Below are 72,089 nucleotides of genomic sequence, written 5' to 3' on the forward strand. Positions count from 1 at the left end.
ATGGCCATCAGTTTGCATTATTAGATAGGATTTTCACATCAGTAGATTGGGATCAATTATATCCTTACAGTGTAGTTACAGATCTAGGCAAGAATGGGTCCGATCATTGCCCGATTATCCTACAAGTTTCTCTCACATCTCCTCATCATTTGCATCAGTTTAGATTTGACCCTCTTTGGTTAGAACAAGAGGACTTTGTGAAATTATTACCACAATGGTGGGGGGAAAAAAACTGACCCTTCCTGATATTGCTAATAGCTGGCATAACAAATTAGGTCATGTTAAAAGGAAAATTAAAGGGTGGGCTAAGAATTATTATGGGCAGAAAAAAAAGGAAAAACAGCATATCCTTACCAGATTGCATGAGTTAGAAATCACACAGGAATTACATCCGCTGGATGGGTCACAATATCACGAATGGTGTAGGTTACAAAGTAGACTTGATTCTATTTATTTAGAAGAAGAACTTCATTGGAAAACTCGAGCCAAATAAAAATGGCTCGAGGAAGGCGATCACAACTCCAAATACTTTCATACCCTAGCTAATCATAGGAATAAAAAAAATCACATTCATAGCTTAGACATTAATGGCAATACTTCCCATTCTATTCCAGAAATCAAGCAACATGTTAGCACTTATTATAAAGATATACTAGGCTCCCCAGGTATTAAATATGCCACTCTAGACAAAGACTTTTGGGAGGATACTGATAAGGTGACTCCCCAGGAAAATCACTTATTGCATCAACCTTTCACTATAGAAGAGATCAAAACAGCATTATTTGATTGTGAGCCCCATGGGGCACCAGGCCCTGATGGCTTTTCTTTTAAGTTCTATCAATATTTTTGGGACATAGTTAAGGCTGACTTGCTTCAATTATGTCATTAGTTTTATTTGAATAGCCTCAATTTAGACAAACTCAACAAATCTATCATTTGTCTCATTCCTAAGGATAAAAATGCTTATGTCATCAGCAAATATAGGCCCATTAGCCTAGTCAACTGTAGCTTCAAATTAATTTCCAAAATTCTTACACACAGATTATCTCCTGTCATGTCCAGGATTATTGATGACAGCCAATCCGCTTTCCTTCCGAATAGATATATTCTTGATAATGTCTTGTTAGGGCAAGAAGTTATTCACTATAGCAAAATTCATAACCAGCAGGGGGTAATTATTAAAATAGATTTCGAGAAAGCGTACGACAAAATCAATTGGGAATATTTGATAGAGGTACTCAATAGTAGGGGGTTTAGTCCTCGATGGGTATTATGGATGCACAATTGGCTCCGCAGTTCACAATCATGTATTAGTATTAATGGCAACCTCACTCCCTATTTTTATTGTAAAAGGGGGGTGAGACAGGGAGACCCTCTCTCCCCATTCCTCTTCATTTTAGCTGCCGACACCCTTAGCAAAAATTTTCGTAAAGGTAGATTAGCTCAAATTATTCAAGGGTTAGGACCCCCATGCTTTGCAAACCAGTCCTTAACTAACTGTCATTATGCCGACGATACAATTCTTTTCTTAGAAGCACAACCAGCAATAGTAGAGGCTGCATGGTGGGCCATGCAAGCATTTGAAGCCTTATCGGGCATTAAGATCAATTTAGACAAAACTGCGATGTATAGCATCAACACCACTAACTCAGTAGCACTAGCTAATTTGTTTCAATGTAAAAATGCCTCCTTCCCTATTACATATTTGGGCCTGCCACTACATGATAGGAAACTTAGTGTTCAGGATTGGCGCTTCTTAGTAGACAAAATTGAGAAAAAGCTCCATAATTGGACAGGGCAATTGTTATCCTTAGGTGGAAGAACCATTCTTACTAATGCTATTCTCTCTGCTATACCACTATATGCTTTCTCTTTTTTCAAAGTTCCTCTCAACGTAATAAGAGAAATTGATAGAATTAGGTGTCGATTTCTTTGGCAAGGGACGGATCGAAGTCGGAAAAGATACTCTTTAGTTAATTGGCCTTCTTTATGCATAGCCAAAGAATTTGGAGGTTTAGGTATCCTCAATTTAAGACATATGAATATTTCCCTTTTGACCAAATGGTGGTGGAAACTCAAAGATCCCGATTTTAGTAGTAAGTGGAAAACTCTACTGACATATATCTATATCACAGAAAATAACACTCCTCCCTCCCCTTTTTGGCAAGAATTATTGAAACTTAATTCCATCGGTCATATGAGTATATCATATACTCCAGGGCTTAATTCCACAGTGCATTTTTGGTCTGACATTTGGCAAGGGAACTGCACATTAGCACAAATATACCCACAATTGTATGAGATATGCTGGAATAAGACAGTGTACTTGACAGAAGTCATTCACTCTCAAGGGGCCTATGTTAAATTCCGAAGAACTCTTATTGGAGTTGATTTACAAGAATGGACCTCCATTCTTCATGATATTAGTACCATGTCTTTTACACATATGCAGGATAGGATTTCGTGGAGATGGGAAACCTCGGGGGAATTTTCAGTTAGATCCCTCTACAAGATTTTGAATTTTCGAGGCATACAAGGCCAACATGCCTTGCTTTGGTGGTCCATTCCTGTTCCCCATAAAATACAGATATTTATGTCGTTGGCTAGCAAACACAAAATTTTGACCAAAAATGTTCTATTAACCAAAGGGTGGCAAGGGGCCACAACCTGTATGTTTTGTCACCAACTAGAAACAGCCGACCATTTGTTTATCACATGTCCCTTCGCCAAACAAATTTGGTTTTGGTTGGGAAAGAGTCAATATTTTTTTTCACAATGGAACACTATTGCTGATGTTGTAGAGTTTTCTTTTACTTTATCAAAATTTGATCAACAGGCTTTTCTTTTGGTTTTTAGTGCTATGTGTTGGACAATTTGGAAACACCGAAATGAGTTATGTTTCCAATCTGCTCAACCCAAATCTGGCAGGACTATTATCTTTCTCATTATTTCTATTTTGCAATATTGGCTAGGACACAAACATACTAAGGAGAAGACCAAAGAACACGCACAAGGTTGGATACCAGATGCGGAGGCGCTAGAAGCTATACCACTTCGAGTGTGGCTGCCAGGAGACGACCACATGATCCCTTATCACCCCGCCGATTCCCCAGCAGGTCCAGCCACCCCCTGATGCGTGACTGTGCAGCTCAGGCTTTTTATGTTTTGCAAAAATATCCCAGATGGATACCATAATAGGGTAGTATCAGTTAGACAATTAGTTTAGTTCCTTGCGATGATGCAAGAAGATCCATTTTTGGGATTATAATTCTGGTACATGTGATCACTGATTTCTTTCTTTTTATGTTGCCGACCTTGCTGGTAGTTGGTTTTCACGATGATGAAAACAGTTGTTGGTTGTAATTTAACCAAGTTTCATTAATGAAGCTGGGCCTCGGCCTTTTCATCAAAAATATTTACTCAAAACATTAAATGATAAATAACATTTCTTATATAATATAAAAAATAGAAAGGAATGAAGGCATAGCCTTTCAGTTGTCGATCAATTCAAAAAAAATTAAATGACATTTAAAAAATAGAAAAAAAATCATTACCAAAATAAGACATATTCATAAACTTGTGGGGAGTATATATTTAAATAAATTCAGGTTTTTACATGTAAAAAGATATCAAAATGATACATAGAATCACAAGAAAACAAATTATTTGAGTATTGATATTCAATTCAAAATTTTATTTTTAATTACAAGCGTTGTCAAATTAAGACATTTACGTGTTTAATATAAATATAAGAATAGATAATATGAATCGGATAAAAGGGTGTCATTGACAATTTGACATAAAAGGGTGTTGAATCGAGTTATGTGGGAAGTACACTCAAACGAGTTTCTTTCTCGTGTGAAAGTTGGCTCTTCTCTAGCAGATTATTGTCAAGTTCATGCTTAATGGTTAACAACAATAGGTTTTTAAAGATAATTAATAAAACTAAAATTCTCCAAAGCTTTTCATCCATCACACAAAAAACTATAAATTTGATGGTCTATGATTGTGTCATCATCATATTTGCACAAAATTACAACGAAAAAAAACACCATTAACATATGATTGCTACTTACATAATACCGTTTCAGGTCTATTTCTCAATTTGGCTAGATTAATTCAATGTTTGCTAGCTCTGTATTCAATCAAGAAATTAATTTAGCATCTCCGAGCATTAACAGCTCTTACCTTCTGCACAATTACAATACTCTCAGGAAGTCATATACTTGACTATAAAACTATTTACAAACCCAAAATAGACTACCCTAAAACAAAAATGAGCATGAGCACTCTGCCAGAGAAATTTACACGAAAAAAAAAATCAATAAATATCAACTATATATCTGTGAACTATACAACTAAAAACTTCTAACCTATCCTTAATAGAAAACGGAAGGAAAAGGAATGGGTTACATATCCGGTGAAAGTTGCCGGTGTATTGTTCTGCTGCTGTGTTGTCCTTTCAAAAATAACTGTAAGAGAGTCAATATAAAGCACTGTCAAAAGCAACCAGTGTTAGTAATGACGGTAATGGATCCTCTACAAATATACCTCCTTGGGTTAAAGTTTCTGAACCTGTCTTAGTGGAACTCGATACGACATCAGCAAGGATATCTTCTGTTGCCATTCTGGTAACGAGCTTTAATCATGATTTACTCTTGAGAAATACAGTCAAATAGGATTTAGAAGAGGCGGTGCGTTTTAAGTTCTCTTTGTCCCTTTCAGCTGCTTCCTTTTCAGCCTTCTTCTTTTCCATCTCATAATTTTTTAAGTTCTCCAAATGTGCTTTCTCAAATGTTTTGACAAAGTTATGCAATGTAGAGACAACTAAAAAAAAAAAAAAGTTAGATAACGTGTGTGTGTGTGTTTTTTTTTGTATATATATTTGAAGTGTTTGCCGAAAAATATGATGTACTGTTTAGGGATGTTCAAACGGTCAGTTCGGTTCAAACCAAAGTAAAATGACCAAACCAAACTTTTTTTCAGTTTTCAAAAATAGAACCGAACCGATTAAACCTATCAACCGATTAAGAACCGAACCAAGCATTATTTTTCGCCTGTACAGTGAAAAAAACAGGTTGGCAGCTGTATCTTTGTGAGTTTTTACCTCTCATCGAAGGAAGTATACTTCTTTTAGGGTACATATGTTAGCTCATAGTACAAATGGAAACATGTAAATACAACTTCAAGGCCGAGTAATAATTCAAGATAAAAGAAAGTGGAGTCTGCTTTACCACTGGTGAAAACTGAATATGAACAGAATGGTGCACTATACAAGTATACATATACACTTCTATAGCTTTCTTGAGTGGAACCAAAATTACCTGTTTCATATGGACATTTTGCAGGGTCTTCGCCAAAATATGCTACCATTGTATCAGCATTTCTTCCCTAAAAAACCCATATTTGCTTCTATAAGTGAAGATCAATTTGTATTTTGATTGATTTCGTTATTTTGCTTTCAATTATATTGAATATTAGGGTGTTATACAGTGAAAGCAGATAATCAGTAATAAACATCATTTAGGCTAAATATATTGGCAGATGGTCTGGTTTTGGGCCTTAAAAGCACCAAATATGATTTCTTAGTCTCATAACACTATATGGGAATGGGACTACACCATTTTTTCTCCTTTTGTCCTTGTTAAAATCAAGGACGAAACCTTCAATCAAAGATTAGGTCAGATTCCAGTTTTCACACACACACAGAGGTAAAGAGAAATTCTGTTACTAGATTTCTCTTTTGCAGCTCCAACCCTCATTAACATATAAATATATAAGATTGCACTAAAAGGTTATACTGAAAACGGGACTCTGATATGGTTTGAATTTGATCGAGGACTTAAGTGCTCTCAAGAAAGATTAGATAGAGAAAAGTGAAACATACCACTACAGAGTACAGAGCGGTCAAAGACCTAACTTCAGCTTCCGCAAGACCTAGGAATTCCTTCAGAGTCTGCGATTGGTAACAATTTACTAAAGTTGCCGGTTAAGAAGCTAAGAATATGTATTTTTTTTTCCATTACATACAAGAAAGGCTCCAAAAGAGATGTGAACGGCTTTTAAAATTATGGGACAGTAAGGCATATGATCGGATTTGGGAAGACAATGGAAAGGCGGTATTACTATTCAGTAAATACTTATCAGGGATGATCTGCAACTGAAAAATACAGAAGCGCATGACCCTGGAAAATTAATCTTAACCTTGTGGAAAACTCCAGAGGAAAAGCCTTCACTGTCAGAAAACGATAACTCCTGTTCAACTATCTCCAGTCCCTTGTGTATTTCTTGCATCCCCTCAGCCAAGTACTTGAGTTGTATCTGGAAAACAAGCAATTGCATCAAGAATAAGAAATATATATCATAAAAAACAAGAATTCACTTCTGAAAATTAAGAACATGGTATCAGGAATGTTTATATATTTCTCTATGTTCAGACCCTAATCCAAGCCCGAAAACATAGTTTGAAAACTGACCAGTACATAACCACCAGTCCACAGCATGATATCATTCAATGGTATAGCTTGGATATCCATGAAATAAACGATAATCTGTTACCTTTGATCCTGGCTCCAGATGAATAAGATCTGACGAAAAATCAAGTACTTCAGGAAGCTTCTCAGCTAGAACCTACTAGCCAGGCACAAAAATAACGTTGTAAAATAACTAAAATAAAAACTGATTTTGCTTGAAGGTTACAAGAATACTATCGAAGTCTCTTTAAATTAAAAAGATGGAAGAGAAAAGTAATATAGCCTCATACAATTAAGAAAAGTCTAATTTTGATTTTTGTACTATTGCACTTAGTTCAATTAAACAATCAAACATTTCTTTTTAGTTCAAATTGGCACCTTCTCTGATTGGAGAAGATAAGGCAGCACCAAATTATCACTGACCTAAAGTGCCATGCCAATAGGTCACTAGAGCACCACATCAGCACATGATAGGTGTTGCATCACAGGTTCTAAATTCTAATGAAAGCATGAGCATTAGTAAACCAAATTGCATACTTAATGGGTTAAATTAAACCAAAAAAAAATGTTAAGAGCCTAATTGAACTGAATCCAACAGTTTGGGACCAAAAATAGACTTTCCTCTATAAAGTAAGAATCATCCTCAAAAAATAATATGGCATTATAAGAAAGGTTTTCAGAGTTAAAGACCAATAAAGAGTTCTGTACAGTTATAAACAAAAATATTGATTCATATGAGATGAGTGTAGCACCCTGCATAGGTAATGCATGAGAGTCGTCCTGTTGTCTCGTGCACGTGTATCACTGAGTTTTAGAAGACTGTCTAATTTAAAGCCAACAGCAGAACCTAAGATTAAAAAAAAATAGTTCAATCAATATTTCGACAATCGATCCTAAGAAAATACTATTTGGTACTGGCATGTCAGGCCTAGTAGATCCTGCTACATGGCTGACCTTTATGGTACTGTGCCGGTAGGGAGATGAAGATGATCATGTGAAATAAAAGAAATTTCCAAAGAACGAAATGATTTCTATTCAAAACTAATCCATCGTTGATTCACCCTGTTGGGTAATATGAGTGAACGATTACAAATAGGACCCAAAGTTATTTTATAATTCTACTATTACATAAATATTCTTTATAACTTGTTTCTCAACACTCCTTCTCAAGATGGGCGAAAGATATCCACTAAACCCATCTTGTCACATAATCTAGAAAAACCTAAAGAGCTAAGACTCTTTGTGAGGCAATCTACCACTTGTTCCTCAGTCAGAACATAACTTAGCTTCAGTAGTCCACTATTTTGCTTCTCTTTGATAAAAAAATCTATCAATCTCAATGTGTTTGGTTCTATGATGCTGCACCGGGTTATTGGCAATGTTGATTGCCAAATTGTTATCGCACCACAGCTTCATGTGAGTCCCTTGATCCATCTTCAACTCCACCAGAAGAGTCTTCAACCACAACAACTCAAAAACTCCCAAGGCCATTGCCTTATACTCGGCTTCGGCAGTAGACCGTGCCACTACCGATTGATTGTTACTCTTCCACAGTCACCTGAGCCTCATCGCCACTATTCTCCCCCTCTCGCCTAATGCCACCAATATTAGACGAGTCATCAAAAGGTGAGGTGACATCTGAGTAATATGGCTCTAACTCCCGGAAAGTGACATCCATGCTTACGAATAACCTTTGTTCTACTGGACTCCAATAAATATATCCCTTCTAAGTGACAGAGTAGCCCAAAAAGATACACTTCACCGCTCTGGGATCTAGTTTTCCCACAGTTTGTATGTTGTCTTTCACAAAGCACACACAACCAAAGACTTTTAATGAAAAAATGCACCTGTTCTCTCCTTTCAACATCTCAATTGGAGTCTTCAACTCCAACACTTTAGAAGGCATCCTGTTGATTAAGTATGTGGCTGTCAAGACCGCTTGTCTCCAAAAATGTTTCGGAACATCCATGGAGATCATCATGCATCGAGCTACTTCCAACAGATGTTTATTCTCTCTTCGTTACACCATTCTGAGCTGGTGTGTAATGGCATATGGTTTGATGATGTATCCCATTAGCTGACAAGTACTCCTCTAGAGCCTTGTTTGTATATTCCGTCTCATTATCAGACCTCAATACCTTCACCACTGCACCATACTGAGTCTAAACTGCCTTATGAAAATTCTTAAAACAAATAAATACATCACTCTTGTTTTTCATCAAATACAACCAACTAACACTAGTATAACAATTAATGAACGTCACAAAGAATCTATAACCATTCATCGCAGTTGTTAAGCAAGGCTCACATACATCTGAATGTATCAAATCAAAAGCGCAAAAACTCCTACTACCAGAGCTTACATAAGAACTTCTTGTATGTTTTCCAAACTCACACGCATCACACACAAATTTTTGTTTGTCAGCTTTCTCATACATTAATGAGTAGAAGAGTGCCTCATACACTGATGATACAGAAGCAACTCATCCTCCACACTCCTACCTAGTCCTCTTGTCTCTACTTTATCCACTATCGATGCTAGCGTTGTGTCCGTCTCCTCTCTATCCAAGTACCACAACCCATTACGCCAAGTGTCAGTCCCAAGTCTCCGGCCTGTCACTCTCTTAAAAAAACATCTTAAGAATATCAAAAGAAACGATGCATTTGAGTTGTAGAATAATAACACTAATGGATAACAGGTTTACAGGAAAAGAATTAGCATGTAACACATTAGGAAGGGTCATGGAATTGGTACACTTAACGGTGCCCTTGCCTACAACGGGTTATGCGATACCATCGACAATCTGAATGCTCTCTAGAGCTGTTAGGTGAGTATAGATAGAAAACTCACGGTGAACTCCTGTGACATATTGAGATGCATCAGAATCTACTATCCATTATGATGCTCTTGTGGTAGGTATGGAAACAAGTGCGTGTGTCTGAGTATCTTTGTCTGACTGAGCATAAGTGGCACTATTACCCCTGGATGAAGAAGATGTGAAGGCTCTCTCAGCACTGGCCTTCTTGTTGTCATCACTAGCCAGTTTCTTCCTCAACATCTCCAGAAGCTCATGATCCTACTTCGTGAAAATCATGTGAGTCTCTTCATCCTCCTCAGCCACTGTCAGATTTGCCCGGTACCCTTTTGAGTCTTGACGGACCACTTCTACCTCCTCGTCGATTACCACAGTCACTCGGCTGTCCTCGTTCACTAGTACCCCTCTCTCTCTGTTTCTTTGGACAAAACCTGCTCAAATGACCCGCCACACCACAACTATAACATTTGCGAGTCTCACTGTAATTAACCCTTGATACCGCCAAGGCTGATTGCATCTCTAGTGATTGTTGTGGCTGTGTTTCCGACACTGAAGCCTTTGCTCTAAGAGAAAGGCGAACTGGAGAGAGGCGAACTAGAGAAAGGCTGACGGGAGAGAGAGAGAGAGGCGGACCGAAGAGTATTTATTTTATTTTTTTTCTAGGTTTGGACGGGAGAGAGTTTGGCGGAGAGGCTCTGATACCAAAATGATTTCTATTCAAAACTAAATCCATCGTTGATTCACCCTGTTGGTTGAATGAGTGAACAATTACAAATGGGACCCTAAGCTATTCTATAATTCTACTATTACATAAATACCCTTTATAACTTGTTTCTCAACAGAATGAATAAAAAAAAAAGTAACTTACCTCTGGCTGTTCCTTGGTTTAATGCATTACCCAATGAGAGGATGGTTTGCATGATTCTTTTGAGCTTTGTGGAGCACCTAACCTGTACATATGAGAATTCATCTATGTAAAGATAAATGTACTCTCAAAAGGCTCAATATTAAATCCAAATAGATCCAATAATGCTTCAAGATTTCAAATATGGAAACCCCATAACCTTCCTTTTGCCAGGTAAACATCATACACACATTCATCCCATAGTTAAATGAGTTTTTCATCATCATTTTTAATTCTTAGAGAGTATAGGGATTGAAGGTTGACTGATCATTTATCATTTGTGTATCAACAAGAATAAGTTATACCTCTTCTGCTACAGCGTTTACAATGCTTAAGCTTACTTTGAGTTCTGCAACCTGAAAAATTAACAATTCAACAAACCAAATTGCTAATAAATACTAATAAGCTGAGATAAACAAGGTTATCTACAAAGTGTTTTTGTTTGAAATGAAATTAAAGTCTTCTTTGCAAAGGCAAAGAAATAAACCAAAAGCGTTACATAACCTGGTTTCGGAAATTAATCTTGAAGGCCAATATCCTTAATTTGGGCTCAAATCTTGTCACTTTCATAATCTCCATGAAAAACTAAAAAGATGTCAGAAAAAGTTAGTTTTATTTTTTGTACTTTCATCATACTCAATGCACTATATGAAAGTTTTTATCATGCTTGTATCACGGTTGTACATAAATTTGAGCTTCAACAAAAAAATTCTTATTTTATTTTATTTTAAGCCAAATGTTGGCATTTGAGTGTTGCAATATAAATATTTTGAAGTTAATTATGATCTTCTGGAACTTCACCATCTTTAAAGTTAGATAAGTTGCACTATATATTCAAAGAAAATAGTACTGACCTGCTCACATTTACCTAACTTTTCTTTGTCACCCTTAAAATTCTGAAAATCAGAAACACAAATTTCTAATGGTAAGTATCTAAGATAATATTGCAAAAAAGAGAGAATGGAAAATGTTAGATTGTACATAATTGCTTTAACAAATAACAAGAATTAGATGTACCTTGAGGAGTTCCACTTCTTCCTTTGTTGGGCAGAACTTTACAAGTGAGTCCACTTGTTCCATCTCTAACATTGAATCATCAAGGGCAAGAACAGAGTTCTGAAAAAAATAAACAATTTTACGTACTGTTATCGTGTTTAGTCAGTTGTCACTGAAATTTCAGTTTTCTACCAATCTTTTTAGAATAATAAAAGCACAATTTGCATTGCTGATAACTCCAAATTACATGCTTACCACCAGATCAGGAAATGGTATCTTAAAATTCTTGAGCATTATTTCACAATTGTTAGAGCGCCGAAGATCAATCTGCCAAAAAAAAAAATTATGTTTCTTTAATACACACAACAGAGTAGGATTACAACACAAAGTGTAAAGTTTCATACCAAATGAATTATCTCTGGCTTAGCCCCTAAGGAGGCTCGACGGCTAGATGCCTTGGGATCTGGCATGTTGACTGCAAAAAGAGTCTCAAGCTCCGAAAAGTTAATCTCAGGCGCCCTAGCATAATAGTACTCTCAATTACATATAACACAACAGAAAATTGAACACATACACAATATAGACCATAAAATAAACAAGAATATAATAAACTGGGTTTAATTCAGTGTTTCTTACGTTAATTGTTGCGCCTCAGCCCACAAACTTCCTTTCATGGCTCTTGTTACTTTGGACCAGTGCAATGGTTTAAGATTAACCCTCTTCGTTTGTACGCTTCGTACAGCCTTAGGGCCTTTTGAGGGGCCCAGAGGCTGGCCTTTGAATGAAGGGGGAGGTGGCGGACCTCCTTTAACATTTGCACCCAGTTGAATGCCTGAAGATTTTCCTGGAGGGGGTGGGGGAGGTGGGCCCCCTGGAAGTCTAGGTGGTGGTGGACCAGGAGCTTGAGGAATATTTGACTTCATGGCAGACAATGGTGGAGGAGGCGGTGGAGGAGGTCGTGTGGAACTTGATGTTGGAGGTGGAGGTGGAGGTGGAGGTGGAGGAAGGACACTTGTAGATCTACTGGGAGGCGGTGGTGGAGGAGGAGGGAATGAAGACGAAGAGGTTGATGGTCGATTTGGAGGAGGCGGTGGAGGTGGAGGGGAAGGAAAGGCAGAGTGTTTATTCGGAGGTGTTGGTGGAGTCGGAGGAGGGGGAGGAGGTGAGGGAGGAGCAAATGACGCAGAGGGTCGAGGTGGGGTAGGGGGTGGAGGTGGAGGTGGAGGAACATCCGATGGAATGGAAGTTTGGGATGTAATTGGAGGGGGAGGGGGAGGAGGAGGAGGAGGCGGAGCAATTTTTTGTTCAGAAGAGCTTTTGTTGGAAAGAGAAACTCTGTTTGCATGACTGGAAGTAGATGCAGAGGGACTGCGATGCATTTGATCTGCAGAAGTATGGGTGTTACTTTTACTGTCTAACCTGTTAGCATTTACAGATTGAGAAGAAACTGAGAATGAGGATGATAGTTGTGATGAAGGGGTATTCATTGGAGATTCCTTAAAAATTTCAATTGACGGTTGCTGCTGTATTTTTGGAGTTGTGTTTTCTCTTCCAGATTCTGACAATGACCGAGATTTGGAAAGACTCGACTGTGCAGACCAAGCACGTGGTGACGGTACCTCAGATGAAGTAGATCTCAGTCTAGTAGGTGTGATGGTAGGCTTTGTTGGAGCAGGTTTTTGTGTGACTAGGTTTGGTTTGTCAAACTTGGATGAAACCAAAGCAGAGGGTATAGGATCTACTTGTACTTCAGAATTTAATGACTTACTAAGATTGGTGAATTTATCACTTTCCAACTTTAGTTTGGATTTAGTTGGTAAGTCATCTGTTTCTTGCTTTTCGATAGCAGAGGCTTCTGTGCTCTTTTGGCTGCTCGGAAATTGCGTGTGATCCTTCCCCATCCAATCTAAGAGGCCGAAGTATTCTCGCACTTTGGAAAAGGCTTCTATAGGGAGTCCTTCCTCTCCTATATTTTGCCCTTCTGCTTGAATCTCTGATTTAGCTTTCGATGTTGTTAGGTCCATGTCCGAGAAAAGTAACTTCGAAAAAGATAAGTTCATGTATTCCAAAATGTTTATGTTAGACAATATTATACAAAATGAATATTAGAGAACTTTCTTTCATCATATATTTCACAAAATGACAAAGTATAGATATCCAAAATGAAGCCTATGTTTCCTAAAGTTAGTGTTTTAATATGAATCTATTTTTACATTTTTTTATTTTCAATTTCTCTCGCTTTGAATTTTTTTTATAGTTTTGAAAATGATCAACTATTATAATTGTTGAGATGGAACATTGTTATAACAAGGGAGTAGGTATGTAACAGGAACTTGACTCACCTCAGCTCTAAAGAGTTTGTTAAAGCGCTCCTTTGCACCCCACATGACGTCCAATTGATCACGATTCAGCATAAGAATGTTTGATCTGATGAAAGCCGTGTTGAACATCACTCTAAATACCATCTCCTCGCATTCAAGGCCCTCATCCATGTTCATGCACTCTAGAACCACGTCTCCTTTAATGTGGCAACAGATGTCTATTTTCACTAGCTCAGAGTCTGCCTATTTCAAACCCAACAAAATTATATAAATCAATGTAGCGCAATTGTATTTTACTAGCAATAAAATCAACAACTGATGCACATCCAATAGAAAATATGAACCCCAAACTGGTTAACCATGCTTAACATTATCCCAAAATGGCGTCAAGATATGAACAATATATATATATTATAAGGTACTATAGAAAATGTACCTTTTTATAGAGGCGGATAATCTTCTTGTCCTTTGGTGTGGAAAAGAGAAGCTTAGCGTTACTATCATTAGGCGTTAGTGGATCCTGGCCATAAATCTTAAACATCGGCCTAAATCCACCTAGACCAGCAGAATCAGGAATTATTCTTACAATCAAGCGGTTCAATGTAAGAGCCCTATCAGTAGGAGGCCACTCCAAACTCAAATTCCTTCGCGAAACATACTGCAAATATCTCAATTGGGAAGGCTTCGGATTTAAAGGAGAGAACAGCTCCAACAGCTGGGAAGGTGCCTGCATATAAACCATCTCAAGGGTCTTCTGTTCATCACTGTAAACCTTGAGATAAATCAAAAGAGCTGAGAGAACAAATGCCAAAATCGGCCATCCACCTTGCTCGGAATGCATCAATAGAAAGCGGCAATCCTGTGCCAACCATGTCTCGCTTGATTTTAGGAGAGTGTGAAGTGTTTCCATTGGGAGTGTGGGGCATCCCTCATAATGACATGGATAATCCTTCACGGTAATTTTATGTCCGCTTAATATGCGGCCGATTTGGCTCTGTTTATTTTCGCTGGTACCAAAATTGAAGACCATGTAGGACCCACCAGGGGTATGTTCATGGAGCTCAGATACAACATTCTCTATGTACGCCTTGAACTTGCCTTCCTCTAGGGTTTCAATGGAGTAGGAACGATCAAGCACTGCAAATGCGGTAAAGGTTAGTAATAAAATGAAGAAAGGGGCAAAAAATTGATCTAAGGGAATAACCATAATAGGAAGCAGTTTCAATTTTTCACATTTAGCACTAAGGAGTAAGGCAGCTGGTTGTGTTATGTATTTGCTGATAGTCATACCAGGACAATGATTCTATGAGACTATGATCAATTAATCCCAATTCATTTTTTACGTGTACGAATAGCTAAAAAAAATTAACAGGAAATCATACTCCAAGATCATAATTTTCAACTTTCAACAACCATTGGTACAGGGTGTTGAGGGGGTATTAACATAACTAATGTAAAAAATTAAGGGAAAAAAAAAAAGATGAAATTATTCCAAAATGAAGACAATTGAAGTAATACAAGTTAAATTCTCACAGTATATATTATCTGAAATTGGAAGAATTCCATCTGGTGGCTTCTTGTAGACAATTTTCTTCAAAACAGACGACATAACTTAATCTTGTTCAATCCAGGTTCGGATCATGAGAAGAGGAAAACAACAAATACTTCACTTTGTAATCTTGAAAAGGTACAATAGACCCCAAATGGAAGAAAAGGCATTGAACCTGAAAGAGGAAGGAAAGGAAATGGAGGGTTAGTTGACCAATTTTACAATCAAATGGCCGTTGAAATTTTCTATAGAAATTTTCTTTTCTCAAGGAGAAAGTCGCTGGCCATTAAGGTTGGAAAGGGAATTACCAATTGAAGTTTCACAAGTATTAAAATAGTGATGCAACGATTGAGTAAGTTTTATTATATAATAGAAATTAGAAACTGCGGTAGGTGATCGGGACAGCTTTTATGTGTTTTTCTCTTTTAATATAATAATATAATATATATATTTTTAATGCTTTTTTTTTCTTCTTATTTTCCTTTTGTCCGCGGTCGGCTGTCTTGGCGCCAAACAGCCGGTTCGCTTGTTTCCCTTATTTTTTTTGGCGGGATGCGTTTCTAAGCACCTCCTCTCTTCTGTCTTGTAGACCGTCGATGCTGATTCCTTATAAAAGGGAAGTATTGTAGGTAAATAAACTTCGTTGTTTTTTTGCCTTCTAATCTAACGGTTTGTTTAAAAAATCTCAACTCAAATGGTAGAAAATTATTTTGAAATCAATTTACGAGAGTATTTAAGTTTTTCGATTCGTGATCAGTGTGAGAGGTCTATCTTCATGGACAAGAATTACTCAAAGTACATATTTAATATCCTTTAATTTTTTGTCAAAAATAATTTATTTTTGTCCCAAATCTCATATTCTCCTTATTTTGATTACAAACGGAAAAGAAAGTGATAATTGGAAGGATGAAAAATCTCATAATTTTTTTGCTGGCACTTTGAAGAAGAAAAATGTCTATTTTTTAATTTGATGGTTATGAGAATATGGTTTATTTTCTTACTCGTAACATGTACGTAAGTACATATCTAAATGCTACTGCGACACAAATAGATAAATAAATTAATTATTCTTGAAAATCGGTCAATTGTGTTTGTTTTACACATACTATTCATTTTATTTTTCAATAAAGGATAAATGAAACTTTTTAAATTTAAAACGAGTGTTAATAGAAAAATTTAATAAATTTGTGAATTTTTGAGAAAAAATATGTTATTTTTCGAATTTTTGGGAGATACACGTAGATCTCCAATATATTACCAAAAAAACGAAGCAATCGATAATTCCTGTCTATAAACATTTAAATAAACTTCATCCCTCGGACGCATCAAAATTTGTGCATGCTATAAACACACTTTGAATGGAAATAAATCTGCTACGATCCTAAGGGATTGTAGGGTCCTATGATTCCAAATCCAACTTTTCATTTTTCAAGTATTACAAATCTCTATAAAAATTGTTTTTATACACGAATCTCAAAACAAATAAAAGGTTAGATTTGAAATCATAGGACTTACAATCCCTTTTAGGATCGTAGCAGATTTGTTTCCCACTTTGAATTCCTTTTCAGGAGGGCAACACAGGGGTGCGTATCCTCTAAGATATCTCAACTTTTGCGTGACCGATGTGTCCAGTGCCTATTCGAGGGTGATGTAGGAGGTCAGTATTATGTGTTCTTTGAGATTCGTCCAGAACGTATTTAAATGGTTGGGATTTTTCATAAAGTCACGCAAAGTTTGAGATATCTCAGAGGATACGAATTAGGCAACGCAGAAGGGAATCTTTTAGAAAATTCCTTAATTAATAGATCTGAACTGTTTTTTTAACCTTGCACGAATCTTAATACACAAATAATAAAGCCTTCTACATTAGCTCGAATTTCAAAGCAACTGAAAATAAATCTTAAATCATAAAGTAGTAGATCCCACTGTGAAATTATCTAGTTCAAATCTTACTCCTCTCATGCAAACAGGGGCGGACGCAGGATTTTTGTCAGGGCGGGGCAATAGTCAGATGCAAATAGCTTATTGGGTTCAAACCCAATAGCTTATCGGGTACAATTCAACATAGCAAAAAAAAATACCAATCAATATAATAAAAATCCTAAATTATTTGAAAAAAATCAACAATTCAACATTTATAGGGAATTTGAAATCAACATTTTGGTTCAACTTGGCAGCCTCTGCCTTTGAATTCAAAAATAAATAAATAAAAACATTTTGGTTCAACTAATTTTTGTTATTTGGGATCAATGCCTATTTGGACTCCGCTAATTTGTTTCGCTCAGAGCTTATATGGGCTCCGTTCCGTCTATTAGAATTCCAGAATGGGCTACAGGGGAGCAATTTGAATTCCATGGAGGGGCAGAGGTCCAAAAAGCATATTTTTAGCACTATTTTTGAAAATCCAGCGGGGGGCAGCTGACCCCTATGCTACAGTGGGTCCGCCCCTGCATGCAAACTAATGCATCTCTTGTACGAATGAATGTACGATTGAATATAAAAATAAAATGTTTCATTTATACTGCTGAAAGTTTATCCATATTTTTTTTGTACGTTTCAGCTCCTACAAATTATCTCGGAAATCAATATTTTATTTTATTTCCATATACATCATTAAAGACTATTACAGTAAAAAAAAATGGGAATTAGTTCCAACAAAATGAAATAACATATTATATAACATATAATAAAAAAGTGCACCATGCTAAATTTCTATACATTATTCAAGTATTCAACGTGTAACTTTCATTTTCAGCACTCATATTTAAATATTTAAAATTTTATTTATAATATTTTACAATGTTACTCGTAAGCACTTAATACTTTATATGCAAGCATTTAAATTCTAAATCTGAATAGTTTTAACTCCTAACCAATTTTGTCTTCAAGTCAAAAAAAGAAATATTACTTTCATCCACTATTTTTTTTCTCTTACCATTTTCATTCATTTTTCCAACTATCCATATTTCTAGATAATTCAAAAATATTATGGATCTCATTTGAAAGAGAAAATCGAGTAGAAAACGTTCGTATTTTTAGATTCGTAAAATTCATCACGGATTATCGGGAGAATGGACGAGAATTATCAGAGAAAATATAAAAAGAGTTGATAAAAGAAATCTTTTTTTGACTTGAAGACAAAAGTAGTTAGGAGTTAAAACTATACAGATGGAGATTTAAATGTTTTTTAGTAGCATTGTAAAATGTCATAAACAAATTTTGAAAATTTGAATATGAGCGTTGGAAATAGCAGTTAGACAAAATCAGCAGACTTTTCTGTTAAACTAGTTGGGGGCAGGTTCAGATATGATGTACAATTAAAATTTAAAATTTATTGTGTTAATAAAAAAATAAGGAGTCTAATAATTACTCCTCAAATTAAATTTTTGAGCACTCCCTTCAAGTATTTAATATCTAATTTTCATTTTCAACGCTCATATTCAAGCATTTAAAGCTTTGTTTATAATCTTTTATAATGTTACCAGTAAGCACTTAAATCTCTATTTGTAAGTATTTAAACTAAATCTGGACTCTTAACTACTTTTGTCTTCAAGCAAAAAAATGAAAGATTCACGTGATTCATGTGATTCACTCTTTTTTTTTCCTCTGATTATTCTTGTCTATTTTTCTGACTATTCATAATGAATTTTGTGAGTATAAAAATACAAACATTTTAACTCGATTTTCTCTTTCAAATGAGATCAATAAAGAAATATTTTTAAGTTTCTTTTCAAGTTGTTGTTTTTTTAAGTAAAGCCCATAAGCACTTTAAATTCTTGAACTTTTAAATCTCAATGTATGACCATTTAAACATGACATGAAAACTATTTAAATGTTTGACACAACTACTTTTAACGGTTGTATACAAATGTTTAAATGTGTGATACTATATGATTAACATCAAAAGTTTAAACGCTTGAAAATAATAGTTTAAATGGTGACATCAGAGGTTTAAATGGTTGTAGAGTGAGATTTAAAAGTCTGAAAATTTAAAGTGCTCATGGGTTTTACTTAAAAAATAAAACGACTTCAAAATAACTCAAAAATATCTGATATTCATGGATCTCATTTGAAGGAGAAAATATAGTAGAAAATGTTCGTATTTTTAAATTCATAAAATTCATCACAGATTGTCGAAAAAAATTGATGAGAATGATCATAGAAAAATAAAAAAATGAGTGGGTAAAATGAATTATTTTTTTTTGCTTGAAAATAAAAGCAGTCATGATTTAAAACTAAGAGCCTAATAATTGTACCCCAAACAAAATCTCCGAACGTGTCTCCCAACTAGTTTAACAGAAAAAACTTTTAATGTTATCTAACTTCTATTTCCAGCGTTAATATCCAAACATTTAAAGCTTTGTTTATAACATTTTACAATGCTACTCGTAAGCATGTAAACCTCTATAAGCACTAAAATTCTAAATCTGTATAATTTTAACTCCTAACTACTTTTATCTTCAAGCCAAAAATGAAAAAATTTCTTTATCCCACTTTTTTTCCTCTTATCATTTTCGTCCATTTTTTCGACGATACGTGATGAATTTTGCGAATCTAAAAATACGTACATTTTTTACTTGATTTTCTCTTTCAAATGAGATCCAATGAAGAATAACTTTCAAGTTATATCTATGTCGTAATTTTTTTTACCACTTTAAATCTCTGTGACTTTCAGTTTTTTCTTTTTTACTTTGCTTCAAAATTATTTAAAACCTTTGTTTGCAAGCCTTCAAATCTTTCGTATAAACCTCACGTACAAGTGTATAAACCTAATTAATAACATTTTAAATCTCTAGAATAAAATATATAAACCTCGTGTGCAAAGAATTTAAACTTCAACAATAACACTTTAAAGGGTATTGTTCGCTTACAAAGGTAGGCTACAAAGTCTCAGGTACAGCAATCTATACCAGTTTAAACCTTGAATCTACTCTCGTCTAGGGTTGCAAGTGCACAACCATATCCGTATAGTATATTAAGGTATCGATCCTCAGGGACGGTTTAATTCGATTCTAAATTCCTACAAATCCGAGTTAGGTACTAGAAGTGTGAAGAGTTGGGTTTGGTTTGTCTATATTTCCTAATTTCAAGTAGCAATTCGATTAATAGTGAATGAAAACAATTAAAGGTTTTAGTTTTGAACAATGATAAAAGGGGCGCTCCCAGGGTTTCAGGTTTCATCTCAAACTTTGCCTTCTCTGGACCTATCATTCGACTCGCATCATCTCTGATGCGACCCGTTTGATGCGACTCGCATCATCTCTGATGCGGGTCGCATGGCCCTCGAGCAGAGCTGACGTGTGTTTGTATCTAAGTTGATTTCTTGTGCGAGGCTTCGACCTGTGGCTCTCACCTACTGGTATCTAACCTAAATTGATTGTCTGGTTTGCTAGAAGTATCCACAACCTTTCAATTATGGAAAATTCACCTCTCGGCTACTATTGATCATAAATCTACTTCAAATACTAAATCTCAATTGCAAGAAACATCAAGGTCAAATTACTAGAAGAGATGCTATAGACATCTAATAGTAGACAATCAAGAATCAATCAAGCAATCAAAATCAAGCAATCAATGAATACTCAAACAAAGAATCACACAAGTTCAAACTTAGATCAAATCAACATGCAACTCAAAGACAAAGTTATGAGACTACATCCTAACCCTAGGAACTAAAGATCTACTCAGTCATGATGAAACAAAGCATAAAAGAGAGATAGAATAGGCAGATCATGATGAAGCTCGAAGATCTAAGGTGGATTGGAGAGGATTTTGCAATCTTCTCTTCTCCTCTTCTTCAAGTAAGCTCCAATCTCCTTCTTCTCTCTTAATCTCTGCTCTCTAAGTGTTCTGGAATGTAAAGGGGGAAAAAGCTGCCGAAATTCTGGCATAGGACCTCCTTATATAGGCAACAGATCTGACTTGGGCTTGTCAGGTTTAATTTGAACTGGGCGGCAACAGTTGATGCGACTCGTATCAGGTGGATGCGACTCGCATCATATGGGTCGCAAAGGCTGGGATGAGAGTCGCATCACCTGGTCTTCAAGGCTGTAATGAGGGTCGCATCACCTGGGTCGCAAGGCATGAGTGAGGGTCGCATCATAGGTTCCTGAAGTCTGCCAATTGCCTGATTTTGCCCAATTTCGCCTGATTCCTGCAAAGTAAGAACCAAAACTTAGCAGTACCACATTCTATGGATATTCAATGTAAAAGGCACTATTTGTTGGTTCAAAACATAGATTTTTGTATGGAAACAAGTCGAAATGATAGGTCTAATAATGTGATAACAGGTATAAACCTCAATAATAGCACTGCATGTACAAAGCCTTGAAAATTTTAATTATTGTAAATTGAAATTTAAAGTGATTATGAGTTTTACTTTAAAAAAAACAAATGACTTCAAAATTACTCAAAAATATTTCTTCATGGATCTTATTTGAAATATAAAATCAAATAGAAAACGTTCGTATTTTTAGATTCGTAAAATTCATCACGAATTGTTGGAAAAATGAATTAGAATGATCTGAGAAAAAATAAAAAAAGAGTGGGTGAAAATAATATTTTCTTTTTTAGCTTGAAGACAAAAGTAATTGAGAGTTAAAATTATCTAGAAATATTTTCAAATAGAGGTTTAAATGCTTGCAAGTAATATTTTAAAATGTTATAAACATAATTTTAAATGTTTGGATATTAGCGCTGTAAATGATCAATTAGACGACATTGGAAGATTTTTCTACTAAACTACTTAGGGGATGCATTCGGGTGTGATGGCTCGGGGAACCAAAATATTTCTCTTAAAACTATACATATTTAGAATTTATATTCTTACTGATATAAGTTTAAATGTTTTTTAGTAGCATTGTAAAATATTATAAACAAAACTTTATAAGCTTGATATGAGTACTGAAAATGAAAATTATACAAAATTAGAATATTTTTTTTGTTAAACTAGTTGGAGACACACTTAAATATGACGGACAACCAGAACATTTCTAAAAAAATAATTATGTTAATATCACCATCCTATTTTTTTTTCTCTCAAAAAACTAAATGTTAATATAGTATTTGCCATTTATGAACTCTACGAGTAACCCCCTGATCGGAATGGCCCTTTCTTGCTCAAACAATAAACTGATTCAGAATTCTATTTCAATAATCTGATCGGAACGCTGAAAGAAATGAGAATAGAAACGATTTGACGAGATTTTAAGAGCCCCAAATCATGCCATGAAATCACGGGAAAAACAATGGTATTTGGCGAGAATTCGGTTTACCAGCGTGAAAAGTTCATTTTCTCCTTGTCTTCTCCAATAAAGAAATCTCAAGCTGGTGTTGTGACGAGAAGCAATGGCAAGGGACAAATGCATAGATGGACAGGAGAGCAATGAAGAGGAGGAAAGGCTGAGCGTTGCTGCATTGGGACAGAGAGCAGGGAGAGGGAGATCTGAACTGGATGTCGGAGTGGGAGGGTAGTGGAGAGGGAGAGAGAGAGAGGATGGAATTGATGTGACTGGGAAGAAGTCCTTGAAAAATTCTCAATGGCACCTACCATAATTTTAATGAATATTATGACCGTTTTTATTTGTTTCTTTTCAAATCTTCAAATGAATTCTCCGTTTATTTGACCATTCCAATCATAAAAATTCAATTCCAAATCATTTTTTTTAACTCTATTCTATTGAAATGAATTAAATTTTTATTACACTTTCATTCCGATCAGAGGGTAAATATGAAAGGTTTCTGATTTTGTAAGGTCATGCGTGAAGTCTTGCCATCTAAAAGCGGCCGATCTCCAGAATTAGAAGTTTAGAACAAGCCCCACCACCAGTCACCAAAACCCCACCCCTAAACCACGCAAATCCAACGGACACAGCTCGTCCCTTAAAGTGAAAAGCAATCCCGGGCGTCAATCCGTCGCACGCTTGCCCCACCAATGCAGAGTAAAAAAAGTAGGGTTTATATAATCTCTGTTCCAGCACTTGTTTGTTTCCCTTCTCTTTTGGCCAATTGCGAGAAATTCAGACGGGGCGAACCAAATAAAACGATAGATTGATTACTCGCGTGCTGAGGAGAGGCTGCCGACAAACCTGTCCCGATTTCTCGCGGCCTCGTTACCTTTTCGGGAATTCGGGATTCAGATCCGAAACCTTTCTCGATGGTTGCCGCTACCTCGTCGCGAGGCGGCGGCGGCGACGACTTGGTGGAGAGTATTTTTGGCAGACGAATTGAGTTTCATCCAGCGAGGGAGCCGTATTCAGCCGTCTCTAGCGCTAGATCGAACGGATTCCACCTCGAAACCCTAAACCCCTCTGGTGCCAATCAGAAACGGCCTCAGGAGGTGGCTTTTGGCGCTGACAATATGGGTGGCGCGCCGGGCAAGAGAGTAGGAGGAGCTGAGTTTTACGAACATGGATTAGATCAAGAGCTTGGGTTTCGGATCACTTTCAGAAGAATAGTGAGTGGAGTGTGATTACCTTTTCTTCGTCCATTGTTGTTCTTTCCGTTCTGGTCTTGCACTGAAAACTGTATACATTTTACCATGTTTTCATTGTATCGGTGCTAATTAATTCTGTTTGCATTTATTTAATTTCCTCGCGATTCTGTGGGTTCAATTATAGAAATTTACGTCCTGATTTGAATTTGTTACCTGTAGCAGGGGCGGAGCTAGACTTTCAATCTATGGGGTCAAAAACACGTTGAGGGGTCGATCATATAAAAAATTTCATGCTGTGTATGGGGGTTAATTTTACAGTATGCATAGCATTTTACTCTAAACTATATAGAAAATCATGTGTAAGCTCGTAAATTTTGTAAATGAATGGGGATCAATTCACTATATATGGATCCACCCCTATCTGTAGATCAGAGCTTGTAAATCCAGAAATTCTGATCACTTTTATCAATATTTGTTGAACAATTTTTTTTGTTGGGATGATACGTGCCACTTCTCTTATCAAAGTTTCTATCATTTTTTCTCTTAATTTGCCTTCATCACTAAAAAATTCTTCTAGTTAAACTAATGTGGGCGATGGTATATTTCAGGGTGCTGGTTTGGCAAATCTTGGGAATACTTGTTTCCTCAACTCAGTTCTACAATGCCTAACGTATACTGAGCCATTTGCTGCTTATTTGCAAAGTGGGAAGCACAAAACTTCATGTGAGTTTGGGTTATTTCATGTGCCTTTTCTTCGTAGTCATATTAGAATTTCGCTTAATATAATTAGAGCCAGAAGAGTGCGTAGTTGTCTGATCTCTTAAAAATGTTGATCTGTATTCATTTTTAGGCTTTTATCATGTATGCAGATTGATCATGTTTTAAAGTTTGTGTTTATAACAACTGTGCCCATTTATACTTTACACGTCTTGATTGTCATCAGATGCAAGCCAAAAATTGTTTCAATAGTCTGATGTTTTCTTTTTATCTTTAGGTCGCACTGCTGGATTTTGTGCTCTATGTGCCCTTCAAAATCACGTTATGAACGCTCTTCAATCAACTGGAAAGATATTATCACCGTTACCCCTTGTTAAGAACTTGAGATGTATGGATGCTTCCTATATTATTAATGATACAATGTTGCAGATTTGATTTTGTGCTTTTACGGGGATTGCAGTAATCAACAGTAGCAGGAGTCTAGGAGATATCTTTACCTAAGTTTGTTAGGAAAACCTAAAAATTAATAAAAGCAACTAAAAAATTATTCGGTCCTTGAAATAGGGACTTGTTATGATACCACATTTCCTTGTATACCTTTGTGTGAGTTTGTTTACGTGTCAGAGAGAGAGCGCACTGATCTCGTTCTAAAGCATCTGACATCATTTATCGATGTTAGGCATATCACGCAATTTTCGCAACTCGAGACAGGAGGATGCACACGAGTACATGGTCAACCTGCTCGAGTCAATGCACAAGTGCTGCATACCCTCTGGTGTTCACAGTGATTCCGATAGTGCTTATGAGAAAAGCCTAGTACACAAAATATTTGGTGGCCGTCTCAGAAGCCAGGTACATACATTGTACCTTTTCTCTCAGCTAATGCCACAAAGAACTAGGATAACACATGGATGTTTCCGAACAAATTGACATTCTGTTAACATGTGTAATGCAGGTGAAATGCACGGAATGTCAGTTCTGTTCTAACAAGTATGAACCCTTTCTTGACTTGAGCCTTCAAATTGTAAAGGCTGAATCCTTGCGGAAAGCGCTTTCCAGCTTCACTGCAGCTGAGAAGCTTGATGACGGGAAGAAAGAGTACCGGTGTGAGCGGTGTAAGCAGAAAGTACAGGCCCTGAAACAGCTAACAATCGACAAGCCACCACATGTTCTTACCATCCATCTTAAACGATTTGATGCTCACCCAGGTCACAAGATTGACAGGAAGGTTGAATTCGAACCATTCTTGGACCTGAAGCCATTTGTTAGTGACCCAAATGTAAGGCTATCAGCTGTCGGTTATGCCAGCTTTGGTTCTTATATTCTCTGTGGTGGCTCAATTTTTAGATCCTTTGTTGTCTTTCACAGGATGGAAATCTGAAATACATTCTGTACGGCGTGCTGGTGCATGCTGGCTGGAGCACACATTCAGGTCACTATTACTGCTTTGTTCGTACATCTAGTGGAATGTGGCACTCTCTTGATGATAACCAGGTTTAGCCTCCTTTTTAATGTTTTTTTATTTTTCATATTTTGAATGGCTGTTGCTTTTATACTGTTAGAATTGTTTTTGGTATTCTCTTTAGGGTGCACAATAAACTATACAGCATTGTTTGCAGTGGTTATTAGTTACAAGGTGACTGGCTCGCACATTTACCTGTAACATTTCCAGCTGCAGAATGCACCAGAACCAGCTAAAATGCTAATAATATAACAATGTAATTATTTGCATAAATTGTTAAGATTTATGTTCTACAAACAGTTGCTAATTTACAATTTTGTCATGGAACATTGCTGCAGGTGCGTCAAGTTAGTGAGAAGACTGTTTTGTCGCAGAAGGCCTACATGCTATTTTATGTACGTGATAGAGCTCCAGTCAAAAACTCAGTTGGTGCCATTAAAAAGCAAAATGCCGGAGCTAATACATATGGAAGCAAAAATAGCCACCAGCCAACTACTAATGTATGTGGTACAAATTCTTTATTTCACCCTACGGAGATTACGAAGGTCAACTCTAATCCTAATGCTCCCAGCTCACAAGTTCCAATCTTCCAAAATGGAAATTTGATTCCTGTGCAAAAACCTTCAAACTTGCAATCAAATAGCAACTCTGACCCTGCAACTTTAAATGATACGGCAACCATGGATCCTATTCAGGTGCCATCAGTGATGGAACGAAGTGGGGTCATTACTATGACAAGCAACAGTTCTGGAAGGGTGTCAGAGGTTTTAGATAAACAACCTCAGAAGAAATCTGAAAATGTTATGCATGTTGTTGAATGTCAGAAGGTGATTAAAGAGGGATGCAATGTTAGTAATGGTGTAGATGGTTTGGTAAAGCATGAGTCTCCTCGAGGAGCCACGAGTAATGGTGTTAATGCTTTAGCAAAGCCTGAATTGCTGGGAACTGCTGGTAATGGTGTCGATGCTTCAGAAAAGCCTGAAGTTAAAGGCGTTACCTCGAATGTTCCTGAGATAAATCAAAAGAATCTGCCCAAAGTATCTACTGTACCCAAGGTAACATTTGGTAGCTGTTTATATATATTTTTATAATTGTGATTGGGCTAATTCAATAATATTTTTGTTCGGTACTTGATTCTTTTCACCCCTCCCCTCAGTGTGATGTTAGTGACAAACAAGAATCTAGTGAGGAGAAAGTGAGCATGGATGATGCAAAGTGTGTAAACCAATCCCCACTTGCTCCTACAGCAAGCACAGCTCAGATGGTCAAGAATAAAATTCATGATAAACTAGAAAGCAAATCGAGCAAACTCATGAAGCGTCCAGCCAAGATTGCATGTTTTGCGCGCAACACACTATTTGTCCGCACTCTAAGTATGCAGAAGAATAAGAAATTTAAAAAGGCAAAAAGGCGGAGATTGTCTTCTAATGAAGGAGACAATGTGGGAACTAGTGATCAACAAGCCTCAACATCCACAGCAGTTAGAGAGGAGAAAACTCAGAAAAGGAAACACCCTAAAACCTCTAAAGTGAAGAATGGGGGAGAGCTGCCTGGTGTTAATGTGTTGAAAGAGAATTCGAAGAGCACCAGAAGTGAATTAGCGCATGCAAACTCAGATCAATCCAAAATAAATGAAGCTGTGCCCCTGGCAGCTAAAGAGATTGAAGGCTCACAAAAATGTGATTCCTATGGTCTTCTGATGCAAGGACTAAGGGAAACTACTGGTAGGCATCTTGCCTTTATCTCTATCTCGCTATTTTGTAGCTTTGAAATGCTTCTGAATTGGCATCTTATATACTTTATCAAACAATAGCAGTATGATAATCGAAGATTGAACTTTAACCTGGTTAGATCAAGCGAGGTCTATAAAGTATAGTGCATGTGTTTAGCATGATTTTCCTTTTCTTTATCCCAATCTTTGTTTGTTTCTTATTCAGTAACGACTTCTTATATATGCAGTTCCCAGCTGGGATGACATTGAGTTACCAAAAGTTCAAAGGTGGGATACTGAGCCTTCAAAGCGACAAAGCATTGGCTACGTACTAGATGAGTGGTACGTTCCTAGCCCTTTTCAATCTTATATTCTTTATTATCTTCTTCTCTCTTTTTGCATATCATGTTATGTTAACTGGTGTCCCTTCATGTATGTAATTATTTTTCTATAGTATTTGTATTATCAGTATCACCATTTTTGCCTATATGTTATCTTGCTACTTATCTTCTTATAGACCCGGACTAGGAATAATTTGTTTTCTGGTATTTACGTGTGGATAGGGACGAGGAATATGACAGAGGGAGAAGAAAAAAGGTAAAACAATCTCAGGTAGATTTCGGAGGCCCAAATCCTTTCCAGCAAACAGCTGACATTAATACCCAAGAGAAGATGAGGAAAGTGAAGACCGGTTTCATCCCTTCAGGGAACCACAAAATTAGGAACTAATATAGTGGCGATAATAGAGATCGTAGTAATTTATTGGTTGTATTACCCCGATTTTGAACCAATAATTTGTTTCCTTTTTGTGTTTTTGTGCGTCGAGTGTATGGAGACTCGTTTATTTTATGAGAAATTATTACTGTCGCTTACTTTCTACAGCATATTATCCAGTCGCCGAATTCGGACTTCCTCTGATATTTCCTCTTTTCCTTTCTCGCGGTTTTCTTTTGGACGAGGTGTTTTTTTTTTTTTTGGTGGAAAACTATTAGTGAGAAGTGTATTTCTTAAACCTCAAATTATTGAGAAGTGATCTTGAAGTGAAAGACTATTATTGAGAAGTGATCTTAAAGTTCATTTCTTAACCCTCAAATTTTTTAGAAGTGTATCCTACGAGATTAACCTAAAGCAAAAAATATAGATGTGCAATGATTTGTTTATTGTGATTATGTGAGAGAATCTATGACTAGAGAATGTTATTTGATGTTCAGTGAGTTAATAAACTACTGAGGATTGATGTAGTAAAAGGTTATTATGATCAATGAGAATATACTTTGGAGAAATCTTCAAAAAAAAATTGAGATCTAAAGGTTCATTTCTATTGGGTGCTTATTCTTCCCCTTTTCTTAAACAAAAAAATATGTGCATTTTTATAATTAGTGTTGTAAAAGGTGACTTCTTTTACTACATTAATAATTTTAAAATTATTTTTCAAATAATATCAAATCGAATTTATCTCCTGAGATTTAGTATGCGAGACACATTTGATATTTAAATATATTATTTTTGCGTTTGTTGTAAATCAAATAGTTGTTGATGCAATAATTCATATAAAATTATTATATATTACAAATTTGTTAAATTAGTAATTAGTTTACACTGCAATAAATTTAGCAATTACCACATCAATATAAGCAATTTGTTTATATTTAAAGATGCTAGTATTTTTTTTAAGTGAATTATTTCTGTACTCATTATTTATTTATTTTCAATTTTTTTCATCAAAATAAAAGTGAATTGGTCCTATAGCTATTAAAACTTCTCATTAAAATTTTGGAGATCTTATTTCTCCATCTAAATAAGGTATTGGAGCAATTCAAATTGGAAATGAGAGATCATATCATTTAAAAAAAAAAAAAAAAAAAAAAAAAAGGGAATATGTAAAGATCGAAAATTTTCGTGGCCGTGAACGAAACATGATTCAAAATTTTGGGGCAACCGGGACCAAATAAGCTGGTTGGTTTTTAATTACGACGAAAGGCACGAGATTGGGCCCACGCCGATGGAATCCGATCACACGTCTCTCTTTATGGCGCCATCGTTTTAAGTTTTAACCGACTTCTCTTCTTATTACAACTTACAAGCCCAATTATTGGATCTTCTCTGGTCTCTGGATAGTATTGCAACCTTGCTTGGAGTTTGGTTCTTTTGTGTACATTGCTCATGCAGTAGCTTGTGTTTATAAAAGTGACATGATACCACTTGTTTCATTAGAAACAAATAATTCATACAAACCATAGACTTAACAGAATATTACCTAAACAAATAAAAGATCCACAAGTTGATGAGAAGCAACATTGGCATTTCTACCAATCCCTCAAGTTGATAAACAACAAGTAGTAACAGAACACATGATAGTTCAGATTTTGATAACAAAGTTAAAATAGATGAATTATTGACTTTTCCTTATATATATTATCTATGCATGTAGAATAGATTCATTACACAATTCTCTTCAGCAAGTTGAGATGTAAGTGCTAATTAACTAACAGTAACAGCCGATCGATATGGTGTGTTGAATTCCATATTGCAGATATAAATGCTTCACGCCTTGCCTGTGAAATCTCTACTCTCATTGCTTCCCCCTTTGAGAGTTGAGACCTCAAGGCCGTGACCGTGATCGATTTAGATTGCTACCCGAAATCTTAAATGTTCCAACAAATAAATGCTTGCCAATTGAAATTTTCAAAATGAGAACATTGTGTTTTTTACCGGTTCAAAATGATTGAATTTTTATTTCAGTTTTAGTTAGGTCACTACATAAATGCGCATATTATATTCTATTCTGTTTATATACATTGAAAAACTTGTGATTGTTTTAATTTGTCATGATATACTATACTGTCAAGTGCACCTTAATTTTGGGTTGCCAGAAGGATAAAATCATATTTAAGATTACAATTTATTAATTTCATTTCACGATGATAATATATTACCTAAACCATCTTAACCTTTTTACATTATCAATTATGGACGAAATTAAAATGCATGTCCAGGTGCTATCAATGTCATTGATATTATTATCAGCTCCATTACTGAATCGAACTGCTACACAATAAATTCAAATAAATTGAATGATAACATATAAATTGAATAATAATGCAATAAATTTAGAGTATGTATGTCATTTGACCCAATGCCCCCTTCGTTTTTTTTTTTTTTTTTCAGTTCAACACCTGGTCAAATTATATTCAAATATAACATATAAAGTTAATAATAATGTTATTAAACTAGATACTTAAGATAATAAAATAATGGTTACAACAAAAATATCAATAAACTGAATAATCATATTTTTAAAAAGATTATAAAATAACGATAACAACGAAAATATCTATATATTAGCTTCCATCGTAGATATCTTATCCAAAACAAGCAACTATTTAATTTGAACTTCAAAACACGCATAATTAGGGGTGTCAACGGTTACAATACGGGTTGGATGAAGGTAATTTCATACCCGTATTCGTTATGATAATGAAAATAAATTTTTATTGTTATCCGTCTTTTTTAATACGGTACGGGTCAAGTAAACGGATAAAAAAAATGTCATTGACATTTCAATTTGTATTTTCGATAAAATATTTTTCAAAACAACAAAAAAATAATAATAAATATAACTAATTTGTATTATGAAAATTTAATGAAATACAAAACTTTATTGTATCATGTATCATCTTCATACAAATATATATTTATATATATAATTTAATTTTTAAAAATTATCTTATACGAAAATGGGTAAGATAACAGAATCATTATCCTTACCTGTATCCGATAAGTTAACGAATTTTTTTTATCTTTATCTGTATTTTCAGATACTTGGACAAACGAGTAAAAGAGTATCATTTTACACCCCTACGCACAATTAATAGTAAAAAGTTACTTTTTTGTTTTAATGTTGTGAGGCAAGCATATCATGCTAATCTTTGGTGTTGGGATATTTTTTTTATGAAGCTATGAAAGAATCCAATTACCAGACACCAAAGTTTCTTCGTCTACTAAAGATAAATTGAAATTGTTGAAAATTAGACATATTATATTTTAATGGGCAAAATTTTTAAGAGGAGGGTTCAAATACACCTAAATTTTTGTGCACCCAAATGCACCCTATCTTTCAAATTCTTTTTCTCCGTTTTCAAAGTCCGAATAGTCAATCCGAACCGTTAGATGCGATCTATATATTAAGATGTGCTTGGAGACCAAATTTTACATTTTTTGGAATTTGTTTACTATTTATTAAGCCACTTTGAAAATCGCTGATCCAATGGTCCAGAAAATGCAAAATCAGCGATTTTCAAAGTGGCTTAATAAATAGTAAACAAATTCCAAAAAATGTAAAATTTGGTCTCCAAGCACATCTTAATATATAAATTGCATCTAACGGTTCGGATTGCGGACTTTGAAAACGGAGAAAAATAATAGGGTGCATTTGGGTGCACAAAAATTTGGGTGCATTTGAAGCCTCCTCAATTTTTAATACATACAAAACGGTGGTGCAAAATTTTTAATGGGCTCAACAATAAAAGCTGCTGATTGTATCTGGTATTGTTTGATATGGGAGGTGGGGTCATATTAAATTATTAATTGATGTTTATTATAAAAACTGAGGGCCAATTTTGAATATTCTTTATACCTTGTGTTGAAAAACATGATAACAAAATATTCCAATTTTGAAAAGAAAAAAAAAATTGCATGGAGGTCAATTGATGACCACATTATGTACAATTATATATAATTTTTTTAACTATACTTCGTATTAGAACATAAAGTTTACTTATGTTTAATGTTCTAAATTAAATTATCGCTATTTTACTTGTTAAATGCACAATTAAGTATCAACTAAGTACATAGAGTATAAGAATGTTCTAAATTAAATTATATTATTTATGGGGTCAAAGGGCCGAAATTTTTAAATATACCATATCCAAAAAAAAAAACCAAACAACCACATTTTTTAAAAAATTCGAATTTTGACACGGCCGCATCTAGGGGACGTGGCCCATTTTTTTTTTCCCTTCTTTTGCAGCAGTTCAATCTGAACGAAAAAAAATGGTGGCCGCATCCCGATCCCCTATTTATGGGCTGCATCCCCTAGATGTGGTCCGCAGAAAGGTGGCCGCACCTAGGAGATGCGGCCGTGTCAAAATTCGAATTTTTCAAAAAAATGTAGTTGTTTGATTTTTTTTTTCGAATATGGTATTTTTAAAAATTAATTTGTCAAAGGGATTGCTTGTCTGTGCAAGTCAATATACTATATTATTTATGGGGTATCTAATTGATCGGTTTGATTTAGATCGAGTTAAATTTGTCCAATTAAAGTTTTATTTGGTTTATGGGTAGGGTTAAAATGCTTTATTGGTTTTATGCTGTATTATGCTTCAATATCGTTGTCTCTATTTTTAAAATTTAAACAGTCGATTCGAACCGCTCAATATGATCTTCATATTAAAATGTGCTTGTATAGAAAATTTTATATTTTTTTGATATTTTTTGCTATTTTTTGAGATAGGTACAAAATCACTGTATTTAGAAGATTCTGAACCATTCAAAAATAGTGATTTTGTACCTATCTAAACAATTAGTAAAAAAATTATAAAAATTATAAAATTTGTTATCCGAATACATTTTAATATGAAGATCATGTTAAACGGTTCGTATCGATTATTTAAACAGAGATAATAATGTTGGAACCTAACAGGCACAAAATCAATGAGACATTTTAATCCTATTCTTAATTTATGGAACTAAAAGAATAATTTGATTAACGTATGAAATAAACCAAATTTTAAATCAGTTAGTTTGATTAGATCAAATTAGTATGAAAATTTACAGTTATAACTATTATACAAATTAATATGTATATGATATTACAACACTAATGCCACTAGCAATATTTAAATAAAAAAGGATATTAATTACAACGCTAATATAATATAATTTAAATATATCGATTTATTTGATTTGATCGGTTCATTAGGTTTATATTTGTCAAAACTGAAATGTAACTATCATAACTTGAAAACTAAATTATCATATTTTTGAAGCAAATAGAATTAAATAAACCGAACCGTTTAATCCGAAATAAATTTGGTACTTGAGATGCTTGATCCTTCAAGTAGGTTAAGCTCATACTATGAGAGCTTGTAAAAACTTATTGACATGAATATGTTTTTTAATGTTGATGTTTTAGATTTTTATTTTAATAAATCAAAGTCTAAATGTTATAAGGAAAGTAACAAACATCGTATTTAATGTTTTAATTATATTCGATTTTTTTTTTACTAAGGATTTCAAATGAATTAATGTATGAAAAAAAAATGTGTAAACCCCCTCCGTTTACATAGATATGTTAACCGATGTAAGATGTAAGGTGGAATTATTTATGAAACTGAATCTTCTGTTATTCTGTGGGTAGAAAAATTTTGCCTCTAAAGTCACTGACACGTGAATTCGGAATGAGTTTTGAGGCAAAATTATATCAAATGTTTAAATGTCAAAACACATTTCAGATCCACATGTCAGTAACTTTAGAAACAAGAATTTCCTGAACAGAGTGATACGGTTCCATTATTTATGTCACTTATTTATTAGTTCAAATGAAAAAATAATTCGATATTAAGTGGAACATTAATTCCATTTTTATTACGGTCAATCATACCCGTTCCTTGATTAAATCTACACATTAAAGCCGAAATAGTTTTCAAACATTTCAAAAATCAAAATGCTAGCGCCTAAATATCAGCATCAGGTCACACTTCAGTCGCCCTCACGGTCGCCAGCGCAGCACATCCCACGAAATCATTGAAATCCTGTGAGGCAAGGAAAAAAGGTTCATATCTGTAGCGAATGGTATACACTTTTTATTGTCTTTTCATTGACTCGCTACAAATTTTTCTAGAGTAAATTATATAGAAAATCTTATTTTTTAATCAAGACGAGTTTCCCCCCGACTGGAGCGCCGTTTCCCGGTACATATTAGTAGACCGTGATCTCTTCTCTAAAGTAAAACAAATTTTGGTCGGACAGTCCGATCAGAATCCTGACGAGACGGGATCCTTTTATATTAGTGGAGGTTCTGAATGGACGGTTTAGATACAATTCTAATCTTTGTGTTACTTTAGGGAATCAGAATTCCTCCGTCAAGATGCGCCTGGTGGGCCTCTGCTTGAATTCATTTCCGTTCATTAATTCCCGTCACGTTTCCCTTTTCAAGGCGAAATTTCATGCTTGCCCTCTGTAAATTGGAAAATCATAAACATGCATCCGCTTATTTGAAAAATTTACTGTTTAAGTCTTCTATCTTGTGAAATTTACACTAAGCACTGCTACAATCTCACGCTGTTATTTTAATCTTTCTTGTGAAATAAATATTTTCGATTTAACAATATATCCAAAATTATCAAAATATCTCATGAGCACCATAAAATTGTCAAAAAAAAATGGTTCATTCTGCATTTTTTAAGTACATAAATTTTCTTTCTTAGTGACAGTGCAAAATATGAATTTGATAAATTACAATTTTGGAAGGATACAAAGAAAATTTTGTCTGATTTTAAAATTTCCGACACGTCACCTTTCCGGTGCTCTATCCCTCCAAAAAGGATCAAATTGTCCCGCCTTGTCAAACCTTTCTTCTCCTATAAATTTATGTTCTCTTTGTAGGTGTAGCGTCAATTCCAGTTAAAATCTCACAAGTGTGAATTCAAAACAAGCAAAAATGGATGCCAGACATAGAAAGAAGAAATTCAACTCTATTTCTTCTATCCTTTCTAAGCCGGATGCCTCCGGTACATCAAAGGGTTTCGGTTGCCGAGTTCGGTTCCCGATCTATTCATGTGCTTTGGTTAAAGGGAAAGAGAATGAGGATGGAGATGAAGGAGAGATTAAGGGAATGGAGGTGGTTAGTTTTAAGGAGGTAAAGAGGGGAGAGTTGAAATTAGAATCCGAGATTTCAAAGAACAAAAATGGTGAATTATTAGGTGATATCAGCAATAAGATCTCTGTTCCTTCTGGTACTTGTTTTCTTCTCTTTTCTGATAATTTTTTGATGCATATATATAACTGTTTATCTAATTGTTTTTTTTTTTTTTCAGAAAAGAAAGAAGAAGATAAATCCTTAAATCTGGGAATGGGTGTAGGCCTTATGTTGCTCCTCTCTAAAAGCACAGCCGAAATAAACAAAATGGTTGAACTAAGAAAAGAGATGGAAACATTGCTTGTAGATCTAAAGAATGAAATTACGAAGAAAAATGAGCCAACAAGCACTGACAATTCAAACAATGCTCCTGTTTCTTTATCATGTTCTGGTGGAAATGAAAATTCAAGCGATTGCGTCATTCCGTTGCAAGAGGATGGTGCATCTTATCTTGTCGATGATAGATTAGATAAAAGTGTAACGGAGATAGATGAGATGGAAGCAGAGCTTGAGGTCGAGCTGGAACGCCTCCAACTAAGTGAAGAAAGCAGGGTTTTACCATCTCTACTAATAAGCGAAATTCAGGTAGCGATGTTTGAACTTTGAATTGTCAAAAATATCATGATATGCAAAGAAATTATGTCCTGGTAATGCTTATTAATTTACCCAAAATCAATTAATTTGGATCTGTGTAGCAAGTGTGAAGTCTAATTTCAGGAGAAATTCTGATATATCATTCCAAATTCTATGCTTTTCAGCCGACCGGTGAAAGCGACTATCTCAATGATAACCTTTACGACAGCTTCGAGGGTTTCAATGAGTATAAAGAGCAACCAATTGGAGAAGAAAGCGGCGACCAAGAAGAACAAGGCGATGACAATGACGACTACAACAGCTTTAATGGGGGAGTTTGCCCCCGTGAACTGGAGAAGAGATTGAATGAGGTTGTTCAATCAAGACAGAGAGAGAGAATAGAACAGCTTGAGTATGCGTTGGAGTTTGCAAAGAGCAAGCTGCACGAGAAAGAGAATGAGATTTGCTGGTGGCAGGACACGGCACGACTTGTAACCCAGCATAGGGATGATTCTCATTTTAGGTACATTTTTTTATGTGTTCTTACAATTTTGTATTAATAATCCAATCCATTTTATAGTTTCTCTTAAATTTTAGTGTTGTACAAGCCTTTGGTTATATTCTGGTATTTGTATCAACCAAAAACAATACCACCTGAACCTGACAAGTGATATTTAATTTTTTAATTTAATTTAGAGGAATATAACCCTTATTTAATTCTGCCATTCTGGTTTATTCTGTAACTGTGGTATCTGATATTGCTAATGGTCAGTGCCAGTGTAAATCAATGTTATGCTTATTCTTGTTTCTGTAATTCTAAGAATATGTTGCTTCCACTATTTTAAAATGGTACAGGTAACAGAACAGAGGAGGTAATTCCTGTTTGTTCTCTCCCCCCAAAATTAATGAAGTTGTCAGATTCTGTTACTGTTGGCCATTACACATCACCTTCTTCACGTGAGAGGAATGCTTTTGATTGATCCAACGAGTAGAAATGTTGTAATTTTGTTATCTTGTAATGCCCCAATTCCTTGTATTATTGTGGAATTAATTATCTGACAACAACTTTTTGTGGCGTAAATCTTTTTAGAAATTTTATATCTACATTATGTTTCCTTTACCTCATACATCATTATACTTTGATGGAAATTATGAATATTCTTATTGTACTGATGTCCCAAAACATTGGGGGAATTTCATGTATATGCCTCTAAAATATCAAAAATTACGTACTTTTCCCTCTAAAATTCATAAAAGTATATTTATCCATTTAAAATTTCAAAAAGTCACAAATTTATCGAATTTATTGTCTTTTTATATCAAAACTCATTATAAATTTATAAAATACTCAATTAACTTATTATTAAAATATTCTAAATATGTATTATGTGTAAGAAAAATGTTCAGCCTTCTAATTAGTCGATTTTCGAGAGAAAATTGTTATTTCTCTACTTGTGATGCATGAACAGTGGTATTTAAGTATATGCTCGTGTGGTTGTCACAAGTCTCAAACAATAAAATGAATCATTTGTTCTCACTCTCAAACGTTTAGAAGATTGAACATTTCTCTTAAATATATATGTTATATTTTAATAAAGGATAACATGTGTATTTTGTAAATTTAAAAGGAGTTTAATAGGTAAGACAATAAATTGTGTAAATTTGTGAGTATTTGAAATTTAGAACAGTAAATTTGATATTATGAATTTCAGAGGGAGAATATGTAATTTTGATACTTTTAAAGGGTATACATGAAACCGTGCAATTAATGCGGACCTAGATCTTAAAAGCCCATAATTGCTCTTTGCTAGACAAAACAGAAGCCCAATAATATGTAAAGAAAGCCCATTTATTAGGATTTCTTTCGTTTAATACACTATTCAGAAATCTAATCTCCAATAAACCCATTTCATTCTCAGGTACTCAAGTTGGAAAATAAATGTCAATTTTATAAAATTGTTTGATTGCATAATAAGTGAATTTAAACAAGAGAGGGTGTTCGGCAGCTAGGGGTGCAAACGGGTCGGATATTACTCGTCCGAATCTGGATCCGTATCCGAATTTTTGCGGATTCGGATACGGATACGGATACAGATAATTATCCAGATCCGGATATTTTAATTTTTCGAATATCCAGATATGTTAAGACTTGAGAGAATTTTTTTTGTATCTATTTATCTTTTGTATTAGAATATCTTTAAAGATGATCTTTTGTGTTGGTATTTTTAATTAAAGTTATATTTATATTGGTGAATTTTTGTTAATTATATATATATATTTTGTAATGGTGTAACAAGTTAATTAGATATATATTTTGAATTAGAAATCCGAATTATATCCGTATCCGAAAATATCTGATCCGTATCTGTATCCGTTTAATATCTGATCCGTATCTGATTACTATCCGATCCGTATCCGAAAAAAAAATACGGATACATATATGGGTTCAGCACTATCCGATCCGTTTGCACCCCTATCGGCAGCTTAGAGCCTTGCAGCTTAAGGTGGTGTTTGGTTGAGGATTAAAGTTAAGGAGGCTTAAATTAATTATTTCAACTTAAATCGGTCTAAATTATTCATGTTTGGTTGAGGTCTAAAGTTAGATCATGAGTTTAAGATATTTCTTGTTTGGTTAGAGTTGATGGACTAAAGTTTTGAAAACTTAAGTTACTTAATTATTAATAATAAGATACTAATTATATAGTATTAATATATTAATAATAACTATACTATATTATAATATTATTATAATAATTATTTAATATATTAAATATAAGATATTAATAATAATTATAAATAATAAGATACTGATTATAAAATATTAATATATTAATAATAACTATAATTATTATTATAATAATTATTTAATATATTAGCAATATAAGAAATTAATTATATAATTATATATTAATAATAAAATACTAATTTCATAATATTAATATATTAATAATAACTATAATATATTATAATATTATTATAAAAATATTTAATATAGTAATAATATAAGATATTAATTATATAATTATATATTAATAATAATTATCAACAGTGAGATACTAATTATATAATATTAATATATTAATAATGACTATAACATATTATAATATGATTATAATAATTATTTAATATAATAATAATATAAGATATTAATTATATAATTATATATGAATAATTATTAATAATAAGATACTAATTATATAATATTAATAATAACTATAATATATTATAATATTATAATAATAATTATTTAATATATTAACAATAATAACATATTAATTATATAATTATATATTAACAATAATTATTGATGAAAAGATACTAGTTACATAATAATATTATTATAATAATTATTTAATATATTAACAATATAAGATATTAATTATATAATTATATGCTAATAATAATTATTAATATTAATATACTAATTATATACTAATAATATATTATTATAATCATTCGAGTTAGGCCAAGACGTGCAATAAAATTAAACCACCATGTGAGGTGGTTTAATTTTGGCCGGCCTAAAGATCGGCTTATTCCATCTTAGTTCGGCTCAATTACTACTCGTTTGGGGGAATAATGAGGCTGAAACTCCTTATTCTACCCTTTAGACTACAACCAAACATGGGTTAAGAATTTAAGCTGTTTTAAGGAGGTATTGTTCAACTGATCTTGACGTAGAGCAATAAAACTTGGAGTGTATAAAGATGCTAAGGAGGAGCTCTAAGGAGGCACTGTGTCTTAAGCCTGTATTTTTATCATCTTAAGAATTTGTTCTTAGAAAACTTAAAAAAAATGCTCTAAGCCTATCTAAGACGCAATTGTTCGGCCAGCTTAAGCAGCTAAGGAAGCTAAAGCACTGCAACTGAACACCCTCATCGAGTTAATCGAAGGTAGATGCGGTTAATTAATTGTAAACCAACTACCAGAGTTTGAATTGTGTTTGGCATTAGATTATTGTCATTGAATTAGGTGGCCCCGAAATTATTTAATAATGGTTTATTGATAATGACACGGTATAGAGACTGAATTAAATTTCATAAGAAATTAGATTAAAACATTAATTTAAGGGATGTACACGTCTATGGCCGATTTTTTTATTTTTATCCAAAAATATAACTAAATTTCAAAAACTAACCGGTTTTTGCGTGTTTTTCAAATCCTACCCAAACCGGTTTAGGGTTAACCGGACCAAATTTCCGGTTAACCGTTAACCGGATACTTTTAAATGGGTCCGGTTAACAGTTAACCGGAAATTTGGTCCGGGTCCGGTTAACGGTTAACCGGGTAGTGGGTTCGGTTAGTTATGCACCGGAAAGAGTGGTCCGGTTATTGGTTAACCGAACCGAAATTTTTTTTTTTTTTTTTATATACGCGTGGGGGTCATGCTGGGGCGGCGTTGACACGTGGCAACGAATTCGTTGGTCCGGTTATTGGTTAACCGAACCAGGCCTTTTTTTTTTTTTTTTTTTTAGACGCGTGGGGGTCATCATGCAGGGAGTCGACACGTGGCAACCAACATTATTGATGTGCTGAAATTCAGCCGAATTTGAGTTTAGTTTGGCCATTTGCTCGGGCATCTGCGGGAAGGAAAGAAGAGAAGAGAAGAGAAGAGAAGAGAAGGGAAGAAGAGGAGATTTTTCAATCAGGTTTTTTTTTATTTAAAAAATATTAAAATAGTTTATGATATTAATTAGAATAGTTTAGAATTTTGATTAGATTGTTTAGAATTATTTGTTTAGATTGTTTGGAATTATTTGGAATATTGTTTGAAAAATTATTTGGAATATATTTCTTATTTGAAAAATTATTAGAATAATTATTTGGAAATAACAAAAATGCATGTCTATGTACCGAAAAGTGAAATTAAAACTTTTCTAATAATTATTTGGAATATTATTTGAAATTTATTTGTAATCTTTATTTTGAATATTATTTGAAATATTGTTTGGAATATTGAAAGATTGTTTAGAATTTGTTTGGAATATTATTTGGAATATTGTTTTGATTATTTTGAAATGGTTTAGTTCCGTTTAGAAAATTTTAAAATAGTAGCCTGAATAATTTAGAAAGTTGCAAAATAGTGTAGAATAATTTAGAAAGTTCCAAAATAGTATAGAATAATTTAGGAAGCTCCAAAATAGTATAGATTAATTTAGAAAATTTTAAAGTGGTGCCCGAATAGTTTAGAAACTTCCAAAATAGTGTAGAATAATTTAGAAATGTTAGAAAATAGTTTAGAGTAATTTGTAAAATACCAAAATGGTGAAAAATAATTTAGAAAGTTCAAAATAGTTTAGAATAATTTAGAAAAGTTCCAAAATGGTTTAGAGTAATTTGTAAAATTCCAAAAAGGTGAAAAATAATTTAAAAACTTCCAAAATAGTGTAGAATAATTTAGAAAAGTTCCAAAATAGTTTAGAGTAATTAGTAATTTGTAAAATACCAAAATGGTGAAAAATAAATTAGGAAGTTCTAAAATAGTGTAGAATAATTTAGAAAATTTTAAAATGGTGCCCGAATAATTATTTTTGTTCGAAAATAGTCGATAATAATTTAGAAAAGTTCAAAAATGATCTAGAATAATTTAGAAAATTTTAAAATAGTATAAAATAGTTTACCAAATTTAGGTAATCTAAATTGGTTTGGAAATAATTTGAAACATTCAAAACGGTTTAGATTAGTTTATAAATTTCAAAAACAATGGATTAACTTTGAATTAATTTTGTAGCATGGCAGACGAAATCAATGATGAAGTACCTATGGCGCGGGATACTTTTAGTGATCTGTTGTGGATACCGCATAGCAGTCACAGGGTGTGTCAGGCTTCTGAGGAGGTAAGCAATTACTTATTTCTTTTTTTCTGACTTTTTCAGAAATATCATCTTGTTTTAATTTCTCATTTTTATTTTCGGTAATGTAGAAAAAGGAGGTTATAAACGTGAAGAACTACCGTTGCATGACCGCGTACCACGCTGCATACGCGCCATTCTTGATTCGATTGGGTTTATACCAGATCGCAGTCATGCCGGGAGGAAAAATCGATGCGGGGCTGATACATGGACTTGTGGAGCGGTGGCGTCCTGAGACACACACCTTTCATCTTCCCTTCGAAGAGATGACCGGTATTAACTTTGAAACTATTTCAAATAAATCTGTTCTTTGTGTTAATTTACTGACAATTCAAATGAAGAAATTTATATTTTTTTTATTTGATAAATTACAGTTACTTTGGAGGATGTGAGCTGTTTATGGGGTTTGCCCATTACGGGAGTCCCAGTGACGGGGAGTACAGACGGGAGGAATGCAAAAGGCAGGCTCTTCGAATTGTTAGGAATCAAAGAGCATGAGCAGAGTGAACTTTTCAAAAAACGGGGGTCTGAGAGAAATGAAAGAAGCATGGAGTTGACATTCCTGAAATCTAAGTTTCGTGAACGATTTGGGAAGCTACCGGAAGATCGCGACGAGCAGATCCTGAAGTGGTAAGTATATATATATATATATATATATCAATTTATTCGTTCTTTAGCCTATCAATAATGTACTCACCTTGTCTTGAATTTTGCTAGGTATGTCCGTGCATATATCTTAGACCTGATGTCGTCCAATTTGTACCCAGACAGTGGCGGGGATGGGATACCATTGTGGTATCTCGATCTAATTGTGGATTTGGACACGCCGGTACAGTACAATTGGGGTGGAGCAGTTCTTGCATATCTGTATCGGCATCTATGTCTCGCTACCGAGCCCGGGAGAGGATCTATGTATGGTCCGGTGATGCTTCTGCAGCACTGGTCATGGACCCGCTTTCCAGTTCTCCGGCCTGAGCCGCAAACTAAAAATTGGGAACCTATCTGGGGCGCTCCATCGCTTGATGCATGCGCATCTTTTGCGTACAAATGGTGTTGTGCGCACAAATACGTGGCATCCTCCCACTACAAGACCCAGGGTGCACGTATCCCGCGGGGCCAGTTTCAAAGTTTGACTGAGGATCATGTGAATTGGGAGCCGTACGGGAGGGTCTACAGCAAGCTTCCGACAGTGACCCAGCAGGGAAGGGTATGTTTCAATCTATTTATTTATTTAGTTATATGTTACCGTATTTATAAATTATAACTCACATTCTTGCTAAATTTATCAGCCATACTACTTGTATCGCGGTCCACTGATATTTTATTGGATCATTGAGCATACCTATCCGGATCGCTGCATGCGCCAATTCGGATTGTTTCAAGAGATTCCGGTGCCAGAACCACTGAATAGACACACGCATATCGAGTTGCACAAGTAAGGTTTACTCACCGTCATTTTCCTTATTTATGTTACTTACCTTTGGGTGTTAAGTTCTTATAAAATTATGAACAGGTTGATGTTGGGCTCAAAGAAGAACGGTTCCTGGGCCACAAGACACGTGGAATATGTTCAGTTGGCTACTGCGTATGAGGCGCAAGTAATCAGAGAAGGTCGCTCATTTGACCAAAACGACCTTCCGCGTTATCGCAAGTGGTACCAGAAGAGATGTATGTCATCTGTCTATCTGTTTAGTCAGCACGTGGAAGGAATGGATCGTACAACGTGGCTCCCTAGAGCAGAGCACGGGCCGAGTGGATACATTCCCAGCGGACCACTTGTCACTCGAACTGTAAATATTTTTAATTGCTATCCTCGTTGATTCAGTTATGTAAGACTCCTAATTGCTAAAATTGAAACTGTTTGTGTATAGGCATTGACTGGGATTGGGGAGTTGGCGCACGGCGTCAAGATGTTCTTTACCAAGGGGTGGCGAAGGCTTGGTAAAAAACTGATGAGAACCGACTGGCGTCTCTGCTGTGATACAGGCTTCGGTCCACGTGCCCGGCAAATGATGGATGAGGCGGGGATTCCAGAAAACTGGGAAACGATCCCATCGGACGAGCCTACTCCTATTGGGGTGTATCCATATCCAGAACCGCCTAGATTCGAAGGCCCAGATCCTTTTCAGGGTTGGTTATACGACGGCACCGAATGGAGAAAGTACATCTCACCAGAAGCATTTGCACCGGTAAATCCACCACATCCAGTCGCAGACCCCGGACAGGTAATTTGTAATTTTACTTAAAAAAATTGTATTTAAACCACAACTTATCAAACTAAATTCTAATTATAGGTATCTCAGGATGAGGGGACGCAAGCTTGGAATCCGGACAGCCTTTTGCAGACGCATGGGCCGAGTTACGGCCTACATCAGAACGTTGATCTCGGACAGGTATGTTTTTCGTTTTGAATAAGTATTTTTTTATGAATTACAATTATTTTTTTAGGAATTAAAGCTGTGTATGAATTGCAGGTGAATCAGGATCAGAGTGGATGCAATCCGTCTTGGGAGGATTATCAGAGACAGGGAATAGGCACAGGCAACATAGAAGATCTGTTGGATTTGCAGGAGCAGGCGGATATCGATATTGCACGACGAGTATCTATGGATACTTTGCGGCAAGAGCATCCGAGGACTAGTTGGTTATTTGAAGGGCCACCTATCGATAGTGGTGACGCAGGGGCATCCACATCCCATTCGCGTCCACCTATAGATACTGTTGACGCAGAGGCATCCACATCCCATTCACGTCCATCTGATGGTAGTGCAGGCGAGGGAAGTCCAGAAGAAGAACTGGGAAGGGGTCATAGGCGCCGCCGTGCGACCCGGCGCTTCACGTTTGCAGATTATCCCGGCCACATGCCCGGCCTTTGATCTATTTACTTATCTTTTATCTATGTCTGTACAAGTTATCTATTTTGGTTGTACTGCCCGTTAGATTTGGAACCAGTTGTTAAGTTTTAATTATTTTTATTTCCTTCTGTCTTTTAATTGGTATTCGAAACCGGTATCTGTAACTTTAACCATTTCATCGAAACCGTCTCCTCTAAACTAAAATAGTTCTCAACACGTACAAATAAAATAGTTCTTAGCACATACAAATAAAATAGTTCAACTAAACTGAAATTGACAACCTACTTACTAACAATGCTAGCCAGTCTTTTTTATCTTTCCCACAGGACGTGCTAGCCAGGTTTTTTTATCTACGAAATCATCATCAGATATTTCGTAGTTACAATATTTTTTTATATGCACACATCGCAGACAGTCCTTTTCTTGTTTTCCAGTGAATTGGCATTTGTTTTTATTTTCCTCGGTCTTTTGTCGATTGTTACTGTCCATCTTGATCGTCTACAATTTCATAATCAACAACATTAAAAAATTACATAATAAAATAGTTAATTTCTCAACATATACAAATAAAAAAATAGCTCTCAACATATACAAATAAAAATAACACACACAAGTTAATTTCTACGACGCAGATTGAAATGTTGTCCGATGGTGCGCCAAACAGTTGTACTTGTTCTTGCCGGTTGCTCTGCCGCTGCTTGTGCCTGTCTTGTTGCCTCCTCTACATGTAGTGTAGAGCATGTATTAAATTGTGAATTTAGTTAAAACATGTATTTATAGTTGATTGATCAGCTATACCTGCAGCATTCCGATCAATTGTCTCACGATGAGGCTGGTGTCCGAGTCTCCGACGACGCATTCTGTCCATTTCCATCGGTATGCGGTCGTGTCGTCTCCGTCCTTTCTTGATCAGATCCGAATCAGGTATAATTTTTGGGCCATTATATGCAGGCCATTCACATTGGTTGCCTTTCGGTTCCCAATGTCCGCTCCATGTTTGTAACACTATTGACATACGGTACAAGGGGTTGACGTATAAATTTTCATCATATCTCATTTCGCGGACAACTGCCATGAAATGAGAACATGGTATGCCGGTCAGTTGAGGCTTCTGACATTCACATTCAACCTTGTTGTTGTCCATAACAACAACCCTATAACCGAAATCCCTACGAGTATACTCAAGTCTCGGTTGATTACGCCTTGCTGGTATTTTTTCACCCTTAACCAAGACCTCAAAAAGACCATGTCTTCCACGGTAAGGAATCACAGTCATGTCCCTTCCTTTTTCGATACGCTTTTGCAATAACTGGGTTACCCTATCGGACCACACCTGACCATGCTGAAATCTCATTTGAGCTTTGCTCCATCGGTCAAAAAACCATTTATTCAACTTATAAAACGTGTCCTCCACGACCGCTGCAACCGGTAATCGCCGACTAATTTTGAACACGGCGTTCAGTGACTCTGACCCATTTGTTGTCATTATCCCCCAGCGGTGACCTCCGTCCTCTGCTTGATACAACTTCTCCGGACATGGAAGCTCGTCTTCATCATTAGGGTTCCTCTTACCCACCTTGTTAAGGTAGTCAATAGCCTTCGGACAACCAATTTCAAAGTCTTGTAACATCTCCTGCAACCTCCTAGGTTTGCATTTGTTCACTCCAGCTATGAACCTATCGCTAACCTCTCTCTTACGCCCCACGTGCTTGTAGAGATTTTCGGCAACATGTTGAGAGCAATACCGGTGCACACATTGATCGGTAGTCTCGTCCCACCCGAGATTTGGATCCTGGAACACGGCTTTAATTCCCAAATGTCTATCCGATATGACACAAAAGAATCGATTATCTCCAATTACTTCCAGCCTCAACCATCTCATAAAAAAACCCCAGTTGTCAGCACTTTCTTTCTCCACAATTGCAAAAGCTACTGGAAGTAATTGGTTTTCGGCATCGTACATACATGCCATCAGCAGCCTTCCCTGGTACCGTCCCGACATGAAACATGCATCGATACTAATCACTGGTCTGAGGAACGGTATCGCTGCAATACAAGCTCCAAATGCCCATGCCGCTCTGTGGAAAAGCCTATCAGTTTTTCCATCAATCGGGGTCGAGATCACACAATACTTGGTTCCGGGATTGTTTCTTTTGATGGCTTCTAATAGTGGAATAAGCAAGTTGTACGAGTTCTCCCAACTCCCAAACAGATTTGCAATAGCAAGTTCACGGCCTCTCCATAATTTATTGTACTTGGGGGTTACCTTATTATATTTCTGCATTACGATATCTCGGATATGATTTATAGGAGAGCACACATCCCTTCTAATAGTCTTATCAATTGCAAGGGCAACCATCTCTGCTGTTAGCTGACAATGATCAGTACGCGTTGCTGATACTCTGCACGTATGAGGATACACTTGTTTGGTAATAATCCAAGATTCTGAAAGACCGTTTTGCTTGGCGCATAACTTAAATTTACAAAAAACATCTCTGCACACCACCTCGTAACGTTTGGGTTCGCTTCTAAGAATCTTGCACTCACAGTTCTTATCGAGATGGAACTCATTGATTGCTATCCTTAGAGCCGTTTTTGACTCATAAACAACACCTTTAGCCAACGGATTATCAAATGTTTTTTTTGAGCTGCCGAAAAAATCGACATCCGCAGGCCGAAAACCGGATATGTCATTGAAACTATCAACCGGATGTGTCATATTTTCTCGACCGGTTATCGGGTACTGTGATTGACGGGATTGTGTTTGACGAGACTTTGATTGCGACTGGCTAAGCGGTTCAATATCATCGTCGGAACCCAATGACTCATCTGAGAGCATCTCATCTCCACTTTCCAAACTGTCAGAATCAATTGCATCCACAGGTACATGCGAATAATCACGTACCTGTCTACGGACCCGACTGGTACTGGGTCGGGGTCTAACCGGTAAATCCACAGAGTTTCGACTGGTACTGAGTCGGGGTATAACTGGTTGATCCACATAGTTGCTACCGATACTGGGTCGGTGTCTCATTGGTACATCCACAGAGTGCCGACCGGTACTGGGTCGGGATCTAACTGGTACTGGGTCGGGATCCACAGGATTTCGACTTGTACTGGGTCGGGATCTAACTGGTACTGGGTCGGGATCCACAGGATTTCGACTTGTACTGGGTCGGGATCGAGGTTCAGGAATCTGACTGGTACAGTTCGGTTCCAATTCTACATATAACTCGAGAATCGGTAACCTTTGTGAAAAAGACGACACAACTCCTAACATGAATTCGAACGATGGTTGGTCCATTAGCGGTACTAATTGATAGTCACGTTGTCCATCGGTGGACATATTAAACCTGGCTTGAATTTCCAGATTTGCTTGACTAGCATTGTACCCAACAAATTTATAAATCTCATTCTGAAGATAATCAAAATTGTGGTTCGCGGTTAGCGGTATTGAGTATTTTGCTCGGGTACTGTAAAAGACCCCGTCACCATTGTATTTGATTTCTCCTCCGATAAAAATTTTCGCACAAATGGTTGTCATTTTTAGTTTCGATTGGTCTGGCAATTTAAAAAATAACAACATGTAAGTAATTAAAACTTGTCTAGACCTCTAAAAATTATTCTATATCATTTTATATTTTTCTAAATTATTCTAGACCATTTTGGATATTTCTAAATTATTCTACACCATTTTGGAATGTTCTAAAAAATTCTAAATTATTTCGACAATATTCTCAACCGTTTAAAATGAACTAATTAATTATATTATCAATTAAAATAAATAAAAATAAAAAATACCTGAATCGAAGCGCCGATTTATCAGACAGTCAGAGCTCCGTAAGGATTCCTAACACAATTCTAAATCATTTTAGAATTTTTTTTGTCATATTCTAAACTATTTTGGAACCTTGGTAGCAACTACCAACTTTTCAAAAAAAAAGAATCCGAAATTTGTTATTAATTTTGAGTATTTATAAAAAAATCAATATTCTTAATCTGTTTTGACTATTTTATGAATTAAATAAAATTGATTATAAAAAAATAATAAACTACTCTTTTACAATAAACTAAATAATAAGTAACATTCTTTCTCCATTACTTTTGATTTATATTTTTTATAACAATAATGAACAATTTGTCAATTTATTTTATTTATAACAAGTTGGTAAAAAAAAAAAGTCTGTACATATTGAATAACAGTAATATATGCAAATATTACGGTTATAATATGTTGTATTTTGGTTGGAGATCATATTTTAATTTTTTCTTCTCAAAATTTTTTTTTCCAAAAATCAATAGTTAAAAAAATAACTTATATAATTTACAAATTAACTATAAAAAAAATTTACCTTTTTTTCTCTTCTTTTCTTCCGTTTGTATCTCAAACAGCGTTTTTTCTTCTTCTTTCTTTTCTTCCGTTCGTCTCTCAAAATGACTGATGCTTCATATTTATAGAATTTGTGATAAAATTTATCCGGTATACCAAGAACCGAACCAAAAAAACGGGTCCGTTTAACCACTAACCGGACCAGTCTTTCCGGTTCATCCATAACCGAACCCATTGGTCCGGTAAGCAGCTAACCGAACCCATACCCTTGGTCCGGTTAACGGTTAACCGAACCATTGGTTCGCTAAATGGTTAACCGAACCAGGTCCGGTTAACCGTTAACCGGTTTGGGTACAAATCGAGAATTACGCACAGAACGGTTAGTTTTTCAAATTTAATTATATTTTTGGATAAAAATAAAAAAATCGGCGTCTATGGACTTACGCTTAAAAAATTATATGTATTTAAGTAGATGTGATGGTAAGGAGAACCCAATTACAATTGTGTTATTATGCACTAATTAGAAGAATAGAGATGTTGTTTAATAAAATGATAATAATCATTATAATATGAATGATAATAATGATGATTATATTAATGATGACCGTATAATTAAATAATCTTGTAAGGACATTTTTTAATCAAACAATACTGTAACCTAAATCAATATTATAACAAAATTTTGGTTCGAAATCCGAACAGAAAATCCCTTTGTGAATATTAAAATAATTGAGTTGTTTGACCTTCAACCTTTACTAAAAAAATAATACAATAATAAAATTATATTGAATACTAATACTTATACAAATAAACAAGTAAATAAATAATACAAGATAATAATAGCGATTTCATACATTTGTAATTTGTTAGTCATCGCATTTACTAATAAATTGTTGTAACATATTATAATTGACTAATTCACGTTTAGCAAATTTTCTTTTCAAAATTGACCTATTATTCTAATCGGCCGGCAACTGACTTTATAAGCATGGAAAAAATGTTAAGCTATTCCTATAAATTAAAATTTTGTAATTTTATCCATTAAATTTTCTAATATTTATTCAACAATTTATAAAATGAAATTACACTATACTTGGTTTTTTTTCAATCATTCCAATCTCAATTTTCTAATTTCAACGGTTGCCAACATAGTCTTAAGATTTGTGAATAATTTGTTTTTTTGGTGATGCCGAACTAAACATTGAATTATTAAGTTGACCAAACTTTGACCAATTTATTCGCGAATTTTACGAATTTTTTCTGAATTTCACGAATTTTTCACAAATTTTTCCCTAATTTTTTCCATAACTCTTTTTTTTTGGAATTATATCCGAATTATTCCCGAATCATGAATTTTTTACCTCGCGAAACCGAACTCGAATAATTCATTTGTCACTATGGTTGCCAAATGAGTCCACTATGACTGCGCAGCACAATTGTCTACACCGCTGATGCAACAGACAATCTGGTACCGAACCTAAGAAACACGAGTGCGCGCGAAATGGGTGAATAGAGTACTTGAGCAGTTAATGCGGTTGCTTGACTTAACCGCCACTTTCTCTGCATTTCCTCATTTCACCTATTTCTTTAATTCTTTGACATCCCCTTTAATAATTTAATCCCTTAACCTGTAATTAATGCTAACCTAATCTAACAGAGGTTAAGTTTTATACCGCACTACGTGTCGCGGTTTGAAGGCCACCTGATCTGATTAAAAAAAAAAAGGATCAGAACTCAGAACTCAAAACTCAGAAGATAGATGATGAGGTAAAATGTGATAATGTAAAAAAATAGCGAGGAATCCGATCTGAAACAAGGGAATTCTGTGAAGATATGGATTTGTGTGGGATTATACTTTCGACGTGGGAAAGTTGATTAGAAATTAAAAAATTATGAGCTATCTCAGAGAGGGACAGATCAGAAAAATAAAATAAAGAAAAGGTTCCTGTTCTTGCTGGCCCACGTGTGAGGGCCCACATTGAGAGAATATTAGTAGAATCATATTTCTTTAGGATTTTTTTTTTTTCTGTAACATACTCAACCATTTCTATTTGTGTTGCAATTTAATGAACCGGTCTCAACTCTCAACTCTCAAGCATCCCAACAGTTTCTTGAAGGTTGAATCCAAATGTTTCCATTTAAATTCATATTTCATAAAGAATGTTAAGCTTGTTAGTCTCTTACCATTACATTAGATAGATTAAATCTCATGTATAATTTTAACTTAACTTTTGAACAATAAATACTTTGTAATTAATATATGATGCTAAGTGAGAAGACCGATAACCCTAGCCGCTTTGAGAGTCGCCCCCCCCCCCCCCCCGGTCGCTGCTTTCTCATCTATCTCGATTTCGAATTCAACTAAAGATGCTGTGAATTCGTTCCACTCCCATAATATCTACTATAACTATATATGAATAAGGTACATGTTTTGGTGTTTTGATGTTAAAATGTTGTCTTCTTCTTCCTCTCTCTCTCTCTTCGTCTCCTACTTCCAAGCTTTTTTTTTATGGTGTTCACATTGGCTGTTTCTTTAAGAGGTGATTGTTTTGGTCTGGTTGATTTAGTTCCTGGCTCGGTTTGATTCAGTGCCTGAGAACTGCACATTCCTCTGAGCAGGTGATTGTTCCGGTCCGGTTTGATCCAGTGTCTTCTCAGCTGTGATTCGGTTTAGTCTGCTAGAAGAAACAAGACAAATAAATGCACAGAGGAAACAATCACAAAGCTTCTATAATTCCAATAAAGCAAGGATTATCAAATTTGCATCCATAGGATTGCACATATCCTTGTGTGATTTTTTATTTGTTTTACAATTGATGCTTTCAAAGACACTCGTTGTCTAATATTATATAACAGTTATTTGTAACTTTTTGAATCAATGCAATTACTTACGGATTTTCAAACAAAAAAAAATATGATACTAAATTAACAATACTTTGTAATAATCTAAGCGAGCTAAATGTATATATGGATTCAAAAAAATCCGTCAAAATATTTAATTAATTAATTCTATTAACTTCTATTGTAATAACATATAATGAAACGTATATAACATGCATAACATAGAGTGAGGCTACAATGCTTTGCACAGTGCAGAACAGTATGTGCTATAGTCTGTACTATAGATTAATATCTTTATTTACAACGTTTAAACAATCGATTCAAATTATTTAATATTATCTCTATATAAAATGTATATGAGAACCAAATTATATGTATTTTATAATTTTGTTTACTATTTTCTAGATGGACAGAAATTATCCAATTTAAAGATTTTGAACCATTCAAGAGTAGTGATTTTCTGCTTATTTAAAAAATAGTAAAAAAAAAATCTAAAAAAAAAACTTAAATTTGGTCTCCAAGTGCATATATGGAGATTATGCTGAGCAGTTCAGATCGATTGTTTAGATTTAGAAAATGAAAAAAAATCTATAGCATCAGAAACGAAGTCAGACTTTCGAATTAAGAGAGTCAAACACATATAAAATCAACTATATAAAAAAAATTTGTGAAAAATAAAAATTAATTTTATAATATCATAACATTTTAATCTAAATTATATTAAAAATTATAAATATATCAATTAACAATTCTTTTTGCTTTAAATACGCACTTTACGCACTTTACAAGGTACAGTATCCTCAGAATTTTTTTTATAAATCATAAATAAATAAATGAATTTTACGGAACCAACATGATTTTTTTTTTTGAAAAACCATAAGTACCGAACGAACCGTTCGGTCTCAAAATTCCTCTTTTCCAGATCGAACAGACCGTTCGGTCTCAATCAATTTTTTTTTTAATTTTATAAAACATAAATTTTTTTAATTTTTTGTATTAAAATATTAGAAATGTGGAATATATTTTTTTGAAAATAGATGAAATACAATATAATTTGATTTATTAGAAAAAATGCAACAAATAACCCGGATCAATATTTTTCAGGTCGGGTTTTTCGCGGCTGTAAGAAAAATTAATATATTTCTTTATGTGTTATTGGAAAAAAAAAAAAATGCTTACATTCTGAGTTATTGATCCCGGTTCAAAAGTCACTTCTAGATAATCCAGAAAATATTGTGATCCTTCTAGTACATTTAATTTATGAAAAGTTTTATCTGTTTTTGAAAAAAAAAACAAAAACTTTAAGTTATTTAATAATTGTTATTAAAAAAAAAATCTCCAAATAGATACAATTTTTTATAAATTAAATGTCCTAGAAGGATCACAATATTTTCTAAATTATATAGAAGTGACTTTTGAACCGGAATCAATAACTCAGAATCTAAGTATTTTTATTTTTTTTTCAATAACAAATAAAGAAATATATTAATTTTTCTTATAGCCGCGAAAAACCCGACCTGAAAAATATTGATCCGGGTTATTTGTTGCAGTCTTTCTAATAAATCAAATTATATTGTAATTTATCTATTTTCAAAGAAATATATTCAACATTTCTAATATTTTAATAAAAAAAATTAAAAAAATTCTGTTTTATAAAATTAAAAAAAAAAATGATTGAGACTGAACGGTCCGTTCGATCTGGGAAAAAAGGAATTTTGAGACTGAACGGTCCGTTCAGTACTTATATGTTGGTTCTGTAAAATTCATTTATTTTTTTTTATGATTTATAAAAATAATTCGTATCCTCACTCCACAATACATATCCAATTTGTTTGTTTTTGTATTCATTTCATCGGTACCCAGATAGCAACCATATCTTAAAAGTTGGATCCCAAAATTTCTAATACCTCCATTATTAAGCTGCAAAAGGCCTTCGGGCCCAAACGCATCATTTTCCGGCCTATTACCTCTCATCCCTTCCATTTAAAGCAGTCAATGGGTAAATCTTAATTTACTGCTACCTAAAACGACAAATTTACTTAATTACCTCGCCAAAAATTCTTAATTAAATTGACTCGACATTCGTGACTCGAAAGTACCGTTATAAATAACACGGACATACAAATTCCCAGACTTCTTCTTCACAACAGCCGCCTCCTCCTTTCACTCTCTCTCTCTCTCTCAACAAAAGAAAGATAAAAAGGAGCTGATCCTATCATAGTTAGCAAGCTATCCTACCTACCTCTCTCCGAGCCAAATGTCGGCCTCTCTTAACGGAAACTCGGCTTCTTCCGGTGGGCCCACAGGTACCGGAGGTGATGATTTCTTCGATCAGATGCTCTCTAGCCTCCCTTCCACCTGGGCTGATTTGGCAACCCCTAAGTCGCCGTGGGACATGACCGGTGCTACAAACCCTGCCGGCTCTGGCGAAGACTGCGGTGGCTATGACGAGTCAGCTTTGCTTGCTAGCCGGCTAAGGCAGCACCAGATCAGCGGCTCAGGGTCACCAGCTGGAGCAAAACCAATGATGCTTCACCAGATGCTGATGTCATCAGCAGGGAGAGGACCGGGAGGTGGTGCTGGAGGCGGCGGTGGTGGAGGAGCCAACGATCCCTCAGGCTTTTTCGCACTTCCTCTAAGCCTCGGCAGAGATGATGTGGAAGGCCCGTTCAAATCTCCCAATGGAACTGTAAAGACTTAATTAGATATTTAATTCAGATTTAGTCAATCGTCTACTACCATTATTACCGCAATCAATCTACCAATTATGATCGATGCTTGTTTTTTTGTTCAAGTGTTCATCGTTGTAGGTAGACCTTTAACCTTCAGTATTTAATGTACTGAATGGCTTTAGTGTTAAGATGTGGTGATATATATAGTCATATATTTCATATAGATATTCTGTTTTATTTATTTTTGCTTCTATTGATTATAGTTGAATACTTGAATGAATTTAAAATATGGTTGTTTCAGGGTGCCGAAGGATTATTCAACGGATACGGTGGAGGCCTTCCCGGTGCAGCTCAGGCCAACAGCCAACCTCCTTTTCACCATGCTCAGGTATGGAACTAAAACAGAAAGAATAAAGAAACCTAAAGTAAATTGTTCCTTTGTAAACTTTACAAATGTAATAAAGTGCCTTTAATGCTTCATTGTAAGTACTAATTATACCTTATACTATACGAAAACCAGCAAGGAGCACCAATGCCAGCTCAGAACTTTGGAGGTGCACCGCCGAGCGGAGGAGCTCAGGCTCCAGTCGCCGCGGCTTCCGGAGGTGGCGCCTCGGCGCCACCTAGACAACGCGTCAGAGCGAGGAGAGGCCAAGCTACTGATCCACACAGCATCGCCGAAAGAGTAGGTTTTGTTTTATTATAAATATATGTATTTCCTTTTCGTCATTCTCGTGAAAGAAACAATCCAATTATAGAATAATTATAGCCACAAGACCACAGAAACCTAGAAGAGAGTAGCATTAAATGCAAGTCAAATTTCGCATGCATTCTATTCCGTCTCTTTCAACCTACTGTTTTGTTCCTAGCTATGTATTTTGTTTCTTTTTTCGTTTTCAATTTTTTTGACTTTGTTGGGTTTCTGTCTTTTTGTTGTCTTGCGCTTGCGCAGCTTCGAAGGGAGAGAATCGCCGAAAGGATGAAAGCGCTACAGGAGCTGGTGCCAAACGCTAACAAGGTACGTAATTAATTAATCAAACTTGGAAGGATGATTACGTAATTTTGCATTGATGATAAGTACCCAGTAGTCAGGTCGAGTGGGACAACAGACGAGAATACTGAATACTTGTCGTTTGTGATCGAATGGTGTGAATTGGATTTATTAAAGGCTAATTAACTTTTTAGTTTGACTTCTTTACTTGGGAAAATCTCGTATTGCAAATACGATGTGCTTGTGGAACTTACACAAGACATGCCTGCTCGGTTGTCGTGTAAGCCACGAAGCACGATGGGTCAATTTCTCTTGGATTCCTGGGTTCTTTCGTTTCGTTGAGCCGCCGGTACATTGGAATGTAGACAAGAGGGCTCATATTTTAAAGCACGAACAAATAAATAAACATGTTGTTGCTGTTCGGTTATGATCTAATTAACTGAGTACGTGTGGTCGTGTGCATTAAATGTTTGCATTGGTAATTGCAGACAGACAAGGCCTCCATGTTAGACGAGATAATTGATTATGTTAAATTTCTCCAGCTTCAAGTCAAGGTACCATTAACTAATAAACTTAATGTACAATTAATATTCTTTCTATCAATAATTAAATTTTGATACCAAATCATTCTGTCTTATAAAAAAAAAAAAAAACTGTAGGTTTTGAGCATGAGTAGGTTAGGTGGAGCAGCCGCTGTGGCCCCTCTTGTGGCTAATATGTCTTCAGAGGTACCTCTCATATAATTCTTCTACTTTTCTTTTTAAGATTTTAGAAAGTGACTTGTTCTCCTTATTATCTTCTTCTTCTTCTTTTTTTCTGAGACCAAGTTTGTCCATATACTGCCTAATCTGGACCGATGCGTATATTTTAATCCTGGTCCCACCATTTTCCTTTTGAAAACTAGTAAAATAACAAATAGGAACTTAATTGGCTTTTTGGTGATGGAATCCCAGCACCATATATTTGAACCTAATATGTCTCTTCTCCATCAGACCATCACCTTTAAACTAAGTTAAAAAAATTAAAGTTTTATTAGTAATTTAGTAATGCAGAGGGCTCCATGATGTTTCTGTTTGTGTAGAAATTGAATTATTATTCTTTTTAAGCAAGAGAAATCGTAGAAATATAGAAATATGAAAGCTATATTATGGATCTCAATCTTTTGTCTATATCGAATTATTTTAACACGTTATAGTGATCTATGCTAAATTATATATATATGTTTCGTATTATTTTTAACATGTTATTATGATTTATAAAAAAATATGCTTCGATTGAAAATTTTGTTTGTGATCTGACATTTTTAATGGATCATGATCATTTTTTCATTGTCGCATTTTGAAATCATACATGGAAAATTTTATAGCTCTGTAAATAAATTTGTTCATAATTTATTCACATGGCTCTCGAATGTTATGTTGAAAAATATATTTATATACTTGTTTAACAATAACCTTATTTCCTTAATTATCAGCTTATGTTAATTCTATAATTTGACTATACAATATTTATGTATCACTTTGTTGAATTACAAGCCTCATTTGTGAATAAGTTCAATTTTCTAAAAGAGTGAGTCTACGGTATTGTGCATAGCATGATTTAATCCGTAATACAAATCAATATTTTCATTTTCGTACCGAACCGTTTAACCTGATTTTCATCTGAATATGTACTTGCATACTGAATTTTATATTTTTTTACTATTTTTTTACAATTTATTAAGATAGGTAGAAATCATTGTTTTTAGATGATCCAGAATTTTCATATCAAGTGATTTTCTACCTAGCTTAAAACATAATAAAAAAAATTCGAAAAAATATAAACAATTTTTGACGGAGTAACCAAGTGCTCATAAAAAGAATTATTTTCTTATGTGTTTACTTATGTTATCTTCAAAATATTATTATTTCCCTACTAATATTTCACATAAATAAAAATGTTAAATAATTATGTTGAAAATATTGATTGTAGAATGATTGATTTCTTGACAACACAACTATTTTCAAGATTCTTTAAATTCAGGTAAAGAAACTTTTGTGTACCATCCAGAAGACTCATAGCACGCCGCTGCGCTGATGAAGTCAGCGGCACGCGTGCCGGGTCTGAAATACCGAAAGCACCCCCATTAATTAAACTCTCGCTTTCTTTCCACACCTTTCCTAAAAGATCAGCGTATTAATTAGCCACCAATAATTACAGGGGGCATTTCTGACATTTTGTTTTCTCGCAGGGTCAAGGCGGGAGTAACGGCGCTGGAGGAAGTGACAGTAGCCTAACGGTAACGGAGCAACAGGTTGCTAAACTAATGGAAGAAGACATGGGTTCAGCTATGCAATATCTCCAAGGCAAGGGTCTATGCCTCATGCCAATCTCTCTTGCCTCAGCTATCTCCTCCGCCACGTGTCATCCCCGTCCATCGGTATCACATCTAGCAGGTGGTGGTGGCTCTGCTGCTGCCATTGCTCAACATCTTATCCAGTCGGGCCCGAACCCGCAAGCACAGCCTAATAATAACAATCATGTCAACCCGGACGGCCCGTCGTCTCCTAACCTCTCGGTTCTCACCGCTCAGTCGGCCATGGCTAATGGCAATGCCGACTCCCACAAGGACTCCTCCTCGGCATGAAAACCGGTTTCGGGTTTCTCGGACGATAAATTATCCGGTAGGCTACTTGTCGACTTAGTATGAAATTGATGAAGCAATTAATAAAGTGATTTTCAGATTTCAAATATAATTTACATATTTACTGTTCTGATAAATATATTATTCACCAAATTATGTAATTTACATTTTTTTTTTTTTATGGTGCTGTCCTGTAAGTCCTCTTTTTCGGATAAAGATTTTAATTAATAGAACTGTTTTGACTTTATGCAGCTCACTAATTGTATGCAGTGCTACATTAATTCTATAGATAATGCGCTGCATGAAACTAATACCGCTCTTTTAAAATATATATCCTTTTTTCTGAGATTTATTGTAATTTTATTTTTATGTTTCCTTTTACAGGGGTCTAGTATTTACTGACAGAAGTAACTTTTTATGTAGACCGCGTGCAGCAGACGGTTAGTTAGGAGATGCTTAAAGGGTGACAGGTCAGCAATTGGAGCAGAGAGAGGGAGAGAGAGAGAGACTTAAAAACAGAATTTTATTTAGATCCGGACGAAGCGTCAAACCTACCCAAAGCAGCTTTTCTTTCCAACTTTCTTTCTTTTCTCTTGTCTATCTTGTTCTTGTTGTGTTGTTTATATAAAAAAGTATTCTTCCTTCATCATATCATTATTCTCGCTGCCTCTTTTTCTCTCTCCTCCCTTCTCTGTGTCCCACTTTTTTGCTTCTCTTTTTTCTTGTTTTCTGCCTCTTTTACCTTTCTTCCTACTTTACTGGCTAATTTAAGTCCTTTCTTTGTCGTTTCTGGTTGGATGGGGAATCCTTTCTCATAAATTACAGTCCTTCAATTAAAATAAACAAGCTCTAAAATGCAATTGTATTACGTCATATAATTGAAATTATTAGAAAAAAAATACAAGTAATTTAAAATTTAACGCTTTTGGCTGAGGATAAGTACTACCAATATTTTTTTATTTTCAAGTTGCTGCCGCCATTTATTTTAATCAATTAATGTTTTATTAGTCGATACTGTAAGCAATATATCTTTTAATTTTATACAATCTTAAAAAAAAAGTTTCTTGAAATTTCCGTTAAGGTTTCTGTTTCTTTGTTTTTGTAAAATAATTTTAAATGACTTTAGTTATCTATGTTTGTTTGTGGGAAATATGTCTGATAAAGAAATGTAATTAGAATATACGTGTTGTAACAACGATCATTCACGCCACACATATTGACGATTTCTCAAAAACATAAAACATCATCGTCAAATAAACAATACTAAAGGTGCATTTGGATCGTTAAAAATAGCATCGAGTTAGCATTGTTTTTGAATTAGTGACTATTTTTGTCCACTATTCTATGTTTGGATCACTCTAAGAATAGAGCTATTTTTAAAATTAACATTGCTCTTACTAATACATTCAAATGATAGAATAGCGCTAACATCAAATTAGCGCTATTTTTGCTATTTCCGAAGTTGCATCCAAACACCAAATTAGCGCTATTCTAAGAGATTATGTGTTATTAATGAGTTAGGTGTGAGTTGTGTTTAGTCAATTTAAAAAGAATAAATGCAGTTAACATTAGGTTGTTTCAAACTTTATTTTGTGTGTTTGTAGCTAGTAATTTATTAAGTCCCTTTCGGAAATTAAAAAAAAAAAGTAGTTAAAGTAACATTAATGTTAGAAAAAACATAATCAAATTGTATGAAAGCTAATGAATTATTATCAAAATTATTTAATTGAGTTAAATGTATCTCATCGTTGTTTCCGTTGAGTTGTGACTGATTAATCAGCCTTGAAGACTTATAAATCAGTTATTTTCGGATTAATCGGCCATATTATTTATTTATTTTTTAAATAGTGGCACACCAATAAATGTCACATATATTCACAGGACGACACGCTTCCGTTACGACACGTGTGCCGGTTACGTGCCGTGACCTTTTTCAAAAATTTAACACGATAAAGCACATCACGCAAAAGATTTCATTACGGCACGACACGACACATGATCACGTACAATTAAGACCATTAGATCTTGATTAAATGGTGAATCATAAATAAACTAACCTAAATTATGAAAAAAAATAGTTAAATATGACAAACGTGACTTGTCACATTTGGACACGGCATGCTATAGTCACAGTGTGATTAATATGTTGTGACCATTCACGTGCCCTGACCATCCTTCTAAATTTGATCACGGCATGACAAGACACGTGATCCAAGTTACAGCGTAACTAGTCACGACATGGTACATATTTATATTCTTAGTTGAGGACCTCTTTTTTCTCTTAACAAATCAACGATTCTTTTAAGTAGAGTAATGAATCAGACTGCATCTTTTTCTTTTTTCTTTTTTTTTACGAGAATCAGTTTGGGCTGGCTTTCTTTTCCACACAATTTTTTTTACTGGACCGTAAATTAAATTCAAGGGTAGAGATTATATCTATTCAAAGGTAGACACAAGTATAAAATAACACTAGATCTAAAAAAAAATCTAATTTAAAGGTAGGTACTTGTCTCTCTCGGACTCTTCTTGAGTCCGTCAGTGCATGTATCGATCATATTAGTTGTATCATTTTGAAAAAAAATAATTGAATTATGAACAATGATATATATTATGTTTTAAATGCGAAACCAGTTGCCCAAATGAATTAGTCGGCCATTTTATAATGATCTGAATTTTTATTTGAACTGCAAACTATGTCAGTTAGTGTAACGAGTATTGTTAAATTTCCTTACGAATCACGTTCTCATCGGAAGACAAACAATATGTATATGGGTGGTGCTACGGGTTGCATAGAGGACTACGGTGCTACGGCTCAATATTCGAGTTTTCAAAATCCTAACGGTCGATCTGAACCGTTCATCTTGTTCTCCATATTAATGTGTTTGGAGACCAAATTTTATATTTTTTGAAAATTTTTTACTATTATTTTTAGATATGTAGAAAATCAATTGATTTACAAAATTCTGCACCATTCAGATATTTGATTTTCTACCTATCTAAAAAAATAGTAAAAGATTTCCAAAAAATATAAAATTTGGTCTCCAAACACATATTAATATGGAGAACAAGATGAACGGTTCGGATCGACCGTTAGTATTTTGAAAACTCGAATATTAAACCATAGCACTGTAGCCCTCTATGCAACCCATAACACCGTAGCCTTACCCTATATATATATATATAGAGAGAGAGAGAGAGAGAGATGGGCTAAAATGAGCCAGCACTATATTTTTATTTTGAAAATCTAAACAACTGATCTGAATCGCTCAACACGATCTCCATATTGAAATGTGTTTGGAGACCAAATTTTATATTTTTTGGAACTTTTTTATTATTTATTAAGCCACTTTGAAAATCACTGATCCGATAGTTCAGAAATTATTACTGTTTTTTACTGTTTACAGTAAAACAGCGATTTTCAAATTAGTTTAACAAGTAGTAAAAAAATTTCAAAAAATATAAAATTTAGTCTCCAAGTACATTTCAATATAGATAACATGTTGAAAGATTCGAATCAATTATTTAAATTTTCAAAATAAAAATATAATATGGAGTACAAATGTATTTTGTACTCCATAACTCATCGAAGTCAACCTATAAAAATGTCACATTCTACGTACTGTTTTTCCTTTATCAACAAAAAGAACTGCTTTTCTTCCGGCCAAATTGACATTTGACACCACACCAATAATTTTTTTTTTAGATAAGACCCAATTTTCGTTTTCCTCTTTTTTTAATCCTTTACCGGCGATACCGACCTTTGTTTTTCTTTCTTAGTAGTCAAAACGCAGGAATGATGACACTAGAGAAAAAAAAAAAAGGAGGCGAGAGCCTTTTCCAGAGTTCTTAGTGGGGGTTGAGTAAGGATTAGTCAATTTAGACTTTGATAGATTACGAATTTATGATGTAGATAAATCTTTGTTGATTACCGTTTTCTATTCTAAATCTTGTCATTTGTTCAAATTCGTAGAGATTGTGAGATAGGGGCTGGGATCTTTTGTGTAATAAATATGAGTATGCAATGGTGTGGTTAACTAGAAGAAATTGTTAAGTAGATACAGCCACATGATTGAGTGCGTATCCACCCAGGTACCTGAAGTACAATTTAAAAGAAGTAAAAGTTCAGATTAACTCTATTAAGTTTAAATTTAATCGGTAGCTGTTGTGACTGTAGGGGGCTGCTTTGAGATTTGCGTCAAGCTAAAAGAACGGTCCGAATTTTCGGCTTGCACCTCAGGTACCTGGGGTGATACGGATTCCACATGATTGACACTTTGAAAGTTTGAAGTATTTAATTATATAATTTTCAAAATTTAGTTCTCACACGAGATAAAAAAAAAAAAAACTACAAAAAATTCCATTTTTTTTTTTTTAAAACAGAAGAAAACACTTTTTGAAGAAGAAAAAAATATAAAATGGCTCAAAATTAACGTCTTTATATGCTCCAACAGGCACTAATACAAGAGTTCCTCTAAAAATTGACGGTGTGAAATTCATACTAGCAATTATTGTGTGAAATAAGAAAATATATCATTACTCCTAATGAAAATACATATGGTTCCCGCCTCTAGAAAAGAAATATAGATCACATTTGGTTACTACTTAAACTTAAAGATGAGTCATCTTACCCTGCAAATTTACATCTTATTTGGCAACTTATTCACAATTTAAATTAATCAGGCTGAAGGAGTATGATATTAAAAAATAATTATCTATTCATGAAAGTGAGCCTACAAGCAGCGTAACAGTTGAGTAAGTTAATCCGTCTCAAAAAATAGAGTAACTTATTCAATTAACCCATCTCTTACTCCATTTGACTTCTATTTTAGTCATGTTTGATAACTTTTAAATGCTAAGTAAGAGGTTTAATCCACTTCCCATTGCACAATCAAACATGACATGTATACATGAGCAGAGTTAGACTTCCAAACTATGGGAGTCAAATGTGAATGGAGGTCAATCATATATAATTTTATTATTGAGAATAGAAATCAATTTTACAGTATTCGTAATACCGACATTTTACTATAAATTAATAGAAAATCATATATAAACACAAAAAATTGTAAAAAAAATTAAGATCAATTAACCCCATTCATTCAACCTACACGAGCTGAGAAAGCACACAAAAGCTAATTTATGTGTACTACTACAAACCAAACATGCATGTAGCACAGAAGAACCGTGGAAATTGTAAGAAAAATGAGACTGGGATAATGAAATTATATTCTTTGTTGGGGGTAATGATGATGTGCGTCCCACTACAGCACTCCGTTGCTTTTATGCTAAAATTCTGGCGATAGAGAGACAAATTAAAAATATACAATTAAAAGTTGCGGGAAAATACAATACAATACTGTCTGGAATTAATTGACTAAACAATGTACAGCCTGTTGTATATTTTCTAATTTTTTTTTAAAATATATCTTGGTGCTTTGTTTGGCAACTATCCAAAAATCTCAGTTTTAATGCTTTTTATATAATTTGAAGCTTTGTTTGTAGAGGCACAGGAACTTGTATAATTGATGATTGACATGTCGAGAAGTTATCTATTACGGGCTGCTTTAGCGTGAGGCCCAAGCCCTTTTTTTTAACTTGGAAGCTGGTTTTAAAGTAATTAGGCTTCCATGTACCGATCCTTACAAGGCCCGCTAAGTTTTGCATCTCGTCTAAATTGGCCCGCTAAGTATTCTGAGGGGTTTGGAAATTGAACGAGCCTCGGTTGTAATTGGGTTATAATAGGCTTTAGAGCCTGATATAGATACATAAGCATTTTATCAATACCAAACCAAAAATAACCATTGCAAATAAGAGGCTAAACTAGTATTTTCTGTTGTCCTGTTAAACATTTTTTTTTTTCAATTTTGTGTTGTCAGTACGCAACAGAGATGGTTGAGAACAAATTGCAACAAAATCTTTTAACGAGTTGCCAAACAAGAATCAAGAAAAAATGATTAACATGAACTCTTTAGAGAATCAGTCTAGAAGCAAAAAAGAATAACAGCCTCTTGAACATATGATATGACCCTTGAGAATATAAAACAACAACAGCAAGATTATTTTCCATTTTTTAACATCATAGTTAGATATTTCAAACATGATATTTACCCATTCGAAGGCATGTGAGCTGTGGACAATCAGAAATTCCAAAAAAGAATACACAAACCGAGCAAGATGTAACAGAAGATATCATCAGAGAAGGACAAATTAGATCCAAGTGTACTGGTTAGTTTAATGGTAAATAGTTCAAACCTTCAACTGAACCAAACAGCAGGTTCTCAGATGGAATTCGTATCCTCTGCATTAACTTAAAAAGAAATCTTTTGAGTTTATGTATATGGACCGTCCACTCATCTTTAAGATTTGTGCAAATTAAATCCGCACTAATATTAAAGACCTCTTATGTTTTAGGCGGGGACCGGATGAGCTCCATTTACAATCGGATGACCGATATGTATTAACTCAGAAGATGCTCTTTCGAGTTAATGAAGACGATGCAGACTCTCAAATGCATATATGACACATGTATATGTACTAGTAACCAGGACCAGAGGGACATTAATAGTACGGGATCAATTGAGCCCCATTAATTATAAAAAAAACCTATAGTTGTTTACAATATTTTATATAATTTTGAATAAAATGTTACAAATCAGTAAAATTGACTCTCATTCGCAATATGAAAATTTTGACATAATTGACCCTATTCACAGCATAACCATCCATATCTTGAAAGTCAGATTTCACCCTTGCTACTAACAGCATCTATCATTTCAGTGTTCCATCAAAATTAATAGACCAGATCACACCATGAATTTTTAATTGGGGGGGGGGGGGGGGGGGGGGGGCGGGGGGGGGGGATCAAAACCTTCCTCTCAAATACAAAAGTATGAGATACTACCACCATCAATCCTTGGGCGGTGGACGTGTGGAGTGTTAAATACAATTACAAAGCAAGCTTTCCTTGAAACCAACTAGCCAATCAATTGCTGAACACTACACCTAAACTAAGGATATTAAATTCTGAAACCTAAACTAAGGATATAAGAACAACAATAGACAAATCATAACTAAATGTGGAACTATGTTTTACAGAACAAACACTTTTCTTCGCATTTCACAGAACCATTCACAATCTTATTTTATGAATGTCCATACAACATACTCAATATGCACTAACCCCGTTCTCCACACCAAGACCATAAAGCACACCCGAATACTTCTCAGTTGCCCCGTTAAAGAATGACTCTTTCAGCTTGCGAAAGGCGCAGGCTGTAAGCAGGCTATCAGATCCAGCCTGATGGCAGATCCCCACCCGCTCCACGTCAAGCAGCTCCGCTAGCTTGTTAAGCCCACCGTGCAGGCTGTTGCAAAATTTCATGAGGTGCTTTATGTCATAAACTACAGGGAAATATATCTTAATCAGGCCAAAGAAGCTGGCTTGGCTGTCTGGAAGATTCTGACTGGTGAGAAGCTTGATGAGATAACCAAAGTCGTACCTGTAAAGATGCGCACTTTAATAAGCAATCGACCAGGTTGAAATTGAGTGCAAGTCCTATTAAACAATAAATCTGATAAAATGGGCCAGATTTTCATCGTTTTTCAGTATAAAACTTTTGGATTAGATTTGTGTTTATACTAATTGAACCAGAGGAGGCCATCTTCCATTAAAGTTTTTATCTCATTTTTCAGAGACCAAAGGTATGCCTTAAGGTTGAGGGTATTGTGTATCATTTTTACCACATGTTAAGAGTCAATTTCGAGGGCCAGTCCCAATTTTCCACCCTAATTGAATATATAATATTATGTTGTCTGCTGCCCCGATGTACCAGCAACAATATAATCTGCAAATAAATGCCAGCTTTACAAGTTCCTCATCATTTATTACCCTTATCCCTCACATTTCCTTTGATCTTCCCATTCTTCAGCTCTAACTATTAAAGACCCAAAAAGGTACCAATAGTAACATGCCGCTGATTTTGGAATACATGGCAGCAAAGTCATAATGTGAACTATTAAGATAGTAACAGCACTGGCAAGATAACCAGAAGTACTGTGTTTCCTGATTCTTACATATCAGGTAGTTTAGCTGTGCCTGTGATTCCTCCGATCACAAAGATGTTTTATAGGGCTATAGTTATGCGCCAAGTAGAGGTCCTTCCTTTTAGGAAATACATTTTCTCTCTCTTTTTACCTTTTCCCATCATAGGAAGTCAATTGAAGCTTATAACAATTTTAATCCTTAAAAAGATAACTTCTTTTATTAGGGTTTACTGTGAGATGAAGAATTCCTTCTATTGGACCTAAAAGTGACCACACAAAGTTAATGATAACCCCCAATAAGATTTATATGGCCTTAGCAACGATCATTACTCATCATAAAAGATACCCAATCATACGGTATACCAATAAAACATTAAACTTACCCGCTGTGGAAGGTGACCCAGCTAACTGAATCATTAAGCACAACGCCAGAAGACATGAGCAGCTCAGCAAACCTTCTCACGTCTACTCCACGACGGCGATTTCTATCCAGGTCAATCCCGCTCTGTCTAAGAAGCTCAATCGAATCTGATGCAAACACATCCGTAGCTGGATCAAACTCCCTGAAATTAAACTGCCAAACGCAGCCACGGCCAGTTCCACACGTTGGCAACTCACCCGATGCATCAGAGAACGTTAACCCTAGCTGGATCAACTTGAGCATGTCCACGTTGGCTTTCAAGGTCGCATAGTTGAAATCGGATGTGGATTTAAAGGTCCCAACCGGGCGGCACACTATTCCGGGAAACTCGGTATCCATGGCAACAAAGGGGAAGTCGTCAACGATTTCTCGAATCAGATCGAACTCGGATTCGAGATTGTCGTGCCATACCTCGCGGATCTGCACCGTGTCGTCACTTTTCGGGAGGATCGAGTCGGTCGACATAGAGTCATCAATGGAGGGGAGATCGATTCTGAGAGTCTTCTTGAACTCGGGTTTGGTTGGGGAAGGATATTTGCGCGAAGAAGAAAGGTTAAGCTCCCATCAGAGAAGGGTTGAGAGAAGGGGATATTTATTTAAAAGAGATGGAGCGGCTGGAGAAAGAAGATTGGGCCGGAGAAATAGGGATGGCTAATCATGTATCGATCACCTGGAATCCGTATCACACCAGGTACCTGAGGTGCAAGCCATAAATCTGGCACGAATCTTAAAACAAAAACCCTGCAGTTCCAACCGGTTCCGGATTGAGTTTGGCCCAACTGGGAACAATCTCAGCCGTCCATTATTTTCAATTTTATCTCAGGTACCTGGGGGGAACGTACTCGATCACCTAAGTCCGAACCTCTGTTGTAACATAAATTTTGAGAGTAGATCTGGGCCGTCCGATTATAAATCGCGCCAATCCGATCTCTTTTATTTTTGCCAAAACAGATCTGACGGTTCATATCTATATTCAAAATTTGAGTTACTTCAGGTGGTAGAATTGTCGATGACCTGGGTATTTTGCTCAGATATCCTTCTATAATTTGTTTTCTAATTTCTTTAAAGATAATTAATTACTCATATGCTCTTCAAAATTTCTGAAATTCTTTTTTGTACATGATGACGCACACAAACAAAAAGGTGCCATTGAAATTTTTTGAAAAATTCTTTTTAACAAGAAGCATTGACCCGATGATATTTTGCATGAAAATCACTAAATCGACTGATTTGACCGTCATTCTTCAATCATTGAAGTTCGTTAATGATCTATGTTCCATCTTAGTTGAGGCCTGAATCATAAAATAAGAGAATTAGATCTTGGTTAAGCTGTTAAACGATAATATATTAGACTTGTCTATTGTCTAAAATGACGTGAGTCTAATTTCGGCCATTTTTATTAATATTCCTAAAAAAAACTTAATTTTAAAAATGCCCCTGTGTGCAACTTTTTTTGAAATATGCCCTGACCGCCTGGACTTCGGGCGGCCCAAAAACCCTGTGAGGCGCCAGGCCCTGGGGCGCCCCATAAGGCAAGTGAGGCGCCAGCCCCCAGGGCGCCCCATGGGGGTTTTTTTTTTTATATATAAATCTTAGTATTTTGATTTGAAGAATTTTGTGAAGAAAAACGGATTAATCTGGACCGCACATCTTAATGGATAATTTGACTAATCTGGACCTTCGGTTAAAAGATTTTCATGCAATTGACTTCTCTGAAAATAAAATTCTCCGGGATAAATAGCCTCAGACACCGCTCGCAGGGGGCTGCCGCCACCCCCCGCATACATACACACATACACACATACACACATACACACATACACATATACATATACACACATACATATACATATGCATACACACATACACACATACACATACACACACACACACACACACACATACACATACTCATACACTTTTGCTTTAGTCCATACTACAATTATAATTTGACATATACATATACATATAATATATACACATACACATAATATATACACATACACATACACATACACATACACATACACATACACTTTTGCTTTAGTCCAAAAAAAAAAGAAAGAAGTTAAATCAATTATGCACAATCATTGAAGAAATATATTTTTTAACTGAATATTGAAAAAATGTACCACTGATTCAGTGAACCAGATATAATTTTTACAATTAACAAGAGCCAACAACCATTATATTATTTTTGTTGTTTTTATTTATAATAATGCAGCGCACATACCAAAGAATTAAAACAGAGCACATATGGATAGGATCGATGACGTGTCATGCGGATAAGGACGAATCTGAAAAGACCCGAATGCCCTCGGCCCGAATACAAATAATATTCGTATAATTATTCTGAACAATTATATTTCTTGCGGTTGTTGATTTCGGTAACTTATACAACGTGTCCTGCACATTTATAAATTAATCGGTTAACTTTTATACAACGTAACGTGTACGTTTATAAATTAACCTTTGTTTTTGCTTTGTCATCCGTATGACATTTATATATTAATTATAACAAGTATAATTAATTATAACCATCTTACTATTGATCATAACCAATTTATAATCAATCACAATAAGATTCTCCGATTAACTCCTATATGGTGTGACCCAATCACAATAAGATTATCCGATTAACTTCTATAATCATGAGCGGCATCTGGCAGTATACATCATGACCATCCAATTACACAGATTCTCCGATTGTCAAATCTCTTGATTAGAGGAAAGTCGATTTCCCTTCTAGATCTCTTGGAAACAATCTCTTCGATTGAAGCGCCTCTCCACCTCTTGGTTCACCTTGAACCTAGACAACAAACTAGCACACATCTTAGATAGATGGATGTGAAGTTTAGAGCTTAGATCCAACTACCTAGCAAGAAGAGATGAGAGATGAGAGCCTCCCTTCAAAGTTTCGGCCAAAGGGAAGGGAAAAACGTGGCTGCTCAAAGGGGCTGATTTTGGCAAGTGTTATAGGCAGAAAATTAGCATATTTTTCTCCCAAATGAGCCCCCTTAAATAGGCAAAGGTTAGGGCAACCCTTTGTGTAAGGTTTGAATCAATTACACAAATGCCACTAGCCTTGTTTAGCCATCTCATGCTCTCTTTAATCTCATCTTATGGTTGGTTCAATAAATTAATTTATGAACAAATAATATTATTCATATTATTATATTATACAATATTTATATTATTCTTATAATGTATTCAAACATTATACCAAATAATATTTGCATAACTTCATAAATTTATTTATGATCTAAGCATGTCATTTTATGACATTTTATTTTAGCATTTCATCACATGTATTTTATCTTATACATCATTATGAAATGTAAAATACTTATTGTTTCTCTTCAGTTGGTGTGACCGTATAGAGGATCTATGTCATCTTGGCAATAATATAAAAATTTATATTATTGACTATAAGAGGTTCTATCATTACATTATAGTGATTAAATGTGAACTTATTTAGTGATTAAATGTTTCTCATCTTAGGAGTTTTATGATTCAAGACCAAGAGCATCTTCTTGAATACTTCCAAAGATATAACATATAAATCTCAAGGAACAAGAATAATAATATTCGTAATAAAATCATGAACAACACATAAATTATTATTAAAAGATAACTTTCAAAACACACATCCTTCAATCACGATCCAGTAAACAATTTACTTGTGTCAGTTCTTTTGTCTCATAGCTATCAGATTAGTTTCAAGGTAGATGTGTGTCATCCTTGCAAACTTAATCTTTTCTTGATCTTGAGCATATTATCAAATATAATTACTCTTGTAATTATACTGCTAGCAGATAATCTTACTCTATCAAGGGGCCCAGTTGTTAGATATGTGTTCTAAAAGTTATCTTATGTTGATCACTTTTACATGTTATGTTTATGAATTGGATGCTACATGCATTTTGTTCCATGAAATTTATGTTTATCTATAGAAGTGTTCAAGAAGATGCTCTTGGTCTTGAACCATAGAACTCTATATGATGACAAACATAAATCTCTAAAATGTTCACAGACTTGGTTATTAGCATGGAACACTAATATACCATGATAAGTTTGTTATGTTGATTAAAGTACATTGTAGTTCTATAAATGTTGATAAAGGCTTATCGTTTAATAACATGAGTATATGAAAGGTTTCATATATTGAACAGACCTAAGGAATGAAAATATTATATGGGTTATGTTAGTGTCATTAATATTTTCATTGTGTCTCGGAATTCTAAGATATGAGATGTATTTCTTTTTCACATGAGAAATATATAATGTAATTAGTATTAAAAGCTGCTTATCATAAGTGGTGATAAAAATATTAGTTCCTTCTATATAACTTGTGCGGGAGAAAGTTATATGTCAATAGTATCATTGCCCCTCATTTATAATGAGTGATGATATTTTGTGGGCCCCTTGGTAAAGTAGAATTATAATGCATGCAATATAACTGAAGTGCAGTTATATATTTATATAATTTACTTAAGAGACCAAGAAACGAATATAATACAAAGATGACACGGTCCGACTTTGTATATTATTCATAATATCATGTGGCAAGGAATGACACAAGTAATGTTATTTGTAACGTTACTTTAAAGGATCATGTATTGTAAAAAAGATACTTTACATCTATGTTATTTGGGTAACTATAATGTATAGCTAGAATACCGCTTATAGTTTATGGTAATAAAATGTTTTATGCCATTGCCAACATAACACAATTAACATAATAAAGTAGATCCGTAGATGCTTGTAAGAGGGTCAAAATTTTGAATTTGTCGCCTTGCCGCATCATGAAATCTTTCACCAGTGATGCTATAGCTCATATAAAATACGAGGGACAAATAGTATTCTTAGTAAACTATCACTTCCTCAGCTAAGCTATACATATGAAAAAACTACCGTTATGACTGCTTTTTACGGACAACGCTAGATAACAATCACACGTATATATTTCTCAGTGGGAACGATAAATACCTCATACTTTAGAACCTGACACTGAATGAAAACATAAATGACACCTGAATTTCACCTTTTATTCAAAAATTAATTAGAATAAAGCAAGAAACTAGCTGTCCTGGAAAAGCAATTTGAGTCTTTGAACATTCAACATTTTTTTTGGGAAAAAGGAAAATAGCCCAGTTGCATTACCAGTAAAGTAGTACAGCTCTTACAACAAATTCAATGAACCTTAAACCCAAGAAAACTAGGTACTGAAACACATCTGGCTGAGAACATATGCAGCAGCAAGGTTTCTTATTTTATTTTATTTTTTATCATTTGGCTGAGCAAATACGCACTCAATCTCTAATCCCTCAAACTTATTTTATTTTTTATGTATATGTATATGTATGTGTGTATGTATATATTATATATATATTATACATATATTATAAAAACCATAATAAATGCCAAGTTCTTAATGTTATGTATGTGGGCCTGATTCTAGGAGTATGCGGGGGGTGGCAGGGGGGCGGCAGCCCCCTGCGAGCGGTGTCTGAGGCTACGAAGCACCGCTCTGTTTATCCCGGATAATTTTATTTTCAAAGAAGTCAATTGCATGAAAATCCTTTAA

General features: G+C 34.8%; 5 protein-coding genes across 8 annotated transcripts; 3 read left to right on the forward strand and 2 right to left on the reverse strand.

The window, feature by feature from the left end:
- Window positions 1-4,088: 4,088 nt before the first annotated feature.
- LOC144553512 (formin-like protein 13) lies at window positions 4,089-15,121 on the reverse strand. 2 transcript variants are annotated; one of them, XM_078301702.1, is made up of 17 exons: window positions 15,044-15,121; window positions 13,947-14,647; window positions 13,532-13,753; window positions 11,826-13,228; window positions 11,594-11,708; window positions 11,445-11,516; window positions 11,211-11,309; window positions 11,048-11,089; window positions 10,698-10,778; window positions 10,499-10,549; window positions 10,158-10,239; window positions 7,226-7,320; window positions 6,559-6,630; window positions 6,205-6,321; window positions 5,888-5,956; window positions 5,325-5,391; window positions 4,089-4,827 (listed from the first exon to the last, which is right to left on the reverse strand). In XM_078301702.1, exons 1-17 carry the CDS (start codon window positions 15,117-15,119, stop codon window positions 4,646-4,648), a joined length of 3,546 nt encoding a protein of 1,181 aa, XP_078157828.1. In that variant the 5' UTR covers window positions 15,120-15,121; the 3' UTR covers window positions 4,089-4,645. The 2 variants fall into 2 exon arrangements, with proteins under 2 accessions (XP_078157828.1, XP_078157827.1); XM_078301701.1 differs by lacking the exon at window positions 4,089-4,827 and having other exon boundaries at window positions 5,096-5,391.
- Window positions 15,122-22,316: 7,195 nt separating this feature from the next.
- UBP23 (ubiquitin-specific protease 23) lies at window positions 22,317-28,267 on the forward strand. Its single transcript, XM_078301704.1, has 11 exons — window positions 22,317-22,327; window positions 23,082-23,514; window positions 24,102-24,216; window positions 24,488-24,598; window positions 24,890-25,062; window positions 25,166-25,489; window positions 25,579-25,704; window positions 26,011-26,727; window positions 26,829-27,396; window positions 27,632-27,725; window positions 27,947-28,267. The coding sequence occupies exons 2-11, from the start codon at window positions 23,215-23,217 to the stop codon at window positions 28,110-28,112; spliced, it is 2,694 nt and encodes an 897-aa protein (XP_078157830.1). The 5' UTR covers window positions 22,317-22,327; window positions 23,082-23,214; the 3' UTR covers window positions 28,113-28,267.
- A 6,793-nt stretch (window positions 28,268-35,060) lies between these two features.
- Window positions 35,061-36,951, forward strand: LOC144552796 (protein POLAR LOCALIZATION DURING ASYMMETRIC DIVISION AND REDISTRIBUTION-like). 2 transcript variants are annotated; one of them, XM_078300788.1, is made up of 4 exons: window positions 35,061-35,398; window positions 35,480-35,886; window positions 36,060-36,397; window positions 36,730-36,951. In XM_078300788.1, the coding sequence occupies exons 1-4, from the start codon at window positions 35,104-35,106 to the stop codon at window positions 36,731-36,733; spliced, it is 1,044 nt and encodes a 347-aa protein (XP_078156914.1). In that variant the 5' UTR covers window positions 35,061-35,103; the 3' UTR covers window positions 36,734-36,951. The 2 variants fall into 2 exon arrangements, with proteins under 2 accessions (XP_078156914.1, XP_078156913.1); XM_078300787.1 differs by having other exon boundaries at window positions 35,082-35,886.
- Window positions 36,952-53,901: 16,950 nt separating this feature from the next.
- On the forward strand, window positions 53,902-58,679 carry LOC144553510 (bHLH transcription factor RHL1-like). Of its 2 annotated transcripts, none has more exons than XM_078301698.1 (8): window positions 53,902-54,441; window positions 54,726-54,812; window positions 54,945-55,109; window positions 55,377-55,442; window positions 55,904-55,969; window positions 56,075-56,143; window positions 57,646-58,078; window positions 58,423-58,679. In XM_078301698.1, the coding sequence occupies exons 1-7, from the start codon at window positions 54,010-54,012 to the stop codon at window positions 58,039-58,041; spliced, it is 1,281 nt and encodes a 426-aa protein (XP_078157824.1). In that variant the 5' UTR covers window positions 53,902-54,009; the 3' UTR covers window positions 58,042-58,078; window positions 58,423-58,679. The 2 variants fall into 2 exon arrangements, with proteins under 2 accessions (XP_078157824.1, XP_078157825.1); XM_078301699.1 differs by having other exon boundaries at window positions 58,462-58,679.
- A 6,218-nt stretch (window positions 58,680-64,897) lies between these two features.
- On the reverse strand, window positions 64,898-67,149 carry LOC144553511 (putative CCR4-associated factor 1 homolog 6). Its single transcript, XM_078301700.1, has 2 exons — window positions 66,465-67,149; window positions 64,898-65,537 (listed from the first exon to the last, which is right to left on the reverse strand). The coding sequence occupies exons 1-2, from the start codon at window positions 66,965-66,967 to the stop codon at window positions 65,204-65,206; spliced, it is 837 nt and encodes a 278-aa protein (XP_078157826.1). The 5' UTR covers window positions 66,968-67,149; the 3' UTR covers window positions 64,898-65,203.
- Window positions 67,150-72,089: the final 4,940 nt, after the last annotated feature.

The sequence above is a fragment of the Carex rostrata genome, chromosome 4 (genome assembly GCF_964058835.1).
Source record: "Carex rostrata chromosome 4, lpCarRost1.2, whole genome shotgun sequence".
Taxonomy (NCBI): domain Eukaryota; kingdom Viridiplantae; phylum Streptophyta; class Magnoliopsida; order Poales; family Cyperaceae; genus Carex; species Carex rostrata.

Bases quoted from the DNA above. Each gene is read 5' to 3' on its own strand.
- UBP23 (XM_078301704.1), top strand. From the start codon at position 23,215: ATGGTTGCCGCTACCTCGTCGCGAGGCGGCGGCGGCGACGACTTGGTG. The intron at 25,705-26,010 runs GTTTAGCCTCCT...ACATTGCTGCAG, and splicing joins ACTCTCTTGATGATAACCAG to GTGCGTCAAGTTAGTGAGAA. The intron at 27,726-27,946 runs GTACGTTCCTAG...ACGTGTGGATAG, and splicing joins GGCTACGTACTAGATGAGTG to GGACGAGGAATATGACAGAG.
- LOC144552796 (XM_078300787.1), top strand. From the start codon at position 35,104: ATGGATGCCAGACATAGAAAGAAGAAATTCAACTCTATTTCTTCTATC. The intron at 35,887-36,059 runs GTAGCGATGTTT...TATGCTTTTCAG, and splicing joins TACTAATAAGCGAAATTCAG to CCGACCGGTGAAAGCGACTA.
- LOC144553511 (XM_078301700.1), bottom strand. From the start codon at position 66,967: ATGTCGACCGACTCGATCCTCCCGAAAAGTGACGACACGGTGCAGATC. The intron at 65,538-66,464 runs GTAAGTTTAATG...GCATCTTTACAG, and splicing joins TGGGTCACCTTCCACAGCGG to GTACGACTTTGGTTATCTCA.
- LOC144553510 (XM_078301698.1), top strand. From the start codon at position 54,010: ATGTCGGCCTCTCTTAACGGAAACTCGGCTTCTTCCGGTGGGCCCACA. The intron at 55,443-55,903 runs GTACGTAATTAA...TGGTAATTGCAG, and splicing joins TGGTGCCAAACGCTAACAAG to ACAGACAAGGCCTCCATGTT. The intron at 55,970-56,074 runs GTACCATTAACT...AAAAAACTGTAG, and splicing joins TTCTCCAGCTTCAAGTCAAG to GTTTTGAGCATGAGTAGGTT.
- LOC144553512 (XM_078301701.1), bottom strand. From the start codon at position 15,119: ATGTCGTCTGTTTTGAAGAAAATTGTCTACAAGAAGCCACCAGATGGA. The intron at 11,310-11,444 runs GTAAGCATGTAA...TATTTTTTTCAG, and splicing joins TACCATTTCCTGATCTGGTG to AACTCTGTTCTTGCCCTTGA. The intron at 6,322-6,558 runs GTAACAGATTAT...CTTGTTTTCCAG, and splicing joins ATCTGGAGCCAGGATCAAAG to ATACAACTCAAGTACTTGGC.